Genomic DNA, 72,089 nt, shown 5'->3' with positions numbered 1-72,089 from the left:
ACAACGACTTGAAACGTCGGTTTTGGTGGCATGGTATGAAGCGAGACATCTCCGACTTTGTTTCGAGATGTTTAATATGTCAACAGGTGAAAGCGGAACATCAAGTGCCTTCAGGATTACTTCAGCCGATCATGATACCCGAGTGGAAATGGGACCGAGTCACAATGGACTTTGTGTCCGGACTGCCATTGGCCGCAAGTAAGAAGGATGCGATTTGGGTTGTTGTTGATAGGCTGACTAAGTCGGCTCACTTTATCCCCGTACGTATGGATTTTTCATTGGATAAACTAGCCGAATTGTATGTTACTCAGATTGTGAGATTACATGGAGTACCTATTTCTATCGTGTCGGATAGAGATCCGAGATTCACCTCGCGATTTTGGAAGAAATTGCAAGAAGCTTTGGGTACCAAGCTGCATTTTAGCACCGCTTTTCATCCCCAAACCGATGGTCAATCCGAGCGGATAATTCAGATACTTGAGGATATGCTGAGATGCTGCATCCTTGAGTTTAGTGGTTCATGGGAACGGTATGTACCTTTGATTGAATTCGCTTACAACAATAGTTTTCAATCAAGTATTAAGATGGCACCTTACGAGGCTTTGTACGGTCGTAAATGCCGTACACCATTGTTTTGGACCGAGCTCGGTGAAAGTAAAATTTTCAGAGTTGATTTGATTAAAGATGCCGAACAGAAAGTAAAAGTAATCCGTGAAAGTCTGAAGGCAGCCACAGATCGTCAGAAATCGTATGCGGATCTGAAATGGAAGGACATTGAATATCAGGTGGGAGATAAAGTGTTCCTTAAAGTTTCGCCTTGGAAAAAGGTACTTAGGTTTGGCCGTAAGGGCAAGTTGAGCCCGAGATTCATTGGGCCGTACGAAATCTCCGAACGAGTGGGGCCAGTTACGTATAGATTGATTTTGCCCCCTGAGCTTGAAAAGATTCACGATGTCTTTCATGTTTCGATGCTTCGACGCTATCGATCTGATCCGTCGCATATAATTAGCCCATCAGAGGTTGAAATTCAAGCCGATATGAGTTATGAAGAAGAACCGATACGTATCCTAGCTCGTGAGGTGAAGGAGTTGCGAAACAAAAGGGTTCCGTTAGTGAAGGTGTTATGGCTCAAACATGGGATTGAGGAAGCTACTTGGGAAACTGAGAGCTCGATGAAAGAACGATACCCAAACCTATTTACCGGTAAGATTTTCGGGGACGAAAATTTCTTAAGTGGGGGAGAGTTGTGACAGCCCTAATTCGACCCTAGTCGGAATGTGGTTTCGGGACCACAAAACCGAGACATAAAATTTAGTTAAAATTTTAGTTGCATATCATATATGTGTGATAGTACCTGTACAAAAATTTGATGTTTTAATTTTATATTATGAATGTGAATTTGGCTTGAAAGGATCTAGTTGAAAGACTTGGAAAATTATGATAGGTAAATAAGTAATGACCAAATAGTATTAAAGTGGGAAAGTGTTGTCCTTGCATGTCAAATTAGCCAAACTAAAGCATAGTGGCCGGCCATGCTATGGGTGGAAACATGTCTCCAACATGTTATGCTAGTGATGTATGTTAAGAAAAATAAAATAATGAGCATGGTGATTAAATAATGAAAGGAAGGGTGATGGAAAAAAAAAAACATGGTCTCACCCCCTTGTTGCCGTGAATTGAAGAAAGAAAAAAAAAAGAGTTCATTCTTGAACATCCTTGGCCGAATAGAGGAAAGAAAGGAAGGGGAAAAAGGCTTGAGAAAATCGGCTATGGTGGTTTGCTAGACTAAGGTATGTTTGATATTATTCTTTGAGATTCATGTATATTTTAAGTTGTAAGTGAAAATCTACCTAGCCATGGTTCAAATTTTGTTAATTGATGGAGATGATATTCGGCCATGAATGTTACATTCTTGGTTGGTATTTTGATGTCTTTGGTGATGAGGTATGAAGATGGTGGATTTTGAGTGTTTAATAAAAAGGATGCATGAATTATTGTTAAATAATGGTCGAATGTAGCATGATTAAAGATGTGAGTAAATTGAAGTTAAGGAGGTTGTCAATGAAAAATATGAGTTGGATGAGGCTTAAAGAATAAAAATCTAGGTGACTAGAGGTCAAGGACATTCGGCCATGGATGGTTGTGTTTCTTTGATGTCGTTTTTGATGCTTTAGGGTATTGAGGGTTGATTATAGATGAGGTGAGTTTCTTGATTTAAAATTTGATGGATGTTAAGCTAGTTAGGCAACCAAAGGTTCGATATTTTTATTATGTGGTTATATGTGCATTTCGGCCATGGTTTTTGTTTGAATTTGAGATTTGTAATGTGATTTTCCTAAATTGTCTATGAATTTTTGGTTGTTGATTTCATGGTAATGGTATATCGAATCCATGAAAATTTAGTAAGGTTGCATTCGGCAACTTGCTTGAAATTAAAAATTGATGTCTAAGCTTAGGTGATTTCGATGATGATATATATATATACATAAGTATATTTAGTTGATTCGGCTTTGGTAGTTGCATGAGGTTATTAGCCGAATATACTAACATACATATACATGTGAAATCGGATTTAAATATTTAGCAAGGTGGTTAAACTAGTTAAATTATTGATTTAGCTCAAGGAGCTAAAGGAGGTGAATCGAGCAAAGGCAAAGAAAAGGTTATCGAGTAGCCGAGTTGGAATCGTCTTACCCAACACGAGGTAAGTCATTAAGCATGTAGTTGGCATTATTTCAAATGGTCATAATGTGTATGTATTGATGCTGAATGGAATGAATAAATATACATATATATATATGCATGTACGTATGTGATGATGAAATTGTTGAATGAAAGAAAAGAGGTAAGATGTACTGAGTTGTTGATCTCGGCACTAAACGTGCGGGATAACCATTTATGACCATGAGATTGGCGCTAAGTGCGCGGGATTAAATTGTACAGCACTAAGTGTGCGATTCGACTATGTTGCACTAAGTGTGCGAAATGAATATGATGCACTAAGTGTGCGAATTGATCATGCGGCACTAAGTGTGCGAGTTTGACTATGTAGCACTAAGTGTGCGATTTGATTACATAGCACTAAGTGTGCGAGTTGATTATATAGCACTGAGTGTGCGGGCTCAATATACATTCGTGAATCATTATGGACACTATGTGTGCGACACTATTGAGTCGATCGCGGACAGCGGATCGGGTAAGTGTCTTGAGTACATGGCTAATATGTGCTATGCTTATACTTGGTGTTGAGCTCGGTAAGCTGAACCTATGTGACAACTATACTTGAAGTCACGTACATAAAAATTTATCGTAGGATGGGTGAAAGGCCGTTTTGTTGTTTGATTGTAACGAAAATAAATTGATTTATGAAAATGCTTCAATGTCCTATTGATGAGTATATGGATTGTGAATGCATGAATTGATATGAAATTGAATCGATAGGTTGGAGGAACTATGGCATGGTTCGGTATGGATGGAGTAAATTGTCTCATTCCATTTTGTTTCCTCTTGTGATAATGTTATTGATGTATAGTAGTGCATTGCTTATGACTTACTGAGTTATAAACTCACCCGGTGTTTCCTTGTCACCCATTATAGGTTGCTTGGACTCACCTATTTTTGCGGGGTCGGGCCGTCATCGAAGTCATCACACCGGATAGCAAGTTTTGGTACTTTCTTCTTAGTGTGCTTAGAAGATCATTTTGGCATGTATAAGCTAGTACGTTGTGTTTGAATTATGGCATGTAAACTTTAAGCCATGCGAAAATGGCACGAATGTTCGATTGAGTTGGATCAAGGGTAGGCATGAAATGGACCTAGTTACTTTCGTAACAGATGCTGGCAGCAGCAGTGTCATGAGATTGAAAAATCACTAAAAATAGTAGGAGTGGAATTAATTGATGAATAAATTATGTAATCGAAGCTCGATGAGTCTGCTTTCATGAGGAAGTAACGAAAAGATCATATGGGCAGTATATTAAGAGATAATCAGATTTTTGTGGGACAGGGCCAGAACGGTTTCTGGATTCCCTGCTCCTACTTTGGAAATTCATTATAAATTAACCAGAGATAATTAGGGGTCGTACCATATATGTACAGATTCCTCTCTGAGTCTAGTTTTCATAGAAACAAACGGCATCAGTATTGAAGCCCCGTGCAGGGAGATATCCAAGTCGTAATGGGCAAAGGTCAGTGTAGTCGACCCCTGCAACTTGGGAGACTTTGACTAATAAACTGTACTAATTGGCCTGACCAAAAATTCTAGAAAAAAATAAATAGATGGGAACATGAGTCTAGTTTCTGGGAAAAATTACGAAACTGATTTTCGAGTTACGAAACTCAAGATATGATTTTTAAAACGACTAGTACACAGATTGGGCAGTGTCTGGAAAATAAGTTTTGTAAGGGGTTAAAGTCAGTTAACACCTCGTGTTCGACTCCGGTGTCGGTTTTGGGTTCGGGGTGTTACACTGCTTAAAACTTACTAAGCATTGTAATGCTCACTCCGTTTACTCTGTTTCCTCTGTTTTATAGATCTCATTGCGAAGCTACAGGCTCGGGGATCGTCAGCAACTAGTCACACTATCACTATCCACCGCTTGTTACTGTTATGTTTAGAATTATTTTATGGCATGTATAGAATAGACTAGTGGCGGAAGAATATTTTTGGTTAATGTATATAAGCCATGCGAAAATGGCATCTTTTGAATGTTTACTTAGTGAAGTTTAAATTTTACCTCTGGCTGTGCTTAGTACTTATTTAAATGAACGATCTTATTTCAAGAAAAAGTTCAAAATTTTACTGTTCTGACATGAGTTACAAGTCCGGTAATGCCCCTTGCCTATTCTGGCAACGGTTACTGGATAGGGGTGTTACATTTTATTGGTATCAGAGCTACGGTTTAGTCGATTCTAGGACTAATGTAGCATGCGTGAGTCTATTTATACATGCCATAAAGTGATAAAATGATAGTGTGATGATTTTTTACTATTAAAATATGTTTGCTGTATTGTAATGAATATTGATCCCGATCGAGCTGTAGCAAGCTTCTGACTATGAGAATTTGCGATATAACTTTACTTAGATATGCCTAAATTATTAAATTGATCAGGTACGTATCATGTACTCATATTTGAATTTCGATTTGGATTGAATTATAAGGGTATAAGTGATGCAATTTTGAAAGAGTGTTATGACTATAAATGTGATTTTTGTATGTGGCTATGGAACTGGAAGTTGAATGGTCGATCAGCATGTTGTGTTTGTATTCAAGTAATGTAAATGATATACTAATGTGTATTGCTATATGTGTATATGTACATGAGAATTGAGAGTGATATATCCGGGCTAAGTCCCGAAGAGCATTCGTGCTAGTGATGTATCCGGGCTAAGTCCCGAAGAGCATTCGTGCTAGTGATATATTCGGGCTAAGTCTCGAAGAGCATTCGTGCTAGTGATCTATCCGGGCTAAGTCCCGAAGAGCATTCATGCTAGTGATGTATCCGGGCTAAGTCTAGAAGAGCATTCGTGCTAGTGATGTATCTGGGCTAAGTCCCGAAGAGCATTCGTGCCAGTGACGTATCCGGACTAAGTCCCGAAGAGCATTCGTGCTGGTGTTATATCCGGGCTAGGTCCCGAAGAGCAATCATGCTGGTGACGTGTATTCGGGCCTTCGTGCCTAGTAGGCTTCGTGCCGGTAATTTGAGCAAAGTTTAAGTGTTCATTACTATACGAATTCAAATTTAAATGAGATGATATGTTTAAAAGTGTACATACATGATGTTTATAGACTTGGTTAAGTCATTTCAATGTGTAATAACGAATGAATAAGAGCACTATGTGTGTGAATGATTAGAGGCACTGTGTGTGTGTGAATTCCTTTAACCGAGCACTATGAGTGCGAGATCGGTCAGTGGGCACTAAGTGTGTGAAGTGGAATTCATGTAAGACCTCATCTGGGACGAAGGCATTGATTTGAGATAGTGTGTAAGACCATGTCTGGGACATGGCATCGGCTCGATATGTAAGAATATGTAAGACCATATCTAGGATATGGCATTGTAAGAGCTATATGTGCTTAATGAGTATCCGTAAGGATTTCGAATGATTCAACGGGTATATTTAAGATGATAAATAAAGTAAGATCAGAATAAGTGATATAGGTATGTACGGAAGGTATGTGAAAATCAAATGAAAGTAAAAATTTGTGAGTTCATATTATATTATGTTATGTATACTAAATAAGTGAATACGTAAAAAGATGGTGGATATGTTGTTAAGAAATGAATTCATGTTATAAATGTGTTACGGATTTAGTTTATGGAATGCTTGGTATATGAAGTCATATGTGCTATTGCTAAATGACCCCTATTTTTTTTTTTGTTAATCATATTCAAGAAATTATTTCGATTAAGTTCGACATTTGAAAGTTTGTAAGAATCTTTGATGAATGCTGATAATTTTGGATCTATGGGTTATGTGCTAAAATAAATCCCATGCCGGTATACTGTATGAGGCTTTATGCCAAATCGATTGTATACGGGTATCGTTAACGGTGATTGAATGTGCTAAATGAATTCAATGTTCAGGTATGTGGAAGTTGATTTTCTGTTGGAAATAGGTTAAGTTGAATAGTGAGATATGATGGAGTTATAAAGGATATTTATTGGGATGTTTGAGTATATGTGTACTTTTGGTCAGGTTACAGCTTATACATGAATGAAAATGTGGGTTACAAATATGTGGGTTGATGATGTGAATTATACATGTTAATATGTGCTTAATATGTGTTTGAAATGCATTTGTGAATTAAGTTAAGTGATTATTGCTTATGAAATCAAGAAAATGAGATATATGTGCATACTTGTAGAAATGTTTATGTATTTGTTTTAAGATAAGAAAATGATTTTATAGATCGATGCGAAATCAATAATGAATTACAATTGCTATCGATGAGCTAATGTTTATATGAATATAATTCAATAAGAGGACGTTATCCTAAACTATGCATCGGTGGAAATTTTCGGGGACGAAAATCCCTAAAGGGGGGGAGAGTTGTGACACCCTAATTTGACCCTAGTCGGAAAGTGGTTTCGGGACCACAAAACCGAGTTACAAAAATAATTAATTGTTATATTCTATGCTTATTATTTGTGAATAAGTATGTGTGAAAATTTCATGCTTTAATTTTGTCATTTGGATGTGAAATTTAGCTAAAAAGGGCATATTTGAGAAACTTTAAAAATATGATAGGCAAATGTCCAAGTGATTAAAATGTTAAACTATTAAAGTTGTGGGTTTGCATGTCAAAGAACCCAAAATTTGACTAGTGGCCGACCATGCTATGGGTTAAAATGTATTATAAACATTTTATGTTAGTGTTTTATGTTTGAATTAATAAAATAAAGAACATGGGTAATAAAATAATAGTGGTTAGTAGGGGAGAAACAAAAAATGAGCTAGGTTGCTCCTCCATTGCCGTGAATTGAAGGAAGAAGAAGAGGGGAAGTTCGGCCAAGGTGGTTCTTGAGATTAAGGTATGTTCAATGTTGCTTTTGGAGGTTTACACATCCTTTAGAGGGTTAGCCTACTTCTATTTATCTCATGGATGAAATTGGAGTTGTTGGAGAGTTAGGATTCGGCTAAGAGGCTTCAAAATTTTAGTTGATGCCTTGATACTACTAGCATGTTAGCTATATGGATGTGTTAAGTTACTTGAAATGTTAGATAAATTTGAACTCCCTACCAAATTCTTTAGGCAACCCATGTTAGAAATTTTGGTTTTGAGATGTCTAGATCTTTCGGCCATTGTAGCTATGGAGGAATAAAGTTTTTGTTTCTTGTTAAATTGGTTGAATCTTGTTGTATGAGTGCTTGAACAAACTATGATTAAATGGATGCATAGATTCAAAGTGGGAAGAAATGGGCTATTATATTTGATGCTAATGCCGAATATGAAGATGATGAACTTGAATAAATAATATTCAGCTAGCATGATAAGTTATGAAATATTAAGTAGATGATATAATTGATTGATGAAGTGGCTAATAGGGATTTCTAATGAAATTTTGCCAAGGCCGAATGTATCATGAAGTAAATAAAAAAATGCTAAATGTGCATTATGTGCTTATATGTGTATTCGGCCAGGGAAGTTTGACATGAAACTTTGATAGGTTTGAGAGATGAATGACCGAATGAGCTAGAGGTTATGTATGGATGAATTTTATGCACATGTGTGTGTGTGGCATTAGTAGCTAATGGCATTCGGCATTGTTTAATTAAAATTAGAAATGAATGCTTGAAAGTTAAATAGGTCACTCTAATGACCAAATATGCTAAAAGCTAATATATGGACAAATGATATGAATGAATTGGTTTTTGAAATGTATATGGTTGCCGTATGTATGTGTTTGATTGAGAAGTAAATTTGTTTGATTTAGCTCAAGAGCCTAGAGGATCAAAGTTGGATAAGGGAAAGGAAAAAAGTGATCGAAGAGCCGTCGTAATCATTCGGCAACTTCCGAGGTAAGTTTTAAGTGATTAAACGTTGAGTAAATTCAATCATAATAGGACATGATGAGTTGATTTAATAAGATATGATGTGGCCATGTTATGTTCTAAGCTCAAATGGTAAGTTCTTAAGTGTTTGAGCTTGGGAATTTAAGTGTAATTTGAATTAGTCTGCTTAGGACAGTAGCAGTAACGTGACTTTAGAAAATCACCATAAATTTATGGACTTGAATTAGAGTCTGGATGACACATTAAATTAAAGCTTAATGAGTCTAGTTTCTTATCAAAGAAACCATGTAAGCAAAGGAATTTCCGATAATGAGATATTTAAAGTTGTGTGAGACAGTGCAGAATGACATTGTAATCCTCTGTTCTGTTTTTAGAAAATCATTATAAATTGTAAAAAAAATTTTAAAATACAAAATTTATATTCTAAATGCCTTAGTGAGTCTAGTTTCAAATGAAATAAACTAGAACCTATTTTGAATTTGGTACAATGAGAAATTTGATTCGTAGTGAAGAGTGGTCAGCATAGTCAAACAGTGAAATAGTGGAAACTGGAAGAAAAATCTGGCATTTATTGGCCAAACCAAAAATTCTGAAAATTTTTTGGGTAAAATATGTATGAGTCTATTTTCAGGGAAAATTAACGGCACTTCATTTGGCGTTTCGTAGCTCCATTTACGAATAATTTAATGACTGTTGCTCAGGAAAAACAGCTAGTGCTGAATTTGTGATTATGTTGTAAACCTTAATAAAACTATTTGAGTTGCTTATAAGCTATCGATTAAATATTGGTAATCAAAGTACCAAATCCGTATTAAAGTGAAGCTATAAGCCGTAAATGACTAGTATACCTAGTCAATTTTGTTATGATGAAATTGGTGTACAAGGTGTGTATATGTGATAAGGCCTAATGGCCGATGTGATGAATGTGAAAGTGTGTATATGTGATAAGGCCTAATGGCCGATGTGATGAATGTGAAAGTGTGTATATGTGATATGGCCTAATGGCCGATGTGATGAATGTGAAAGTGTATATATGTGATAAGGCCGAATGGCCAATGTGATGAATGTGAAAGTGTATATATGTGATAAGGCCGAATGGCCAATGTGATGAATGTGAAAGTGTGTATATGTGATAAGGCCTAACGGCCGATGTGATGAATGTGAAAGTGTATATATGAGATAAGACCTAATGGCCGATGTGATGGATGTGAAGGTGTATATATGTGATAAGGCCGAATGGCCAATGTGATGGATGTGAAAGTGTATAAATGTGATAAGTCCCGAAGCGCATTTGTGTCAGTACTATATTCTGGTTAAAACCCCGCAGGCTTTATGCGAGAATATTATCCTGATTAATGTCCGTAGGCTTCGTGCTCGTACTATATCCGAGCTTTAAAGACCCGACGGCTAAATGCTAGGATTCAAGTAAGACTTTGGTATTGAGTATCTGCAATAAGTTACAATCAAATAAGTATTATGTATTTAAGATGTTCAGGTACGTATTACTTACTCGTCGGTGGAGTGATTTCGAGGTGAATTGTCAGTATCAAAGAGGTAGGTAAATGTGATTAATATTATAACTCCAAATATGAGAATGATCTAATTGGTAATGGTATGCTTGTATAATGAAGTATGTGATGAAATATTCTTATGTATTAGTGCATATTCTGCCCAAAAGCCTTATGATTTGAGTATGGGTTGGGTTCAGCTAGATGTGCCAGTTCAAGGTAAGGATTATGTTTTGTAAGCTTACATATATGTGATAAGGAATATGTTTGGTTCTTTATGTGCCAACGGTAATTTAGTACTTGTCATGTTGAAATACTTTAAAATATGGATGTGATTATGAACAAGTGGAAAGGATTATTGAAAGTTGAAAATTGATGAAGAAGGTGCTTTGGAAATATTTGACCATCTAGGTCATTATCATTCGAAAATATCTATGTCACATGAGCTCACTTTTATGTGAAAGTTTATCTGCCTATTGTATATGATGAGATGTGCATATTCGGTAAAGGGATGGTATGCCCGAAGGAAGAGTGAAATAAAATATACGAACAACTATGTTATAATTTGATTGTTATTTGTTGACACTGCTGAAAACTTACTAAGCATTGTAATGCTCACTCCGTTTACTCTGTTTCCTCTGTTTTATAAATCTCATTGCGAAGCTACAGGCTCGGGGATCGTCAGCAACTAGTCACACTATCACTATCCACCTCTTGTTACTGTTATGTTTAGAATTATTTTATGGCATGTATAGAATAGACTAGTGGCGGAAGAATATTTTTGGTTAATGTATATAAGCCATGCGAAAATGGCATCTTTTGAATGTTTACTTGTGAAGTTTAAATTTTACCTCTGGCTGTGCTTAGTACTTATTTAAATGAACGATCTTATTTCAAGAAAAAGTTCAAAATTTTACTGTTCTGACATGAGTTACAAGTCCGGTAATGCCCCTTGCCTATTCTGGAGACGGTTACAGGATAGGGGTGTTACAGGAAATGATTTAGGCAACTATTGTTTAGACCGTTTGAGGCTTTCAAGCCCACCATGGTAAATTTTATCCTTTGAAATCCAACTTTGAGACTATAGGGCCTGATTTTATTTTGACCCTTACAATAATTAGCCATTACTTTTCGCTTAATGATCTTAAAATTGTCCCAAACACTAGACTCAGTAATATTCTAGATGTTTCTCAAAAATAAGTTTGGGGGAGTTGAAAAGAAGTATCAATTGCTCGAGAATTGCAGTACACAAAGTGAGTGCTTGTGTTATTCAGCTTAAATCAAAAAAAGAGAGCGCATGTATTTGAAAGAGATGAACAAAAGAGCATATGAAAGTCAAGTTGGTGTATTGAAGGTAAAAACTCCGAAGGTTCGATTGAGGCTGAATCTAGGGTTTCTTAAACCAAAATTTATCCATCTCTCACCTACCCCTAGCTGAGCCACGTTACAACCTTGATAAAGACCTATTGATTCAAAGTCCTCATGCTATCTACATTAGTGGAGAGAAATTGCTACGATCAACATATGAAGACAGAAGTTGAGCTTAATGATTGCAGCTTAGTCTTGAATAATGGAATAAAAATCAAATTGGTAAAGGTTGACATGTCTTTGTTACTAAAAGCATTTAGTCTAAATTTTGCTATTATAAATAAGTTGTTGAATTTAATTTGAACAATATGTATACTTAAGTAGCATAATTATCAGATTTCTTGTTTTTGAGCATTAGTATTTTCTATCCATAATTTTGAGAAAAATTTTGTTCTAAAGGAATTTTTCAAAGGAGTTTCCGAGAAATTCTTTTCAATGCATTACTCGGGACGAGCAATGAATTAAGTTTGGGGGTGTGGAAACACAAAAAATTATATACTTTTTCATACCTAATTTTTCTTAAATTCATGCAAATTCGGTTAAATTCTTGTTGAAAAATAATTAAATATTATAAAATAATTAAATCATGTTAAAAATATGAACATGGTGAATTTATTTAATTTTATACTTAAATTTGATTAATTTTGACTATTTTTGACAGATTCGCGCAAAGGGTGAAGATTGGCTCGGCTGACACTGCTGAATGAACAAAACCGAGAAGCAATTTGAAGTATCGAGGCACTTTAATTTCCAGCCTAAGACGGTCCAGAGATGTGTATTAATTCATAATTTGATTAATTTTAATTTATTCCCCATTTAGTTTGGGTTAAATAAATAATTTTTAATTAATTATGGAGAAAAGGGTCCTGTTGAGCCGCACTAGGCGAGCCAGATTGAGTGAACCAAACCAGGCACTAAATGGGCAGCCCAGAACCGTTCATATGCTGAACCAAATCAGCATTTTATCTGATTAAATATGCTTTCAAAAAGGCCCTCAAAAGACTTCTAAATTGCGTTCAAACCCCACCTTAATTTATGGCTTTGTAGATTTGCCCCAAGCTTAAAATAGCAAAGTTGAAACTCTCAATTTTGCCATGTGTGTGGCCGGCCAAGGAAGGGCTCTTTGGCTGTTGGAATTTTCTATTTTTAGCAGCCACAATCAGCTATAAAAGCCACCCCTTGCTGATCATTCAAGGCATCCCTCACTTCACATCATTCTCTCATTTCCTCTCTCACTTTTCTCTCATTTTTTCCATTCCACTCCCTTTTGTTCAAGTGCCAATTTCTTCTCTTTGGAAAGAGGCTTCCATCAGCAATTAGGTGTTCATAAGCCACCTTGATAGCCAAGGCCAATGAAGAACGAAGAACGGAGCAACTAGTCAAGCCACGGAGAAACACTGGATTTTCCTCTTGTTCCCTAACTCTTTAATTTTTTTTGTTGTTTTGAAGAACATGCTTATGAATATTTACACTATTGAAATGGTTATTTTAATCAATTCAGCTTAAATTATGTTTGTGTTGGGTTGATTATATTCTGCCTGCTTGAATTGTTAAAATGATGTTTATGCTGTTATAAGCCTCGGTAAGATGCTTGATTAAGTAAAATCATGCCTAAGTTATTCTTGCGTTATGACTGTGAGGTAACTAATGAATTAATTATTTAAAAAAATTGCAATTGTAATTAGTTGACACAACACTTAATCAGTGCATGTTTATTCTTCTAAGATAGCTGAAGGTTAAATTAGCAATGTATCTTGCGATATTATTGCCTTGCATAACTTGCAAGATTATTGTGATTAAATTGTTTCAAGGTAGGGATATCTTGTTACTTCACAAAGTCTTTTATATGCTTATTAGATTTAATTAATTATTTGAATTGATATAGGGATATGCAAGAGATTGGTTCAATTTAATGAGTATGTATGTGCAATAGCATGTTTACTTGCTAGAATATGTTTAATCGGTTGAATTGACATAGGGATATGTCAAGAGATGAATGGATTTTTGGTATGTAAATTTGTTCATAAGTTAGCAAATTACCGAGTTGCTGTAAATTTATTCGTAACAGTGTAAACATGAGTTTAGTAATTCTGAGTTTAAGAAAAATAATTAATCCAACACAAGTATGTTACATTGATTAAATCTTATTTGAAATCGTGCACTAGAACTCTTTTGTTTTATTTTAATCATTTACTTAAGTTTTTAAATAGTTTTTGACGACATTTTAAAACCAAATTATTTTTACCTCACCAAAGTGTTTTACAATTAATTTCATAAATAATTCTTTTACCTCTTTTTGTGTTCTTATAGAGGTTCAGTTAGTTTAAAACTCAAGTCGTATATTAAAATGCTAATCATATTAAAAATGGTTATTACTTTTTAAAACATTGTTTGTTGCGAAAGCCTTTAAATTTGTCGCGTAAACTTGGCGTTTTGGGAAAAACATTTAAATTTTTGAAAACACATGTCTTTTCCTACTGCTAGCAGTTATAAGCCCCAAAAACACCCAAATTTAAGTTAAAATCCCTAGAGGGCTTATTACATAAACAAATACCCAAATTTAATTACTTATAAATTAAAAATCAAATAAGAAAGAAAATACAATTGTGTGGCCACCATCGAGTCCCTCGCAGCGCCAATCCGCCTAAGGCTAGGGATTACCTGTACAATTAAGCAGATGGGTGAGTTTACGAAAACTCAGTATGTAATCCCATATAAGAAAACAGTTAGAAAACAAGCATAGTCTGGGCCTAAGCCCTTTTTATTAACAGTGAAAATATCAATTGGGCTTTAGCCCATCTCAATACAGAAACAGTCATGTGTTCGGTCCTTGGCCCATTGGAATAATAGTAAACCAGTGTAGTAACAGTAACAGTGCAGTAATAGTAAACTGTGCAATAAACAGTGTAGCAACAGTAAATAGTATGCAAGTCCTACCCATCCAGCCTCTACACACCATCTCCGTCTAACCCTCCACTCCATGTGGGGATATAATCAACCCACTCATCCCTACACACCAGAATTAGCACCGATTGTGGCACTAAACAGTATTTGCAGTAGAGCTGTCAGTATAATAGGCCTAGAGCCATCAGTGATTTGCAGTAGAGCTGCCAGTACAGTACACTTTCTCCAATCAAATGAAAACCCACCCCCATGCAATGCATCATGCCACATGTCATGTCATAGCATAATATTAAACATGCAGCCAACACAGTTATAATAGCATGCAAAAATATAAACATATATCACATAGGGAAAAACAGTCATTTTATCAGTTAGGGGCAAAACAATCATTTTACCTCATAAGTACAAAATAGTCATTTTACCAATTTAAGGGTCTAGGTATACTTACCGATACCTAGACCCAACAGTAGGTCCATAGTCATCTCGGGTGACCCGTGAAACCTTAAGAGTCCAATAGTGAAAATGGGCCCAAAGCCCATAACACGGCCCATGTGGGCCCTCACGCCCATGTGGGCCCTCACGCCTATGTGGCCCACAAAGCCTAAAAATGGCCTTAATTGTGTAAACTACACAACCTAACCTAATAGTCTCCACATGTCTGTGTGATTTACCCGAGTAGGGCCTACGAGCGACCCCCTATCAGAAATCAGCGGCACAAAAAGATGGTAAGTGAAAGACTAAAAAGTCAAAGAGGGAGAAAGAGAGAGGAAAAGCAAAATTGAGTAACTGCATTACCACCAAAGCCAATAGCAAGTAAAGAAGAATTGACACAGAGAGGGAGAGAAGTAATTGGTCAATAAGAAACTGATTGGGAAGGGAAGGAGGAAGAAGAGAGAAGCAACCGGCCAATGGAATGAAGAACAAAAACTTGAAAGAAAAAGAAAGAGAGGGAGAGGAGACAGTCGATCAATAAGGCACCGTTGTGGAGAGCAAAATCGAAATAGACCTGAAATGACAAATACCCAAGCTGACAACAACAATATCTGACCTCAATCTAAAATGAAAAGAAGCAAACTTTGGCACCAAAGGAAGGAAAAAGAGCAAAAATGTTCTAGTTAGAACCAATAATGAGAAGAGAAAAATCCTACCACTCCTAGCCAAAATCTGTGTGGTCAGGGTCCCCATTTCAACACAACTCTCCCATATTTCAAATCCCACTTTTGCTTCCCCTAATATCTAAATTCCCTCCTCAAATCTCTCCTCAAATCCCTCAACTGATCACTCATCCCTCAACTACTCAGTTCTAATTCCACTCAAACACCTTAGTGTTCCAATCAAACCACAACTCCTCCACAAAATTTTTAGCAAAATAAAACACTCCCTTGCGTCAAGAAGGACTTGAACCTCAAACCTCTTGGAACACTCCACACGTCTCTATGCCCTAGATTAGTAGGCCTTTTTTTATGGCATGCTTCACCCATTTTTATTCAAAAGCCTACTGTCTAGAGATAGTGCTTATTCCTTTAAAAACAAAAATTTTTGCACTTGCTCAGGTTTGAAACCAAGACTTCTCAGACACTTCCCAGCACACTTAACCACTAAAATAGATACACAATTGTGTCACTTTCTTGCACAACTAAATATTTATGAGCAACTTCCTAACTGTACCCCTACTTAAAACCTAATACTTCTAGGCGCAAAATTCTGGGTGTTACAAACATATTCTCCACCATATTGCTGTAATTTTTCCTCATTAAAATCAGCCCCAAATCTGAAATATTGAATTCCAATATCGATCCCGAACATTACCAAGAAAGTGCCATTGTCATTTCTCTCGACTAACTTGGGTAAGGTCTCTTCTCTCTTCAATTTATTAATAATCTTGTCCATTAAAAAACTAAATTTCCAAATCTAGAATTTTGGGGATTTTAAATTATTTTAAAGGTATTTTTCCATAATTTAATGAGATCTCAAACCATTTTAAAATTCAGCCCTAATTTTGGCCACCGTGAGTGGTGGTGCATACATCTATGGGCAAGAAAAGGGGTTGTTTTGTTTCATGGTTCTTGCCTATATTTTTCTAGAATTAATTTGAGTTCTTGAACCCTCCTAATCAAATTTTAAACCTATTTCAATTGGGAAAAACGTTCTTGATCGATTAGCCATTTGGATCCCACAAATCATGAAATGTAACTGCAATTAAGAGTAACTAGTTTGTTATTTCGACACAGTTGTTAGGTAAATCGCTGAGCTTTTCATAAGCTCACCCCCCAATAGTGTTTAACTTTTCAAGTAAACCTCAAAATTAGGACAGGACTTCGCATTCGGAGAATCAGCTTCGACCTCAAACTATTTTTAATAAGTATTAATCAGTTTCTATTGATTTTGGTTTGTAATTTTTAATGACTTCTGGTCTGTGGCTTGCTAACTTTTTTTTTCTGGGATTTTTGCATTCATGAATTACTCAAGCATAATAACCGGATAATGCATTATATCGGGCTTAAGTAAATTTTGACATTGTTCCCTATTTTTCACTACATTGTAAATGAACTATTTTTGAAAAACAAATCGATAAGGCAACTACTTTTCCAAAATGACTTAAAAAATGGTTTTTCCTCTACAATAGTTTAACATCCAGTTTTTTTTTAAAGAAGAGCAACAAGCAAACAATTTTTCTAAACCAACTCTATCAACAATAAAATGAATCTTAAGCATACACGACCTAATGAATGAATGCTTTTGAGATAACTTAAAGTACAACTACAGTTTTCTCTAAAATATGTTTATTTTAAGTCTTCAAAAGTAACGTAAGTTAGCTTAGCCATTTCGGTGGCTAATGTAGCCTTCTCAATCCAGCCATAACGTCTAGGCCGAGTTTGGGAGGTTACAATGTTGGGAAATTTTTAATGCAAATACAATAGTTGCAAATTCTTAACCATGTATCGAGTAATTCTTTTCATGTGGTTTTTAACTGTCTGGAAAAATAGGTTATTACTTTGCCTTCCTACATCAAAACATAGTCTAAACCATTCAATGATAAATCACTGTAAATCAAAAATTCCTTACTCGATTCAGGCTAAACCAAAATTGGTGCTTCGATCAACAGAACTTGCATCTGGTCAAAACTATATTGACATTTATCAGGCCATTCAAATCTTACATCCTTCTGTAATAACTATATCATTAACGTGGCTATCATAGAAAACCTTTTAATGAAAATTGAAAAGAAATTATATAATAAAGATATTTCAATTATTAACACCAAATGTAACAGCCCGTTTTTGAGTCAAATCGGAACAGTGGTTTTGGAACCACAAATCTGAGGTAAAAATATTTATTTTATTATTTTATTAAATTATACAGCATTATAGAACTATAGTGTGAAAGTTTCGTAAAGAAATTTTATTGTTTGAATGCTTAATTCGATAAAAAGGACTAAATCGCGTAAAGTGCAAAACTTGTGTTCTATTAGCTAAAAGTGTCAAATAGCTATAGAACATTAAAGTAAAGGTCCATAATTGGTAATTATACCATTTCTATGTTAGTGGATGTTAATGGTTTGGCATAAATGAAATTTTGAATTAATTTTAAGGTTAAAATGGTAAATGGTTAATAAATGATAAAATAATTAAAACAAAAACCTATTTTTTTCATTTTCATCTTCATTTAGCTGAATCTAAAGAAGAAGAAGAATAAAATTTTTCTGATCTAGGGTTTGATCACTAGAAGTTAAATTGGTAAGTGATTTTGACTCAGTTTTTGATGATTTCTACGTTTTTGCGATCATTGTTTCGTATTCTAGCTAGCCCGTACCTTAGATTCTGACATTTATAAAGATTTCTCATGTTGCCATTATTGAATGCTTGAGTAATTTGATAGTTAATGATGGATTTTGAATAATTGTTGATAGTTAAACTAGTTTTGTAAAGTGATTTTTGACAAAAATGTTAGAAACGGATTAATTTATGAAAATGTAAAATTATGTGGTTAAAAGTGTGAATAAATTGAAAATATGGGCTGCTAGTAATATGCATTAAATTTGGATAAGCTTGGGTTGTACTAAATTGCATGAATTTGCAATTTTATGTGATAAGGACTAAATTGTAAAAATTTGAAGGTTTAGGGGCAAATATGTAAAATAGCTCTAATATGTGTTTTGGACTAAATTACATAAATAGTTAATTAAATAAGCTGAGTTTGATATTATATAGATCAAGATAAGCCAAGATCGGGTTTAGATCGGGAAAAGGGAAAAGTTGACGATTAACTGATATTTGTTATCCGAACTATACGAGGTAAGTTCCTATAATTAGAATCAAACTTTTAAATACTTGAAATAATTGTAATGAATGTGTATAATTGAGTAGTTGATATACTTGGAATGTGAATGCCTTATCGATATATTTTAATTATTACTGAAGTCCCGATTGAATCGTAAGAATTCGTAGGATATGAGTCACATGTCCTTAGGGCTATCGTTTTGGTCAAGATCCTGCATGTGTTGCAGACTCACCATAGCTTGTATGAGCTTACCGATATATCAACTCATAAGAGCTTACTATTTTCAGCTCATAGGAGCTTACTGATTCAGCTCGTAGGAGCTTACTAATTCAGCTCGTCAGAGCTTACCGTTTTAGCTCAATAGAGCTTACTGTCCGTCAGGTCAGGAGGAGCTTACTGTTTATAGCTTGGAAGAGAAGAAATGATAATGAATTGATGTATTATTGATTTATATGTAATGTACATCACCCGAGTATCCCTCGAGATTCTAATCGATTCAACGGGTATAAATTTTGTGATATGGTAAAGTACTATTTATACAAATGAATTACTACTATACGATTGAAAGTAAAATGTTACAAATGATGTACATGATGTATTATTGAATTTGATATGATACAATGTATTGAGTATCTATATTGAGTTAATGGATGATTTCATGTATTTAGGTAACTAATTTGTGATGAATGTTTGTGTTTAAGGCTTTGTAGGCCTTATAAAGGGACAAGATGATTGAGTTAAATAGTATTTGAATATGAATGCATAAATGTATGAATTATGTAGGTTAAATGATGTGTATTGATTGGTAATAGCTCGTAAGCCTACTCTGGCGACGGATACATGTTAGGGGTGTTACATTTATTGGTATCAGAGCTACAGTTTAGTCGATTCTAGGACTAGCGTAGCGTATGTGAGTCTAACTATACATGCCATATCTAAAACTATGATAGTGTGATGACTCTTGGCATTTTCAAATGCGTTTTTATATTGTAATGTCCCTGAATTTTGGGCCTAGAAATATTAGGTCTTGAGCATGGGAATAGTTAGGAGGCTGCACATAAATGTTTAATTGTGCAAGAAAGTGTCACACAAGTGTGTATCTGCTTAAATGGCTAAGTGTCCTGGGAAGAGTCTGAGAAGTCTTGGGTTCAAGCCTTGGCTTACGAAAAAGTTTTGTTTTTATGTGAATAAACACTGTCTCTAGGTAGTAGGCTTTTATATAAATGTGGGTATAACATGACAGAATGGGCCTGCTGGTCTAGGGGATAAGTGGCATGTTATTAATGTCTGAGGTCTGAAGTTCTAGTCCTAGTTTGTGCAATGGGGGTTTTATTTTGCTGCCTTTTCCTTGTAGGTAGTAGAGTTTGACCGAAATACTGCAAAGTTGAAGTGGAACTTGAATTGGATGGTTGAGAGATTGGAGGAGAGATTTGAGGATTAGATTAAGGGTTTGGTGGACGATTTGAGTGGTTTGGGGAGGAAAATTCGGGATATTGAAGGGAGTGGATGAGTGTGTGCTGAATGAGAACTCCTGCTTCTTAGGTTCGGCTTTGGCTAGTTTGTTCATTCCCTTTTTTCTATTTTTACAAAATTTTTCATTTGTTTCCTTTCACTTCTTTGTTTGAGGCCGATTAGCACTTGGACCATTCAGGGATCTCTTTCTGTATTTCACGATTTTGTTATCCCTTGCGACCATTTTCCTCTTATTAGTTGATCCCTTCTTCTCCTCTACTCTGCTACCTATCTATTCTCCTTTTTGTTCTCTGGCCGAATACCCTTCTCCCCTCCCTCAATCTATTTGTGTGTTGGCTGAATACTTCCTCAATTCTTCTCTTCTCTTCTCTTCTCTTCTCACTCTCAAATCTTTTGTCTTATCATCCTTTCATCTTGTTACTCTAGCTGACTACTTCATCACTCTCTCTCCTTTTTTTTTTGTTTTCAATTTTGACAACTGATATTCGACCAATCGGTGGGTCACACGGTTCTTCTCTATTTTCTCTCCCATTTCCTTCCGTAACAATCTTCCTTCTAATAATTTCCTTGGCTGCTGATAATTGCTAGGGGTGTGGTGGTGCTAGCCTTTGCCTCTGTAGTAGTGTGTGACTATTTGGGGGCAGACCGATTGCTTCCTCTTCCATATGCTTGGGTTGCATTTTGGTAAGTGATTAATCATTTGGTTCAAACTGATCATGTGAATAGTTGTTAATCGGAGTCGGTTGGAATGCAGGTTATCACTAAAGAGCAAGGGATCAGTCTCTTGCAATGGGTTAGGTGTGCAAACCCCAATCGATTGATCAAGGCAACTAATGGTTAATCTTTTGAAATAAGTGTTGTTAGAGGGGTGGTTTAATACTGTTGTTAAGCGACTGATGATGTATTGTGTTTGAATCTAGGTTAGAGCACTTGGGGGCTTTTTGCCCACTTTCGCAAACAAGGTGTGTAATCATAATCCCAACTTCGGTAATTGGCAAAAGCTGAAATAAGTGAACGATGACGCTACACGAGCGTATGCTCGTTCGTGTGGTAGTCCGTGTGACTAAACATGGGCGTTTGATCGTGGAGGCCATCATGAGTGATTTCATGGGCTTAGGCCATTTTGGGCCTTATTGGGCCGAACTGGGCTGTGTGGGCCCCCGAGCATATGGGCCCCACACGGGTAACTCACACGGATGTGTGGTGAATATTGGGCCAGGCTGTGTAATCCACACGGCCAAGGCCATATCTGGGCTCCGTGTACCACATGGGCATACGGGCCCATATGGGCCCACAATATGGGTCATGGGCCCATTTTCACTGTTTGACTGTTAAGGTTACACGAGTCACCCGAGACGATTATGGACCTACTGTTTAGTCGGTAAGTGTACCTAGACCCCCTTTGTGGTAAGATGACTATATTGGCTTATGTGATAAAATGACTATTATGCCCTTATGAGATGTACGACCGTAATTGAGCATGCCATTCTTAAACATACTGAATACATGTATGATTCTATGACATGATTGTCTGATGTACTGTGCTGTCAGCTCTGCTATAAATATTGTTTAGTGCCGCAACCGGTACTACTTGGAGTGTAGGGATGGGTGGGTTGATTATATCCCCACATGGAGTGTAGGGTTGGACGGAGATGGAGTGTAGAGGCTAGATGGGTATGACTTCTATACTATTACTGCACTAATTACTGTTACTATACTAATTACTGTTACTGCACTTATTATTGTTACTGTATCGATTACTGTTACAAAACTGTTTATTGTTACTGTAATGGGCCAAGGCCCAAACACATGACTGTTTCTATATTGAGATGGGCTAAAGCCCAAATTGATATTGACACTGCTATTAAAAAAGGGCTTAGGCCCAAACTGTGCTTGTTTTCTGACAGTTTGCTTATATGGGATTACATACAGAGTTTTTGTAAACTTACCCATCTATTTTAACTGTATAGGTAATCCCCAGGCTTAATCGGATCGGTGCTACGAGGGTCTCAAAGGCAGCCACACAACTGCATTTACTATCATATTTGCTTTTTTTTATAAGTTATCTTATTTTGGGTATTTTGACTGTAATAAGGCCTCTTTAAATTTTTAATATTTAATTTGGGGTTTTAATTGTTTTGAATTATAACTGCTAGCAGTAGGACGCGAGTTTTCAAAAAGATAAATGTTTCTCAAAACACCACATTACGCAACATGTTTTAAAAGCTTCCACAATAAATAATGTTTTAGAACAAATGACGATTTAATATGATTAACTCTTTGTTAAATGACTTTCATTTTAAAAACGAATGAGACATCTTAAAATCATCATCAAAGTCACAAGGAGGTTGATTATAGAACAGGGTTTTCAATGATATCGTATTTTTTCGATGAACACTTCAATGTGACATCACCAGATTAGGCCATAACGTCCAGCCAAGTTTAGAGTGTTACATTTAGTGATATCAGAGCGAGGTTACAAAACTCAGCTGTGGATTTGGGTTATTTTTTAAAAAAAACTTGGAATTTCTAAAAGAACTATTTCAAAAGATTTGAAGTATTTTGGAAATGTTTTACTGAATATGTGGTGCACTGAATCTCTGCGTCTAAAAACTATATTTTGGTTTTCACTGAAACTGCCATAGGTAGGATTACTAAGACTACTGTAGGTAGTATACCGTACTGCAAACTCTTTTGTAGTGTATACTGAAACTGTAGTAAAACCTGTAGACACTGTTAGACACTGTGTTGTGCAAAAATAAAACTTTATATACTGTTTTTATAAAATATTTGTTAATAAACACTAGAACTGTAAACTGATGCATAAAACTATTAACAAGATAAAATACAATTTGATAAAAAGCACCAAAGGTACTCGAGGAAGGGGTACAAGAGGCCGCGGTAGAGGCCATAAAGGTGGTTGAGCTAGATCTTCGTCATCTTGGCACATGCCTAATGTTGAAGCTAAGGAGGCATCGGCTTCACCTGTGACTGAGACTGGGTCTCATGATCATGCGACTGTGTAACACCCTTTACCCGTGTCCAACACCAAGATAGGATACAAGGCATTACCTGACTTAAACGCAAACAATCGAGCAATCTGAGCTATAAAATTCTGTTCAAATTTAAAACTTTTCAATTTTTATCTTAAAGTCCCTTGTTTGGGTCTACGAGGCCTTAAACGTGCTATAAAAGTAATTAGGACTAAACCAGGAACTTTGGAAAGTTTGGGAAAATTTATGAAATTTTTCCATGAAGCGGAGCCACAAGCCTGTGTGGACACAGAAACACGCCCGTGTGTCTTCAACATGCCCATGTCCTTAGGCCGTGTAACTCTCTAACTATGACATCATCATGCAAAATGAGCCACACGGCCAAGCCACATGCCCGTGTGCTAGGCTATGCCCTCCACACGGCTGGGACACATCGTGTCTCTACTCGTGTAACTAACACTTAGGCTATTTTCCAAGCCTTTGTGTTACCCTTAATTTCCACAATTCATTACATATATTAAAGACACATATCATGGCATCATTTTAATGATTTAACCTCCTTCATTAAGATATATTCTGAACATTAACATGTCATTATTCACGTATTTCACATACTCGTGCAATATTAAGTCTAGATGCAAACATCCATGACCATTATTAATCTTACTATTACACCACATTTACTAATAGTCTAGAATTATTCACTTATCATTTGTGTCATTAGACCTTGAGCATTCAAGTTCAATCAACATCACCATCTCTTTTTTTTTCTATATCATGCATTTTCTCATAGAAATGACCGGTTCGATTGGTCATGAACCATTCATCATACACACATGTTATACACTAACATGCATTTTCAATAAGCATATCCACATCACAAACATTAGGACTTAACAAGGATAAATAGGCTTACAAGCCATAATCATTATAAGCCACATCTCATGGCTATATACAACGAATCATTATAAGCCGATACATTTGGCTACTCATAACAACATCTATCATAAAACTAAGTCCCAATACATGCCACTCACTTAGAATTGCTAGGATATATATATTAATATTCCAAAGATGATGTCTCGATAGTTAGATGCTGCCTCCGACGATCTCCAACCCAAAGCCAAACTGAAAATAGTAAGGAAATGGAAAGGAGGGAATAAGCTTTATGCTTAGTAAGCTCGCATGAAAATAATAAGCAATGTGATAACGTGTTATTTTTAAATTCTTTCTAATTATTCAAAGTTTAGTGAAGTTGTTTTCCTGAGTCATGGTCACTAAATTATTCCTATCCAGAGCTACAGAACTCTGAATTGAGAACCGTTAATTTTTCCTGAAACTATACTCATATATCTTCTTACCATAAAATTTTCAGAATTTTTGGTCTAGCTAATAAGTACAATTTACTCCTTAAATTTATCCCTATTTTGCTGTCTGGCAGTTCCGACCTCTATTCACTATGAATTAATTATCTCATAATATGGGACTTGGATGACACTTAAATCTATTTCCCTTGAACATAGACTCGTTAAGGATTTTAAGCATATAAATTATAACCCATAATAGTTGTTTTACAATTTTTAAGGATTTTCTAAATTTAAGATAGGAGAGTCCGAGATCACTCTGGCCCTATTTCACAAAAATTCGAATATCTCATCATATGAGATTCCTTTGCTTATCCCATTTCCTTTACCTAAAACTAGAATTGATAAGATTTAATTTCATATTTTACGCAGCCTCTAACACAATTTCCATTATTTTTGGTGGATTTTCAAAGTTAGACCGCTGCTATTGTACTAATCTGTCTTAGTGCAACATAATGATAACCATCACAAATTTGTCATAGAAATTATTCTCATAAATATCACTCATTCATTTGCACTCTTACACAAGTCCATTTCATTTCACATGGAAAACACATGCTCACGGGTTTCGAGTACGTACCTGTGCTATCTCTTAGCACAACCACTCATCCAAACATGACAATCATATACATCATACTAGTGTCATCTAAGCATAGATGAGTTTACCATTTCAAGTATTTCCATTCCATTTCTCATATTAATTCCCGTTGAATTCCTCGAAATCTCAATGGATATCACATTTATCGTCAAGTCATGCAAGTGATCATTTCAAGTACGCACTCCTGCGAACCTCACTCATTACGGCGGGATTACCAGTCCAGGCTAAATCCCTTACAATGACATACACTCTCATAAGCTTGGATCTGAATCACCAGTCCAGGCTAAATTTTGTCCTTAATCGGATTACCCGTTCGGGCTAAATCCTTAATGAACCCATATTCTTTGGGAGGCTTGATCACTTAAGGAACACCCGTCTAGGCTAGATTCTTTCTGTATTAAGATCAACGGATTACCCGTTCGGGCTAAATCCTTTTCTGCAACACATCCAGGATCTCATGTCATGTAAACAATGATTTATCCATCAGATATCCCTTTTTATTCAACCAGGAATTTTCTCTTTTCATCAAGTATATCAATATGCATAGGTGATCATGCAATGTAGATTCAATTCAATACATTTTCATGTTTATTTGGGCATTAGTCCATACAATAAAAATAACATATCACCTAGTTTTCATATAAACATATTCATTTCATTTAAAATGTCAATTTCCATCAAATGTCCATTAATGTCAAATTCAATACAATCATAGAAAAATGTATTTCATGTATAACAATAATAACATGAATAATATACTTATTAAATCACGTGAACATACCTCGAATACAGAAACGGCAAAATTACCATTTTAGTCCAAAACTTGTATTTTCCCGATTTAAGCCCGAATCTTGATTTCCTTGATCTATCATTTCAAATATAGCCTATTTAGGACTCACATTATTCAAATTGACCCAAAATCATATTTTGACAAAATTATATTTTTGCCCCTAAACTTGGTAAAACTACACTTTTACCCCTAGGCTCGTAAAGTGATTTTTATTCAATTTTCCCATTCTATAGGCCTAGTCGAACCATTTTCATAACTTTATAAAATTACAATTCTCATCATAACACCCTTTTATACCATTTTTACAAATTTTACAAAATAGTCCTTTCGGACGTTTTCGTCAAAAATCACTTAGGAAAAGTTGTTTATTTAACACCCAACACTCATTCTCTACCATTAGACATCAAAATACAAGCATGTCACTCATGGGTAAATTTTTAAACATAAACCCTATCTCAAAATAATGGTAGAAATGAGTAGATCATGTTACCGAGACTTAAAAAATGTAAAGAACATTAAAAACGGGACTCGGGATCACTTACAAATGAGCTTGGAAGCTTGAACCAAACCTCAGACATGGTGTCCATGCTAGTTTTGGCTGGATGGAGGAGATTATAGCCAATTTTGGCTTATTTTCCCTTTTTAATTCTTTTAATTATTAGATTACCAAAATACCCCTAACTTAAAAATATTTTATTACACCCATTTCATGTCTATTTTTGTCCAACAATTAACCAATGGTCTAATTACCATTTAAGGACCTCCAATTTAAAAACTCATAACAATTGGAAACTTTTAAGATGTGGAACTCAACTTTTACACTTTTTACAATTTAGTCCTTTTGACTAAATTGAGTGCCCAAACGTCAAAATTGTTGAATGAAATTTTCACGAAATCAACCCGTTAAATCATATACCATAAAAATATAATAAAAATAAATTTTCTTACGTCATATTTATGGTCTCGAAACCATTTTTCGACTAGGCCCTAATTTGGAATGTTACAGGCTGGGGATGATGGATTGTCCCAGTCTATCTATAAACTGTACTGAAGTCACTCAAGTTAAATGTGGTAGTGTTTTGGATCTACAATACGCAGTGAGAGCGTAGTGGTATAGTCTGTGTTAAGCGATTAATCAAATAGTTGGAAATTTTAGGGATGAAATTTCTTTAAGGAGGGGTGAATTGTAACTCACCAAAATTTGGGCCTAGAAGTATTAGGTCTTAAGCATGGGAACAGTTAGGAGGCTATACATAAATGTTTAATTGTGCAAGAAAGTGACACACAAGTGTGTATTTGCTTCAATGGTTAAGTGTCCTGAGAAGAGTCTTAGAAGTCTTGGGTTCAAGCCTTGGCTTGCGCAAAAGTTTTGTTTTTATGTGAATAAACACTGTCTCTAGGTAGTAGGCTTTTAAATAAATATGGGTATAACATGACAGAATGGGCCTGCTGGTTTAGGGGATAAGTGGCATGTTATTAATGTCTGAGGTCTGAAGTTCGAGTCCTAGTTTGCGCAATGGGGATTTTATTTTGCTGCATTTTCCTTGTAGGTAGTAGAATTTGACCGAAATACTGCAAAGTTGAAGTGGAACTTGAATTGGATGGTTGAGAGATTGGAAGAGAGATTTGAGGATTAGATTAAGGGTTTGGTGGTCGATTTGAGTGGTTTGGGGAGGAAAATTTGGGATATTGAAGGGAGTGGATGAGTGTGTGATGAATGAGAACTCCTGCTTCTTAGGTTCGGCTTTGGCTAGTTTGTTCATTCCCTTTTTTCTATTTTTGCAAAATTTTTCATTTGTTTCCTTTCACTTCTTTGTTTGAGGCCGATTAACGCTTGGACCAATAGGGGATCTTTTTCTGCATTTCACGATTTTGTTCTCTTATGCGACCATTTTCCTCCTGTTAGCCAATCCCCTTTTATCATCTACTCCTCTACCTATCGTGCTCTCCCTTTTATTCTCTGGCTGAATACCATGCTCTCCTCCCTCAATCTATTTGTTTGTTGGCAGAATACTTCCTCTCTTCTACTGTTCTCTTCTCTCTCTCAAATCTTTTCTCTTATCATCCTTTCATCTTGTCACTTTAGCTGACTACTTCATCACCCTCTCACCCTTTTTTGTTTTCAGTTTTGACAATTGATATTCGACCAATCAGTGGGTCACACGGTTCTTCTCTATTTTCTCTCCCTCTCCTTACTGTAATAATCTTCTTTCTTATAATTTCCTTGGCTGCCGATAATTGCTAGGGGTGTGGTGGTGCTAGCCTTTGCCTTTGTGGTAACGTGTGACTGTTTGGGGGTAGACTGATTGCTTTCTCTTCCCTATGCTTGGGTTGGATTTCGATAAGTGATTATTCATTTGGTTCAATTTGATCGTGTGAATAGTTGTTAATCGGAGTCGATTGGAATGTAGGTTATCACTAAGGAGCCAGGGATCAATCTCTTGCAACGGGTTAGGTGTGCAAAAACCAATCGATTGATCAAGGCAAGTGATGGTTAATCTTTTGGAATAAGTGTTGTTAGAGGGGTGGTTTAAAACTATTGTTAAGTGACTGATGGTATATCGTATTTGAAAATCTAGGTTGGAGAGCTTAGGGGCTTTTTGTGCACTTTCGCAACAAGGTGTGTAATCATAATTCCAACTTCGATAATAGGCAAAAGTCGGAATAAGTGAATGATGATGCTACACAAGCGTACCCTCGTTCGTGTGGTTGTTCGTGTAACTAAACATGGGCGTTTGGTCGTGGAGGCCATCACTAGTGATTTCATAGGCTTAGGCTGTTTTGGGCCTTATTGGGCCGAACTGGGCTGTGTGGGCCCCAAGGCATATTGGCCCCACACAGGTAAATCACACGGATGTGTGGTAAATATTAGGCCAGGCTGTGTAATCCACACGACCAAGGCCATATCTGGGCTTCGTGGGCCATATGGGCCCGCAATATGGGCCGTGGTCCCATTTTCACTGTTTGACTGTTAAGGTTACACGGGTTGTCCGAGATGACTGTGGACCTACTGTTTGGTCAATAAGTGTACCTAGACCCCTGTTGTGGTAAGATGACTATATTACACTGTGTGATAAAATTACTATTATGCCCTTATGATATGTACGACCATAATTGAGCATGCCATTCTTAAACATACTGAATACATGTATGATTCTATGACATGATTGTCTGATGCATTGCATGGGGATGGGTTTATTATGATTGGAGGAACTGTATTGTGCTGGCATCTCTACTGCAAATACTGTTTAGTGTCGCAACCGGTACTACTTGGGGTGTAAGGATAGGTGGGTTGATTATATCCCCACATGGAGTGTAGGGTTGGATGGAGATGGAGTGTAGAGGCTAGATGGGTAGGACTTCTATACTGTTACTGCACTTATTACTATTAATGCACCGATTACTGTTACTGCACTGATTACTGTTACTACACCAATTACTATTACTGCACTATTTATTTTTACTGTAATAGGCCAAGGCCCAAACACATGACTGTTTCTGTATTGAGATGGGCTAAATCCCAAACTAATATTGACACTGCTACTAAAAAAGGGCTTAGGTCCAGACTGTGCTTGTTTTCTGACTGTTTGCTTATATGGGATTACACACCAAGTTTTTGTAAACTCACCCATTTGTTTTAACTGTACAGGTAATCCTTAGGGTTAGGCGGATCGGTGCTGCAAGGGACTCAAAGGCGGCCACACAACCGTATTTACTATCATAATTGCTTTATTTTTCTTTTGTAAGTGATCTTATTTGGGGTTTTAATTATTTTTTCTTATAACTGCTAGCAGTAGGACGCGAGTTGTCAAAAAGATAATTGTTTCTCAAAACACCACATTGCACAACATGTTTTAAAAGCTTTCACAATAAATAATGCTTTAGAACAAATGACGATTTAATATGATTAACTCTTTGCTAAACGACTTTCATTTTTAAAACGAATGAGACATCCTAAAATCATCGTCAAAGTCACTAGGGGGCTGATTATAGAACAGATTTTTCAATGATATCGTATTTTTTTCGTTAAACACTTCAATGTGACATCACCAGATTCATCCATAACGTCTAGGTCGAGTTTGGGTTGCTACATATATAGTAATAGATCCCGAACGAGTTATAGCAAATGACGTTGAGAGTAACGCGCCAGCTCCTACTCAAGGGACAACGCCTTCTGAATTTAGACCTGTGATGAGTATTCACGGGGGTGAGGCTAAAAAAGCCTCCTTTCAAATAATGAACAAGTGGTTCACATAGTACATTCGTACGAACCCAGCTATTCAGCAACCTCCACCCCACCCTATTCCCCAACCGATCCCTGTAGTTCCTCAAGGTATGGATCCTCTACGATTGAATAAACCACCTGTTGATAAGATACGAAAACACAGAGCTGAGGAATTTAGAGCCACTGTTAACGATGACCCTGAAAGAGCTGAGTTTTGGCTTGAGAACACGATTCAGGTATTTGATAAATTATCTTGTACACTTGAAGAATGTTTAAAATGTGTTATATCACTGTTGAAAGACACTGCGTATCAGTGGTGGAATTTCCAAGAGGAAGAGTTACTTAGGAGTTCTTTCAAGTTGAATTCAGAAAGAAATATATTAGCCAAAGGTTCATTGATCAGAAAAGAAAAGGATTTCTTGAATTGAAGTAGGGCCGTATGTCAGTAACAGAATATGAAAGAGAGTTTGTATGACTCACTAAATATGCTCGTGAATGTGTTTCTTTTGAAGCTATAATGTGTAAAAGGTTCGAGGATGGATTGAATGAAGAAATTAGACTATTAGTTGGAATTCTTGAGCTGAAAGAGTTTTTTGTTCTATTTGACAGAGCTTGTAAAGTCAAAAAACTTTGCAAAGAGAAAATAAAAGTCGATTCTGAGGCTAGAGACTTTAGAAAGAGATTTACGGGCAAATGACATCAGTCAACATCAAAGAAATCTAGAGAATATCAGCCTCGTTCTACTGCTTTCGTGGGGATTTCGATTAGAGATAGAGATGCGAGACATTTTAGCTCTAAACCTCAGATGACATCAGTTGCCAGTGTGGGTACTGTTGGAGATTCTAGGCTTGCATGTAAACACTGCAATAAGCGACATTACAGTGAATGTAGATTAGTGAGTAGAGCTTGTTTAAAATATGGATCTCTTGATCATTATCTTAGGACTGTCCAGAAAAGTTTATAGCTGAAAGAGATCCACTAGTGAAAGTAAGTAATACGGCTACTAGAGGGAGACCACCCCGAAACATTGGAAATACGAGTGGTAACTGAGGTGCTACAAGATATTCTACTGTGAGATCTGAGGCATGAGCTCCTGTCCGAGCTGATGCTATTCATGTACGGGAGAAGGCATCATAGCCAGATGTTATTACCAGTACTTTTTCTCTTTTTGATACTGATATAGTTGTGTTGATAGATCCTGGATCAAGCCATTATATATTTGTATGAATTTAGTATTTAAAAAGAGTTTACATGTTAAGTCTACAGAGTTTGTAATTAAAGTATCGAAACCCTTAGGCAAGCCTGTTTTAGTTGATAAAATTTGTAAGAATTGTCCTTTGATGACTCGAGGTTACTATTTTTAGGTTGACTTGATGCCTCTACCGTTTGATGAATTTGATGTGATTCTGGGTTTGAATTAGCTCACTATGCGTGATGCAGTTGCGAATTGTAGACGAAAGACTATCGAATTAAAATGTCAAAACGGTGAAATTATTCGGATTAAGTCTGATGATTTGAGTGAATTCCCTACTATGATACTGTCTATGTTAGCTCAAAAATGTATGAAAAAGGGCTATGATGCATATCTTGCATACTGTAACAGCCCAATTTTGGGGTAGTCAGAATAGTGGTTTCGAGACCATAAATCTGACATAGAAAAATTTATTTTTATTTCCTTTTTATGGTCTACAGTTTCATAAAATGATTTCGTGAAAATTTTGTTCTAAAATTTTGACGCTTGGGCACTCAATTTAGTAAAAAGGACTAAATTGTAAAAATTGCAAAAGTTGAGTTCTACATGCTAGAGGTGTCCAATTGCTATAAGATTTTAAATTAGAGGTCCTTATATGATAATTTGACAATTTTATATTTATGTGGACAAGAATAGGCATGGATAGGTGATTTTTGAAGGCATTAAGGGCATTTTGGTCATTTAGTAAATAAAAGAATAAAAAGGGAAAATAAAGCCAAAATTGTGTCCATCTTTCTTCTACCTTGGTTGAATTTCATAAGGGCTCCATAGCTAGGGTTTCCTCAACTTTCAAGCTTGATAGTAAGTGCATCCTAGCCCCATTTTTAATATTCCTTACATTTTTTAAGTCCTCGTAACCTGATTTACCTATTTTCTACCATTATTTTGAAGTAGGTTTCATGTTTAAAAATTAACCCATGTGTGACATGAATGTATTTTGATGTTTGATGGAAGATATTGTATGTTTAAGGTGTGATAAACAACTTTTACTAAGTGTTTTTTCATGAAAATGCCAAAAAGGACCTATTTGTAAAAAGTTATAAAATGGGTAGTAAAAGTATGATTTGATGAAATATGTGGGCTGATATGAACATGTTTATGGTTCGACTAGCCTTGGATAATAAAGAAATTGAATCCATTTCATTTTATGAGGCTAGGGACTAGTTTGTAAATATGTCAAAGTTTAGGGGCAAAAATGTAATTTTTCCATAGTATGGTTTTTGGACTGAATTGAGTAATGTGTGTAAGACCCAAATTTTTCCCGGCGCCCAATAAAATCACAGCCCAAATACCAAAACTCAACTAAAACCCAAAATACCCTAAGCCCAAATACAACCCAAAATAAAAAATAAAAAATGAAGAAAAAGAAAAAAACCTAACCTCTTCACCCTATGTGCCGCCCTAAGCGCCGCCTTAGTCCTCTTTTGTCTACCACTTGTAAAAAGAAAAGATAGTAAATAATAAAAAAAATGTTGTAACAAGGCTATAAAAGCCATCATAAAACCAAATGGAAAGGAGGAGGGATAAAAAAAACATTGTATTTTCACATAGAGATCAAAAATTCAAAGCAAAAAAAAGGTTGATTTTAATTTCTTGTATTCCCTTTGTTCATTTTTCATTTTTGTTATTTTATTTTATTTTCTTTATTATATATATATACATAATTTAATTGAATTACTTATTTGAATTCCCTTGCAAACATGTTTATATTTTTCCCTTTAAATCTATTTATGTATACCATTTATTCCCCAATTTTAAATTATACTTTGTTTATTTCAAACACTTGCCTATATTACTATTTTTTTATATACAATGTTTATGTTAAGTTTTATGCTTTATGTATCTTGTTAATTGTTGGTAAGTAAATCTTGTTTCAAATTATTTTGTATAATTATTGATTTATATTATATAGTATGTCATTCTTATATTCTTTTGTATATTCTTACATGGTTGCATTTATATAATTCATCTATGTTACAACTTGTTAATATGTACATTATTCGTTTTAAAATTTTATATAGGTACACATTACTATTGCTATGCACATAATATATATTATATACATATATACATTTTTTGAATCTTGGTTTTTAAATTATTTTGCATAACACTAACTTTAAATTTCCTCTTATAATACTTATTTTGAAGCTCATTTATATGTTAAACTTTTTATACTTTATGTATTATTTATTTTTATTTTTTATTTATTTTACGATCTATTGTAAATTTTTTGCATGTATTATATGTTTATGTATATATATATATATAATTTAGCTACTTTTAAATTGTTCATTCCAAGTTTATTTGTTTTAACATTTTTTATTACCTTTTAAAATATTTTTCTTAAAATAGATTTTTATTTAACCATTAGTTAGAAATGTTAGATAGTGTATGTGGTAAGATTATTATCATTGGGCATGTTTCAATTTTCGTGTTTGTACTTTTCAAAAAATTGTATAATATATTATTGATATATGTTTTCCATATTTGTTACTTTGTTTTGCATCCCCATGTATTATATTATGATTGAGATTGCCAACCTATTTGCTTGAAATCAACCTATTTGCCTGAAATTATTCATTTCATTTTCTTTGCTTCAAATGAATCGAATAAATACGTTGCAAGTTTGTTTCCATAATCACTCCCTTTTAATAAAAAATAAAATAATAAAATTTCAAAGCAAGGTAATATTTCGTGTTTGGTAATTCGAGAAATTGTACCCTAACGTGTTGGGTTTTGATTTTCTGTTTGACCAAATAAATATTCCCTCGAGATTTCGTCCATGTTTTTTTCAAATTAAAAATAAGGCAATATTTCGAATTTAGGAAATTCAAGAAATAGTACCCTAACTTACTAGGTTTCAATTTTTCTTGTTTAACCTAAATAACTAAATATCGTTTTGAAATTTCAAAAGCATGAGTTTTGGAAATTATAAAATGATCTTGTATCGAGGATTTGAAATGTTGTGTCCTATCGTGCTGGGTTGCGCTTTTTCATTTGTTCAAAACAATCGAAGATCCCTTTGGAATTTCACTCACATTTTCTAAAATCTCTTTAAAATGAAAGAAATGTTCGATGTTTGGCAATTCGGGGAATAGTGCCCTATCGTGTTGGGTTGCAATCTCCCATTTGTTCAAAATAATCGAATGTCTCTTCGGAATTTCACTCATATCTTCCAAGGTGAGGCAATGGTCAATATTTGGAAATTCGAGGAATCGTGCCCTACTGAGCTGGGTATCAATTTTTCGTTGGACCAAATAGTTGGGCATCCTTTTGTTATTTTCGAATTATAAATTTTCGAACGTCGAAACAAGAAGATTTTTGGCAAAGGACTCGGGTTATTCAAATGTTATTAACAAGAACCACATTTCAAAAACATTTTTAATTTTAGACAAAAGGATAGTATTTAATCGATTTGGTACCAATTTTGGGCGTAATGAGGGTGCTAATCCTTCCTCATACGTAACCGACTCCCGAGCCTATTTTCTCATATTTTCGTAGACCAAAATCATTGTTTTAGTAAACCAAAATGTTTTATTAAAACAACCCAAATTTCTAGGTGATCCGATCACACCTAAACAAGAAAAGATTGGTGGCGACTCCATTTTCACTTTCCAAAAATTCGATCCATCATTTTTAAATCGAAAAAAAACAAAAAAAATGGTTTCGACAGCTTGGCGACTCCGCTAGGGACAATAAGAGAGTCAAGCCGCAAAATAGATTATTTTCTATCCTTTTGTTGAAAATTTAAAATTTGGTTTTTAATAGACGATCCTTTTACTTCATTTGTTTCGGTTCAAGTCCCATAGAATAATATTGCATGGCATTGCATGACCACTGTGGTCACACCTTCTAAGTTGGGAGTAAGAAACTATGCTTTCGTGAGGTTTTCACCTCCGCATGGGCTAGTGGATTACTTCTGGGGTATATCCGTATGATTTCGTGAGATTTTCATCTCCGCATGGTCATAGGCAAATGTATCCCCCCGAGCCGAACTCGATCTATATGAGCCTATAATGGGTGAGAATTGAAGAATCTACTGGTTTGGGTACCTTATCTCTAGAACTAAACCGCATATAGTGACCCTTAGGAACCATCCTTGGGTAAAGCCGTACCGAGCCTTAGTACTTACCCGTATATGCGTCATAATAGCTATTATTGACACTAACCGGTGTTTTGTTTTGTTTTGTCTTTTTTGCATAACATTGCATACTAAAGGAGGCGTTAATCCGTATTCTATTACTAAGTTAGAAAATTTGACATGGAGAATGAATTTCTTAGTAAAGTCGAGGATAATGCAACCGTTCGTGCATGGTCAGAGAGGCTGCAATCGGAGAGAGGGGATAGCTTGGCAGAAGGGTATGTATCGGAGCTGCAAGATTTCACTCGCGTCAATGTAGTACAGAACGAGCTGCAAGAGTTGAGAGACATTTGGGCTAGTTGGAATGAAGGAATCAAGCAATTGTTTTACCAAAATTATGGTGACCTATCCTACCTGCTAGACATTAGAGTGGATAAGAATTTGTTCCGAGCCTTGGTACAATTTTGGAATTCTGCGTACAAGTGTTTCACTTTTGGAGAAACGGGTTTGGTACCTACCATGGAGGAATACACTATTTTGCTCAGGTGTCCCAAAATTCAAGTCCGGAAGACTTATGCTCGGGTTTTTAGTAGTCAGACTTTTGTGAAGAAACTGATGAGCATTTCTGGGATGAGCGAACCTTGGGTCACTACTCGGATTCAGCAAAAAGGAGATAGCAAATGTATCCCTTGGGAGAATTTGCGAGATTTGATCTTGACACATCCAGATGAAAGAAAGAGGGTTGATATATTTGCCTTAAGCATCTACGGATTAGTGATCTTTCCTAAGGCTTTGAGACATGTGGACGAGACAGTCATTGACTTGTTTGATCGCCTTGAAAAGGGAATCATATCGGTACCGGCAATATTGGCAGAAACGTTTAGATCTTTGAGCTCATGTCAGAAGACAGGCAAGGGGCGATTCATTGGATGTGCACAATTATTGATGGCATTTCCACAGGCACTTTTGGAAGGTAGACAAAGTTTCCTATCGAGTCTCCTCCGAGGGTTATTTCCCGTTAAAAGAAGAAGCAGCTATACAAAGGAGATCGAATATCTTAGAGGAGAAGTGGATGGACATTCTTCAGAACCTCAAGGAGGGGGATATCGAGTGGAGAGCTTATTGGATGGTTCCTGACGAGATCATGTACCGATGTGTTAACTTCGATTGGGTGCCATTGTTAGGAATTTGGGGAGCTACCGAGTATACTCCACTGTTAGCCTTAAGGCAATATAAGTCGAGGCAGTTTGTACCCACGACCTATGGGCTTGCTCAGAGTGAATTCTCATTTAAAGGTTCTCATTATAAGAAGAGAGTTCGGGAGTTATCGGATGCTTGGAAGCAAACTTGTTGGATGAAGAGGTTAGCCGTCGGTTCCATGGTAACGCCCGAGTATAGTGAGTGGTTTAAGAAGAGGATTAATGATAATATTCCTAGGCCCAGCTTGGAGAATGCTCGACCTATTAGGGAAAAATTACATGTCGCCCCATCAGAATTGGAAATTATAAGGCAAGATTTCGAGAAGAAGAACTCAGATCTCGGGAAGAAGATCAAACAGTTAGAAGAAGAGAAGATGCATCTAACGTTAGACGCTGATGCTTAGAGGTCAGAGGCTGAGAAATGGAGAAAAGGAAAAACTAAGGCCGAATAAGACCTAAACAGCTTGAAGACAGACTACAAGAAGCTGCACCTATCTATGAGGACTTCGGTTTAGGTAAGACTTCCGAACAATGGCGCCATGAAATTCGAGAAGAAAAAGCCAACATCGATCGATGGGAAAGAAAATTTTGAGAAGTTCAATCACGAAACGAAGATTTGGAGAAAAGTCTGTTGGTAAGCAGAAATGAGCGATGGGAATTAAGTGCTAGAGTGGCAGAACTCGAGAAGTCTCTACATCAGTATCGAAACCGCAACACCGCAATAGAGTTGAGGGCAAGCTTGAGCAAGATAGAAGAAATGAAAGGAAGGATAGAAGAGTTAGAAGCGTCACTATAGAACTGCGAGATGCGGATCCAGTTTTTTGAGGCAAACGAGGATCGTTGGAAAGAGCAGCTTCACCATGCACAAGATTAAGTCAGAAACAGAGATTACCTTATGGGGGAAGCCATAACCCAGATTCGGGAAGTAGCAGACTACTTGCAAACTTTAGCGGTTCAGACAGACACACTGAGCGTGAAGTATGAGTTGGAGTCAGACCGCGGACAAGAGCTGGCCTCATTGCTTAGAAAAATTAGGACTTTGAGTGTTAGAGCGAGATGTTATCTGTAACTCGACCTTATGTAAAAGATTTTATTTTCAAAGTGAAATTTTCTAAGGGCAATTGAATCAAAATTGATGCCTCATTTGCATTCATACATTTGTATTACATCATATCATCATGCATTAAAGGCCATAAAAGTTTTCTAATTAATTAAAAATTATTTCAGTAACCTGGAAACCAATGAAAACCAACCAACCACGCACCCCTACGGTACAAGAAAAAAATCAATGGATAAGAAACTCGAGAAATTGGAGCAAATGCAAAAGGACATGCAAGAACAAATGCAGTCCCAGATGGAAGAGCAGCTAGCCAAAATTCAACGAGAGATGAAGGAGCAAATGATGGAGTCTCAGAGAGAGATGATGTCCTAGTTATCCAAATTACTGTTGAGAGGAATAGATAAGGGAAATGGCTCCATAGACCAAGTTGAAGAAATCAATGAAGATCTCCAATACCCCCTGGCTTTACTCCAATGCATATACCGATGAAGCCCAGGATTAACCTACAAAAACCATTGGTCACAATCATACCCCAGCAAGTTTAGGCCGGAGCTTCAATTCCGATGAACTTCCAAACCAGCTTAGGCTCTAACTTTGTCAACAACCCGAACTATCCACCTATTCCCGACTTGGATGAAGTGGCTGAAGAGGAAAAGGCAAGGATGGATTCGTAAAAACAATTAGAAGAACGATGTAGATGGCTTGAAGAGAAATTCAAAGCCATGGAGAGTGCGGATCATCATCAAGGGATTGATGCCAAGGATCTAAGCCTGGTCCCAGATTTAGTCCTCCCCCATAAATTCAAAATGCCTGAATTCAAGAAATACAATGGAACAAACTGCCCTGAAGCCCACATCACCACGTTTTGCAGGCGAATGACGGGATATGTTAACAATGACCAGCTACTAATCCACTGCTTTCAAGATAGTCTGGTTGGAGCGGCGTCTAAGCGGTACAACCAACTGAGTCGAGCCAAGATTAACTCATGGAAGGACTTGGCTCAGGCCTTTATGAAGCAATACAATCATGTGACGGACATGACCCCCGACAGGATCACTCTCCAGAATATGGAAAAAAAGTCAAATGAAAGTTTCAGACAGTATACACAAAGGTGGAGAGAGGTGGCCATACAAGTTCAGCCACCACTTCTAGAAAAAGAGACAACAATGCTCTTTATTAACACCTTGAAAGCCCCTTTTATTACTCATATGTTGGGAAGTGCCACCAAGAGCTTCCCTGACATAGTGATGATGGGAGAAATGATCGAAAATGTTGTAAGGAGCGGCAAGATAGAATTGGGAGAGAGTGCTAGGAAGTTAGTCCCGAGGAAAAGGGATAATGAAGTGAACAACACGAGCACATTCAACAAGGGGCAGTCCAAATCATTTACCATAAAGCAACCTAAAATGGTGACCACCAATCAACAAAGCCCTGAATCCAATGCAAGGAAGAACACAGAAAGGCCACAATTAACCCCTATACCTATGACGTATAGGGAGTTGTACCAGAACCTGTTCAACGCTCATGTGGTATCCCCTTTCTACCTGAGCCACTGCAGCCCCCGTATCCCAAATGGTATGACACAAATGCCTAATGTGAATACCACGTGAGAATTACCAGGCATTCAATCGAAAATTGCACTGCATTCAAGAAAGTTGTCGAAAGACTCATTAAGGTGGGAATCGTGAGATTTGATGACTCAGCCATGCCCAATGTAGCAGGAAACCCACTCCCCAATCACACCAACCAAGGAGTGAATGGGATAAGTGAAGGCAAAAACAAGAAGATTAAGTCTGAGGTTGTGAAAGTCAGGACTCCGTTGAGACAAGTGTGGAGAGAGATGGTCATGAGAGGTTTGATCGCGTTGGATTTGGGAAGAGAATCCAAAGAAGAGAGGAACTACTGCGATTTCCACAATGAGGTGGGGCATGAAATCCAAGAGTGTCTGGAGTTCAAGGCCCTAGTGCAGAACATGATGAACAATAAGGAAATGGAATTCTATGAAGAGACTAAAAACCCCGTAGAGGGAGACATATGTGCGTCAGAGGGAGAGTCGATGGTACAAAATCAAACAGTTAAATACCCCGTGGTTATCATATCGAGACCCAAAAATAATGAAGCTAGAGTTTAACTACCACCAAGGGTCATAATCCAGAGACCTGTAGTCTTCCCTTACAAAGATAGCAAAAGGGTCCCATGGAATTATGATTGTAATGTGACAATTCCGGGGAAGGAAAGCGTGGTTGACACTTTAAAAGAGGACTAAGATAGGGGCTCCTATACACGTAGCGGGAGACATTACGATACAGCGAGTGAGAAGGCACAGCCCGTAAAAGGAAAAGCCCTAGTGGTCGAAGGGGTGAAGGAAAAAGCGACCAAATCTGAACTTTCTGTCAATGAGCTAGTTAATGAAGAAGAGGCTAAGGAGTTTTTAAAATTCCTAAAGCATAGTGAATACAGCGTGGTGGAATAGCTACGTAAACAACCAGCTCGTATCTCAGTGCTGGCCTTACTTCTAAGCTCGGAAGTTCATCGCAGCGCGCTAATGAAGGTCTTGAATGAAACGTATGTTGCCAATGATATCTCTGTTAACAAACTAGACCGATTGGTTAGTAACATAAGTGCCGACAACTATATCTTCTTTAATGACGATGAGATACCACCCGGTGGCATGGGGTCGAGTAAAGCATTGCACATTACCATGCGCTGTAAAGGGCATACGCTGCCAGTCGTACTGATTGACAATGGATCGGCTTTGAATGTCTTGCCATTGACCACACTAAACCGATTACCTGTAGACAGCTCTCACATGAAGGAGTGCCAGAACATAGTGAAGGCATTTGACGGCACGGAGAGAAAAGTGATAGGCAGAATCGAGGTACCTCTTCAGATTGGGCCAAACATATATGAGGTGGATTTCCTAGTAATGGATATCAAGCCCTCATATAATTGCTTATTGGGGAGGCCCTGGATACATTCAGCTGGGGCAGTGCCTTCTTCGTTGCATCAAAAGTTGAAGCTGGTATCAGAGGGGAGGTTGATAACGATCAATGCTGAAAAGGATATCACTGCAACTGTGAGCAATAATGCGCCCTATTTGGGGACAGATGACGAAGCAATCGAATGTCAATTTCGATCTTTAGAATTTTTTAATGCAACCTTCATCGCTGAGGGAAGCAAAATTCTGGTGCCAAAATTGTCCAAAACCACGAGGATGAGCCTTCAGTTAACAATTGGAAAAGAAGCCCTACCCGGAAGAGGACTTGGGAGACATCTGCAAGGAACGGTTGAAACGCCAATACCGAAAGACAAGAGAGACCGCTTCGGTTTAGGATTTAAGCTGGATGCGAAACAAAGGAGAAGGGAGCTGGGAAAGAAGCAAGAAAGAAGAAGAGCTCGATTAACGGGGGAGGAAATCAAGTGGGAACCAATGACATTCCCCCATATATCGAAAACATTTGTGTCCGGGGGAGTCATTCATCCCGAGAGAGACACACCAATGACGGGAGCTATAGAAGAAAGGCTGGAAAGCTTGGACATCAACGTCATATGCGAAGAGGAGACCGGAGGAGAGAATTTGTCGGGCATTTGCCTCTGCACGCCTGAAAGTGTTCTGGACAACTGGACTGCGGAAGAGATTCCTGTAGCTTTTAGAACGGATTCAGAGTAATGTCCAAAACACACTTATTGCTCTAGGCCTAGGATTAATAAGAATCTTTTGTGAAATAGGCCGATGTATAAAAACGACATTTCAATAAAATGCACGGTTATTATCATTTTTGAGCAAATGTTATCTCGTCTTTTCAATTCCATTCATAACCATACAAATGATTACTTTCGAATGATTACTTTCGAATTCTTTTATCCTTGAAACATTCTTCTAAATATTCTTTCATTCATTATTCATAATCATATCACGCAAATAAATGTTTCGAATTCTTTTGATTCTTTGTATCTGCCTTCGTCCTCATAACAGGTCCCCAGATATTAATAATACGAGTGACACTGCTAGCGACTCAGAATTTCCTTTCGAGCAAGATGTGTGTATGGATGATTCTCAGGATTTTGAAGATGACCAAGGCTGTAACCTATCTCCTGATTTGTTGGGGATGGTAGAACAAGATGAGAAACAAATCCTACCTCACAAAGAATCAGTCGAAATTGTGAGCTTAGGAGAAGGACAAGAGGTGAAGATCGGAACATGTATTACTGCAGAAATGAAGCGAGACCATATTGAATTACTTCAAGAATTCAAAGATGTCTTCGCATGGTCATACCAACATATGCCCGGGTTGGACACTGACATCGTGGTGCACCGACTCCCTATAAAAGAAGAGTGTAAGGCTGTTCAGCAAAAACTCTGAAGAATGAGGCTCGACATCTTGCTAAAAATAAAGGAAAAAGTTCGAAAGCAGTTTGACGCTGGATTCCTGAAGGTGGTAAAATACTCAGATTGGTTAGCCAACATCGTCCCTGTCCCTAAGAAAGATGGAAAAGTGCGAATGCGTGTAGACTACAGAGATTTGAATAAAGCCAGCCCAAAATACAATTTCCCACTACCTCATATTGACACCCTAGTGGACAACACGGCGGGACACTTACTGTAATATCCCGAATTAGGGCCTAATCAGAATAGTGGTTTCGTGACCATAAATCCGAGATAGAAATAATTATTTTATAATTATTTTGAGGTTTATGATATGATTGCATGATTGTGTGAAAATTTCGTGATGAAATTCTATGCCTAAAGTGCTTAAATTGAAAGTAGGGACTAAATCGAATAAGTTGCAAAACTTGTATTCTAGAAGTTTTTAGTATGAAATTGCTTTGAAATATTTATTAGGAGGTCTTAAATAGCAATTTTACCAATTTTAAGTTCATGGACAAATTTAGGACATGGAAGGAATTTTTGGAAAGTTTAGTAGTAAGGGTATTTTGGTCATTTAGTTATTAAAATGAATTAAAAACAAAATTAAAAGCCAATTTTTGTCCATCTTCTTCATTAGGCCGAAATTTCAAGGGTTCTCCATAGCTAGGGTTTGTTTCAAGCTTCCAAGCTCTATAATCAAGAAAGACGTGGAATCGACCTCAATCGAGGAAAAGAAAAGATTGTGGACTAAATTGCAAAATCCATGTATTTTGGTACCAAGGTAAGTTCATGTGTAAATAATGTAGCATAAATGTTATTTTTAAGTTATTAATGTTAATTATATGATATGCTGATTTTTAATCGTGAAATATTATGCTTTGTGGTTAATGTTGAGTAATATGCAAATTATGTTTACTACTTGATAAATATGAATTGCTACCGAGTATCGGTTCCGATATTCCATGGAAGACGGCAAATGTGAGATCGAGGGAAAAAGCCCATTTGAACCTTAGGAATAGATTAGGATACAAGTGACATGTCACTAGGATGGTTGAGCATCCGAACTCGTTGAGTTGAGTCCGAGTTCATTTATGGATGCGAATGTCCGAACTCGTTGAGTTGAGTCCGAGTTCGTGAAATGTAACTAGGCATCCGAGCTCATTGAGTTGAGTCCGAGTTCACTTATGGATGCGAACGCCCGAGCTCGTTGAGTTGAGTCCGAGTTCGCTTATGGGCGGGTTACATGATTGCCTGATTGCATATATGGCACTTATGTGCAAGTTATCCATGTATCCGAATTATATTCCGATGTGTTCAACGGGTAAAGTTCTACTCAAATAGAGGAATATTTGAGATGTAAAGAGACGTATTGGTAAGTGATGTGAAATGGATATTTTGAACAGGTATGTATTTAACCCTCGGGTTGAGTATTGATACAACCACGATAAGGTAATAAGATGATGAAAAATGATTAAAAATGTGATATGTGTTTTAGTGATACATGCTAATGTTGATTGGTATGACTGTTTGTTATGTTACTTATTATTTGCATATGAACTTACTAAACATTTATGCTTACTCCCTCCTTCTTACTCATTGTAGTTTTGGACAAGCCAGCTCAGGAGTCGGGATAGGTCGAAGGCTCAGTCACACTATCCAGAAGACTTTTGGTAAATGGCTTGTAAATTTAAGTATGGCATGTATAGCAATATACCTATTTTGTGTAAATGATCTTATGGTATGGTTGTGAAATGGTTGAGAAAATGCTTGATAATGATAAATTATGAAAATGGTTAGTTTAGATTATGTTTGATGTTAAGGAAAACTATTAAGATACTTAGTGCATAAAAACTCATAAAAAGGATGAAATTTACCATAAACAGAATACCACAGCAACACTAATGCAAGTTTGAAAATTTACTAAAAATCATAGAAATTGAATTTGGTGATGTAATACATATCAAATTGAAGCTGATTATGTCTAGTTTCACGTGAAACAAATAAAACAAGTAAAGGAATTATATGTTAGAAGATATTTGAATTTTAGTAAATCAGAGTCATAGCAGTTTCTAAATCCCCTGTTTCTACTTTAGAAATTCACCATAAATTTTAAAGATATAATTAGGTAGTGTATTTTATATCCTCAGAATCCTTATTTAGTATAGTTTTAGTAGAGACAATTCTCATAGTCATATGAATTTTGTACAGAAAGATATGTGGTTCGTAGTAAACAGAGGTCAGACCAGTCGAATCCTGAAACAGGGGTAACTTTAACTAATTAACTGTACTAATTGGTCCAACCAAAAATTCTAGAAAAAAATTAGTAGATAGGTATATTAGTCTAGATTCAGGGAAAATTTACGGATCTTAATTTCGAGTTTCGTAACTCGATATATGATTTTTCTTGTGACTGTGACGCAAGTAGCTTAAATGTTGTGAATGTAGAAACAAATAATCCAAAGTTCTAAAAATGTTAAACTAAGCTTAGTAACACCTCATACTCGACTCCGGCGACAGTCTCGGGCGTGGGGGCGTTACATTTAGTGGTATCAGAGCAGGTTTAGTCGATTCTCGGACAACGTGTTGTATGTACGGATTTTGCTATACATGCCATATGGATAAATTGTGATAGTGTGACGACTTCTGACCTTTTTAATTGATTTTTTTATAGTAAATGGATCCCGATCCAGCTGTGGCAGATGAAGTAGAGAGTAATGCGCCAGCTCCGGCTGAAGGAGCAGTGCCGACTGAAAATCCACCTCCTACTGTTGGTCAGGTAGGAGGAGAAATGGGTCGGGAAGCCTTTCTCCAAATGATGAGTGCATGGTACACTGAGTTCGTTCGTACGAACCCAAATGTACAACCTCCCCCACCTCCCCCAATTCCTCAACCTGTACCTCCGATGCCTCAGGGTGTAGACCTGATGAAATTTCATAGAACTCCAGTTGATAGAATTCGCAAGCAAGGGGCCGAAGAATTTAAAGCAAATATTGATGATGATGCCGAGAGAGCAGAGTTCTGGCTTGAAAATTCAATCTGGGTATTTGGCGAATTATCTTGTACACCTGAAGAATGTTTGAAATGCGATATATCTTTGTTGAGGGATTCAACTTATAATTGGTGGAAGACTTTGATTTCGGTGGTACCGAAAGAGAAAATAACCTGGGAATTCTTTCAAGAAGAGTTTCGGAAGAAATATATTAGTGAAAGATTTATTGATCAGAAGCATAAAGAATTTCTTGAGCTGAAGCAAGGTAATATGACGGTTACAAAATATGAAAGAGATTTTGTTCGATTAAGTAAGTATGCCAGAGAGTATGTTCCTACAGAGGCCAAGATGTGCCTACGATTTGAAGACGGGCTCAACGAAGACATCAAGGTATTTTTTGGAATTCTTGAATTAAAAGAAATGGTAGTATTGGTTGATCGAGCTTGTAAGGCCGAAGAATTACTTAAAGAAAAGAAAAAGGTAGAGGCTGAGACTAGAAATTGGAAGAAAAGACCGATGAGCGGTTCATTTTCACAGCAACCTGGAAAGTTAAGGAATATGAATCCTCGTTCCCAAGCTTCAGCTGGGCAATCATATGGGAATTATAGGAAGCAAAATGTGGGTCCTAAATCCCAGACTACTTCGGCAGCCAGTGTAGGGAACTCGAGATTTGTTAAACCTGAGTGCCAGCGGTGTGGTAGAAATCATTTTGGTCCGTGTAGAGCAAATGAATGTTTTCGATGTGGTTCTCCGGATCATTTTATTAGAGACTGCCCAAAGAGAGCTGAAAAAGAAAAATTTCAGAATACAAAAACAAGTGGGGCGGATTCGAGAGGAAGATATCCAAGAAAAGCTGGGAGCGAAGCAAGCAATAAGAATGAAGCCAGGGATGCACCTGTTAGACTTGAAGGAAGGGCTCCGGCTAGAACTTATGCTATTAAAGCACGTGAAGATGCTTCCTCACCTGATGTGATTACCGGTACATTTTCCCTCTATAATGTTAATGTTATTGCTTTGATTGATCCCGGTTCTACTCATTCATATGTATGCATAAAACTGGTGTCTAGTATGAATATACCTGTTGAGAACACAGAATTTATGATTAGAGTGTCGAACCCGTTAGGCAAATGCGTGATAGTTGATAAAGTAAGCAAGAAATGCCCTTTAATGATTCGGGGTCATTACTTTCCGGCCGACTTGATGTTGTTACCGTTTGATGAATTTGATGTTATTTTGGGTATGGATTGGTTGATATTGCATGATGCTAAAATAAATTGCAAAGAAAAGGTTATAGAATTAAAGTGTGAAAATGGTGAAACTTTGCGGGTTGAATCAGATAAATCAGAGGCATTGCCTAGTGTGATTTCTTCAATGTCGGCTCAAAGATATCTGAGAAAGGGTTATGAAGCTTATTTGGCGTATGTAATTAATACAAAAGAAGTTGAAAAGAAAGTTGAATCAGTGTCGGTTGTGTGTGAATTTGCAGACGTATTTCCAGAAGAATTGCCGGGTTTGCCTCCAGTCAGGGAAGCAGAATTTGGTATTGATTTGATACCGAGAACAGCTCCGATTTCGATTGCTCCGTATAGAATGGCACCAGCAGAGTTGAAGGAATTAAAGTCGCAGTTGCAAGAGTTGACTAATAAAGGTTTTGTGAGACCGAGTTTTTCACCTTGGGGTGCTCCCGTGTTATTTATGAAAAAGAAGGATGGTTCTATGAGGTTGTGTGTTGATTATCGGCAGTTAAACAAGGTGACAATCAAAAACAAGTATCCGTTGCCAAGAATTGATGATTTGTTTGATCAGCTAAAAGGAGCGACATGGTTTTCAAAGATTGACTTGAGATCTGGGTATTACCAACTGCGGGTAAAAGAGTCGGATGTGCCTAAAACTGCTTTTAGAACAAGGTACGGTCATTATGAATTTTTAGTTATGCCATTCGGGTTGACAAATCGCATATTTCGGCCATACTTGGATAAATTTGTTGTGTTGTTTATAGATGATATTTTAATTTATTCAAAAGATGAGACAGAGCATGCTGAGCATTTGAGGATAGTTATACAAACTTTGAGAAATAAGCAGCTGTATGCTAAGTTTAGTAAAAGTAAATTTTGGCTCCGGGAAGTTGGATTTTTGGGTCATATTGTTTCAGGTGATGGTATACGGGTTGATCCTAGTAAAATTTCAGCCATTGTTGATTGGAAACCACCGAAAAATGTAACTGAAGTTAGAAGTTTCTTGGGGCTAGCTGGGTATTATCGGCGGTCTGTAAATGGATTTTCTATAATTGCTGCTCCTATGACTAGACTACTCCGAAAGGATGTTAAATTTGAATGGACGGAAGAATGTCAACAGAGTTTTGAAGAATTGAAAAAGTTATTAACTGAAGCACCAGTGTTGGTACAACCCGAATTAGGTAAAGAATTTGTGGTGTATAGTGATGCTTCTCTAAATGGTTTGGGTTGTGTGCTCATGCAAGAAGGAAAAGTGGTGGCATATGCTTCGAGGCAGTTAAAACCTCATGAGAGGAATTATCCTACTCACGATTTGGAATTGGCTACGGTAGTGTTTGCTTTGAAAATTTGGCGACATTATTTGTATGGTGAAAAATGTCGGGTATATACCGACCACAAAAGTCTTAAGTACTTGATGTCACAAAAAGACTTGAATTTGAGACAACGAAGGTGGTTGGAGTTGTTGAAAGATTACGAGCTTGTTATTGATTATCATCCGGGAAAAGCGAATGTGGTTGCTGATGCTTTGAGCAGAAAGTTGCTGTTTGCTTTGAGAGTTATGAACACTCAGTTGAACGTGTCAGATGATAGCTCGATTCTAGCAGAGTTAAGAGCAAAACCAATGTTTTTACAAGAGATTTCTGAAACTCAGAAAGATGATCAAGATTTGCAAGCCAAGAGAAAACAGTGTGAAGTAGATACAGAGTCAGATTTCAAAATTGGTTCTGATGGGTGCTTAATGTTTAAAGATCGGATTTGTGTACCGAAGAATGAGGAATTGATTGAAAAGATCCTACAGGAAGCACATAGTGATTATTTCTCGATTCATCCGGGTAGTACGAAAATGTATAATGACTTGAAGAAAATGTATTGGTGGAATGGAATGAAAAGAGATATATCAGAGTTTGTGTCCAAATGCTTAAATTGTCAACAGGTGAAAGCTGAACACCAAGTGTCTTCGGGATTACTTCAGCCTATTATGGTTCCTGAATGGAAATGGGATCGGATTACTATGGATTTTGTTTCAGTACTACTTTTCATCCACAAACTGATGGACAATCAGAGAGAGTAATTCAGATTCTTGAAGACATGCTCAGATGTTGTGTATTGGAATTTCAAGGAAGTTGGGAAAGATATTTGCCGTTGGTAGAATTTGCTTACAACAATAGTTATCAGACGAGCTTGAAAATGGCACCTTATGAAGCATTATATGGTCGTAAGTGTCGAACGCCATTGTATTGGACTGAACTCAAGGAAAATCAGATTTATGGAGTTGATCTAATAAAAGAAACTGAAGAAAAAGTGAAGATAATTCGAGATTGTTTGAAAGCTGCTTCAGATAGACAGAAATCTTATGCAGACCTAAAGCGAAAGGACATTGAATTTCAAGTTGGTGATAAAGTATTATAAAAGGTGACTCCATGGAAGAAAGTCCTTAGATTTGGATGGAAGGGCAAATTAAGTCCGCGTTTTGTTGGGCCGTATGAAGTAATTGAAAAAGTTGGACCGGTAGCATATCAGCTAGCATTACCACCTGAATTAGAGAAGATTCATGATGTGTTCCACGTATCTATGTTACGTCGGTATCGTTCGGATCCTTCACATGTAGTTTCACCGACAGAAATTGAACTACAATCAGATATGACATACGAAGAAGAACCGATTAAGATTTTAGCTCGAGAGGTCAAACAACTAAGGAATAAAAATGTTGCACTTGTGAAGGTGTTGTGGCAAAGGCATGGAGTAGAAGAAGCTACATGGGAATCCGAAGAAACTATGAGAAATCAATACCCACATCTGTTTACAGGTAGATTTTCGAGGACGAAAATCCTTAAAGGGGGGAGAGTTGTAATATCCCGAATCAGGGCCTAATCAGAATAGTGGTTTCGTGACCATAAATCCGAGATAGAAATAATTATTTTATAATTATTTTGAGGTTTATGATATGATTGCATGATTGTGTGAAAATTTCGTGATGAAATTCTATGCTTAAAGTGCTTAAATTGAAAGTAGGGACTAAATCGAATAAGTTGCAAAACTTGTATTCTAGAAGTTTTTAGTATGAAATTGCTTTGAAATATTTATTAGGAGGTCTTAAATAGCAATTTTACCAATTTTAAGTTCATGGACAAATTTAGGACATGGAAGGAATTTTTGGAAAGTTTAGTAGTAAGGGTATTTTGGTCATTTAGTTATTAAAATGAATTAAAAACAAAATTAAAAGCCAATTTTTGTCCATCTTCTTCATTAGGCTGAAATTTCAAGGGTTCTCCATAGCTAGGGTTTGTTTCAAGCTTCCAAGCTCCATAATCAAGAAAGACGTGGAATCGACCTCAATCGAGGAAAAGAAAAGATTGTGGACTAAATTGCAAAATCCTTGTATTTTGGTACCAAGGTAAGTTCATGTGTAAATAATGTAGCATAAATGTTATTTTTAAGTTATTAATGTTAATTATATGATATGCTGATTTTTAATCGTGAAATATTATGCTTTGTGGTTAATGTTGAGTAATATGCAAATTATGTTTACTACTTGATAAATATGAATTGCTACCGAGTATCGGTTCCGATATTCCATGGAAGACGGCAAATGTGAGATCGAGGGAAAAAGCCCGTTTGAACCTTAGGAATAGATTAGGATACAAGTGACATGTCACTAGGATGGTTGAGCATCCGAACTCGTTGAGTTGAGTCCGAGTTCATTTATGGATGCGAATGACCGAACTCGTTGAGTTGAGTCCGAGTTCGTGAAATGTAACTAGGCATCCGAGCTCGTTGAGTTGAGTCCGAGTTCACTTATGGATGCGAACGCCCGAGCTCGTTGAGTTGAGTCCGAGTTCGCTTATGGGCGGGTTACATGATTGCTTGATTGCATATATGGCACTTATGTGCAAGTTATCCATGTATCCGAATTATATTCCGATGTGTTCAACGGGTAAAGTTCTACTCAAATGGAGGAATATTTAAGATGTAAAGAGACGTATTGGTAAGTGATGTGAAATGGATATTTTGGACAGGTATGTATTTAACCCTCGGGTTGAGTATTGATACAACCACGATAAGGTAATAAGATGATGAAAAATGATTAAAAATGTGATATGTGTTTTAGTGATACATGCTAATGTTGATTGGTATGACTGTTTGTTATGTTACTTATTATTTGCATATGAACTTACTAAGCATTTATGCTTACTCCCTCCTTCTTACTCATTGTAGTTTTGGACAAGCCAACTCAGGAGTCGGGATAGGTCGAAGGCTCAGTCACACTATCCAGAAGACTTTTGGTAAATGGCTTGTAAATTTAAGTATGGCATGTATAGCAATATACCTATTTTGTGTAAATGATCTTATGGTATGGTTGTGAAATGGTTGAGAAAATGCTTGATAATGATAAATTATGAAAATGGTTAGTTTAGATTATGTTTGATGTTAAGGAAAACTATTAAGATACTTAGTGCATAAAAACTCATAAAAAGGATGAAATTTACCATAAACAGAATACCGCAGCAACACTAACGCGAGTTTGAAAATTTACTAAAACCCATAGAAATTGAATTTGGTGATGTACTACATATAAAATTGAAGCTTATCATGTATAGTTTCACTTGAAACAAATAAAACAAGTAAAGGAATTATATGTTAGAAGATATTTGAATTTTAGTGAAATAGAGTCATAGCAGTTTCTGAATCCCCTGTTTCTACTTTAGAAATTCACCATAAATTTTAAAGATATAATTAGGTGGTGTATTTTATATACTAAGAATCCTTATTGAGTCTAGTTTTATTAGAAACAATTCTCATAGTCATATGAATTTTTTACAGAGAGAAATGTTGTTCATAGTAAATAGAGGTCAGACCAGTCGATTCCTGAAACAGTGGTAACTTTAACTAATTAACTGTACTAATTGGTCCAACCAAAAATTATATAAAAAAATTAGTAGATAGGTATATGAGTCTAGATTCAGGGAAAATTTACGGATCTTAATTTTGAGTTTTTTAACTCGAGATATGATTTTTCTTGTGACTATGACGCAAGTAGCTTAAAAGGTGTGAATGTAGAAACAAATAATCCAAAGTTCTAAAAATGTTAAACTAAGCTTAGTAACACCTCATACTCGACTCCCGCGACAGTCTCGGGCGTGGGGGCGTTACACTTACTATTTTCATTCATGGATGGTTTTTCAGGATATAACCAGATCAAGATGCATCCTGAAGATATGGAGAAAACCACATTTGTAACCAGGTGGGGCACGTTTTGTTACAAGGTGATGCCGTTTGGACTGAAGAATGCGGGGGCAACTTGGCAAAGAGCCATGGTAACTCTTTCTCATGACATGATGCATAAAGAAATCAAGGTCTATGTGGATGACATGATAGCTAAGTCTCAAACAGAGAAGGAGCACATACAAGTCCTGGGAAAATTGTTCTTGAGGTTGAGGAAGTTTCAGCTAAAACTCAACTCCGCCAAATATACCTTTGGAGCCAAGTCTGGAAAGTTGCTCGGATTCGTGGTTAGTGAGAAAGGGATCGAGATTGATCCAGACAAAGTTAAAGCCATACAAGAGCTATCCCTACCGCGCACTCAGAAAGAAGTTTGAGGCTTTTTAGGAAGATTAAATTACATTGCTCGGTTCATTTCACAACTGACCGAGAAATGTGACCCTGTCTTTCGCCTCCTCAAGAAACATAACCCAGGTGAATGGGATGAAGAATGCTAAAGGGCTTTCGACAAGGTCAAACAGTATTTATCCAACACCCCGGTGCTAATGCCATCTAACCTCGATAAGCCGTTGATACTGTATTTGGAAGTATTCGAAAAATCCATGGGATGCGTATTAGGTCAGCATGACGAGTCAGGGAGGAAAGAAAAAGCTATTTACTATCTCAGTAAAAAGTTCACAGAATGTGAGGCAAGGTACCCGCCGATAGAGAAGTTGTGTTGTGCCCTAATTTAGACAACCCGAAGACTGAGGCAGTATATTTTTTATATCACACCTCTTGGCTTATCTCAAAATTGGACCCTTTGAAGTATATGATGGAGTCAACAGCTTTGAATGGAAGGATGGCCCGATGGCAGATTCTACTTTTTGAATTCGACATAGTTTATGTGAATCAGAAAGCAGTAAAAAGAATTGCAATAGCAGATTTTCTGGCCAGTAGAGCCTTTGTAACACCCCATACCCGAGACCGTTGCCGGAGTCGAACACGAGGTGCTAACAGACTTAATTCATTTATTTTCACAGTCCATTTTAAAAATTTCCAGACAAGCTGGCTAACTGCGTCACTGTCACCTTAAAAATCATATCTTGAGTTCCGAAACTCGAAGACCAGTTTCGTAAATTTTACCTAAAACTAGACTCATATATCCATCTACAAATTTGTTTCTAGAATTTTTGGTCAAGCCAATTAGTACAGTTTATTAGTTAAAGTCTCCCCTGTTTCAGGGTTTGACTACTCTGACCTTCATGTATTACGACTTAGATATCTCCTCGTACAGGGCTTCAATACTTATGCCTTTTGTTTCTAAAGAAACTAGACTCAAAAAGGAATCTTTACATATAGGGCATGACTTCTAATTATCTCTGGCTAATTTATAGTGAATTTCCAAAGTCGGAATAGGGGATCCAGAAATCGCTCTGGCCCTGTTTCACGAAAACTTAAGCATCTCATAAAATACGGCTCATATGATCGTTTCGTTACTTTCATATGAAATAGATTCATCAATGTTCGATTACATAATTTATTCACTATTTAATTCCATTTCTACTATTTTTAGTGATTTTTTCAAATCCACACCACTACTGCTGTCAGCATCTGTTTTTAAGGTAAACTTTACCTATTTCATGGTTTTCCATGAATCAACTAGAATTTGTCATACAAAGCACCAAAATGATCATGATTAACCATTCCAATGGCTAATCGTTACCAAACATTTCCATACCTCTCAATGAACAACATACAAAACGATTATAATGCTAAGCTCAAAGTATATATAAGCCATTTTCGCATGGCTATCCAAATTTATACAAAACCAAGGGTAGATGACCAACAACAAAAAGGGTAGTCCTATACATGCCATTTTCAGAGTTCAACCAAAAGTGTACCAAAAGGGTTTTGATAGTGTGGACGACTTCGACTTCGACAATCCCGAGTCCGATAGCTGACGAACCAAAATTTATAAAACAGAGATTCAAAGAACGGAGTAAGCATTTAATGCTTAGTAAGTTTTGAGCAATGAAATTAGGCACAACTGAAGTATAGCATTCATATAACTAAACGGATAATTTCATATACACATATTCTCAAAAATCAGTCCTACTTCACATTTCCAACCCTTATATTCACACATAAGGGATCAACCTAACCAAAGGCCGGAAGCTCATTAATTGACTGAGCGAATAATATTTAAAAGGAATCAACTACTCCAATGCATATACAAAACGTACCTCATCGTTGGGATTTTACGAGCGTATTAATTGAAATTATTACAGCAAGATCGCTTATTCCCAAACCAAGTACCTTCAGAATTTAGCTGGATATAGCTACTTGCTCAAATGCCTTCGGCACTTAGCCCAGTTATAGTAACTCGCACAAATGCCTTCGGGACTTAGCCCGGTTATAGTAACTCGCACAAATGCCTTCGGGCTTAGCCCGGAATTAGTCACTAGCACAAATGCTAGCTTATTAAAGTCTTAGCCCTTATCCAACTTTGGTCCTCTAAGCTCTTGAGCTAATTCAAACAAATTTAACTTATTAAAGTCTCATTATGCTAGCTTATGGCCGAATATGACAAGGAGTTTGATAGGTCATATGGCCACCTTTAGCTCAAATACAAAATGGTCATACGCATTTTTAATCACATTGAGCAATTTTAATACAATTAATCTAACATTTCCTCGTGTGCACCTTTATGACCGAATACACACATCATTAACCTAATATCAATTAACTAAGCACTTTAACAAATTCTCCTTGAGCCGATTATCTAAGTCAAGATAGATTCATCATTATGCTCGCCTATAACCGAATACATGCAACACCAATCTATCTCATGTGGCCGAATATGCATGTCTATGTTGAGGCCAATTATATGCTTAATACTTCCTACAAATATGGTTACTTGTATTGACTACATACCATTTTGTTTCAAGTTCAAAACTCGGCTAATACACATATATACACTAGTAATCAAATACTAACATTTGCACTTCACCTTACTACCATTTTTCATCCAAATAACATGAACAACAACCATATTTCTCTTCTACTTCCTACCATGGCCGAATGTATCAAGACACCATACCATTTCAATTTTGGTCATGGGTTAAACAAAGAACTTAATGTCTAACTCAAAAATGCTAAAAAGAAAATCCAAGAGTCATCAATCCACCATCACATGTATCATTACAAAGCTTCACATTTAGCATGCAAATGACATCAACACAAATCCACTTTAGCCGAAACTTAACTCATCTTCATGCCTCATCACCACAACATCAAACACCAACCAAGAAGACAACACCCATGGCCGAATATCATCTCCATCACATAGCAAAGATTTAAACCATGGGCTAGGTAGAACTCAAGCTAACAACTAAAAACATGCATGAATCTCATGGAACAACATCAAACATACCTCCTCCTAAACACCAACCAACCGAACATGAAGCAAGAAAATCCTCTTCTTCTTCCTTCCTCAAGTCACGGCAATGGAGGAGTAGCCTAGCTCATTTTTTTTTTCTCTTTCTCTTTCTCCTCCTACTAACCACTATTATTTTATTACCCATGCTCCTTATTTTATCATTCCTCCCATAAAACACTAACATAACATGTTTATGACATGTTTTACCCATCACATTTTGTCCACCCTCATTGTCATGGCCGGCCACTACCAATTAAGTGGGGAAATTGACATGCAAGTCCACCCTTTTGATTACATGCACTAATATATCCTTATAGATTAACCTATCACATTTCAAAAGTGTCACACATAAGTCCTATTAACTAAATTCACATGCAATTAACTAAATCGAAGCTTAAAACTTTCACACATTCATATTCACATATTTTAGAAAATAATTATCATATTCAAATAATTTGGTGACTCGGTTTAGAGGTCCCGAAACTGCTTTCCGACTAGGGTCACTTTAGGGCTGTCACAGCCTTGGAAGACTACGAACCTTTGAACTTTGACTTCCCGAATGAAGACCTAATGTGTGTTGCTACCACTGAAGAAGATGACCCGGAAGAGCTTCCTTGGAAACTAAACTTTGATGGGGCATCAAATGCTGTGGGTAATGGAATCAGGGCAGTCTTGGTATCCCCAAGAGTAAATCAATATCCATTCACTAGTAAATTGGATTTTGATTGTACGAATAACATGGCGGAATATGAAGCGTGCATCATGGGTATCCGTGGAGCCATAGAACACAAGATTAAAGTGCTACAGGTGTATGGGGATTCTGCACTAGTGATTTATCAACTCAAGGGAGAATGGGAGACTAGATACCCCAAGTTGATCGACTATCGGAAACTGGTCCTTAAATTGGTCAAAGAGTTTGATGACATTACCTTCTGTTACCTGCCACGAGATGAAAATTAGATGGCCAATGCTTTGGCCACCATAGCTTCCATGATCAAGGTGAACAAACAAGAAGATGTCAAACCCATCCAGATGAGCATTTATGAAACTCCGGCCCACTGTTACAGTATTGAGGAGGATGAGGAAAAAGATGATCACCCTTGGTATCACAATATATTACAATACGTGATGAATCGTGAGTACCCGGACCAGGTAGGCGAGAATGACAAAAGGACGCTGAGAAGATTGGCCATCGACTACGTCTTAGATGGAGAGATCCTATACAAAAGAAGAAAGGATCAAGTGCTATTAAGATGCGTAGATGTTGTAGAGGCTAAGAGAGTCTTGGAAGAAGTCCATGAAGGCATCTGCAGGACACACACTAATGGCTTTACAATGGCCAGGCAAATTATGAGATTCAGGTATTATTGGTCCACTATGGAAGGAGACTGTATCAATTACGCCAAGAGGTGTCATAAATGCCAAATCTACGGAGACGAAATTCATGTGCCTCCTTCCCCGCTACATGTCATGGTCTCCCCATGGCCTTTCTCTATGTGGGGTATGGACATGATTGGACCGATATCACCTAAGGCTTCCAATGGGCATCGGTTTATCTTTGTGGTTATTGACTACTTCATCAAATGGGTAGAAGCCACTTCATATGCCAACGTGACAAAGTCAGCAGTGAGCAAATTTCTAAAAAAGGAGATCATATGTCGATACGGAATGCCGGAGAGGGTTATATCTAACTATGCCTTAAACTTGAACAATAGTATAATAGTGGAAGTCTGCAGTCAATTCAAGATCAAACACCACAATTCGTCACCGTATCACCCGAAAATGAATGGGGCAGTGGAAGCGGCCAATAAAAACATTAAAAAGATCATGGGGAAGATGACTGAGACCTACAAAGATTGGCATGAGAAGTTACCATTTGCCCTCTTTGCTTATTGAGCATCAGTCAGAACCTCAACTAAGGCAACGCCTTTCTCTTTAGTTTACGGAATGGAAGCAGTTTTGCCAATCGAAGTTGAAATCCCATCCCTTCGAGTGCTGTTAGAGTTAAAGTTGGACGAAGCAGAATGGATCTAGTCTCGATACGATCAATTGAACTTGATTGAGGAAAAGAGGCTAAGAGCTATTCGTCATGGTCAGATGTACCAAAAACGAATGATACGGTCTTATGACAAAAAGGTTCACCCTAGAGAATTCCACGAGGGAGACCTGGTTTTGAAAAAGATTCTTCCCATACAAAAAGATTTTTGAGGAAAATGGATGCCTAATTGGGAGGGGCCTTACGTGGTGAAGAAAGCTTTCTCTAGAGGAGCATTAATTCTAGCCGAGATTGATGGTAAAAACCTACCCCATCCCGTATATTCGGACGCCGTCAAGAAGTATTTTACCTAAAAAAGGAAAGGCCAAGGTGAAAACCCGCAAAGGGCGCTTTGAGACCAAAAAAAAGATGGAAAGGCCAAGGTGAAAACCCGCAAAAGGGCACTTTGAGACCAAAGGGGTTTTTGAGTTGAAAACCCAAAATCGGGCAGCTAAATTTTTAAATTTGGGGCATGTGGTAGTCTTGTCCTCAAAGAGGAAGAACAGTACATCTTGGGGCATCAAAAAAATACAGGGGATCTCTTGAACACACATTTAGCTCGAAAGAGTCTTCGAAAAATTAGAATAGTGAAGCTCGTGCTGCGATATCTAGGGTACCTTTTCTTGCACCTTATCAGATATGTTATCCTATATATTCATATCAAATTTTACTTAATAAAATTCCATTTGTCCATTATGATAATCTCTTTCGAGCATTTTTGTTGAAATCATGATTTTTGGACTTATCATATTCACACAAAAGAAGTTACGCATATTACTCTGGAAAGTCTCTAAATAGTACAAGAACCTGAAATAGGGTCACTAGTCAGAACTAACCAGACTCAAAAGTGGAAAACACTAGGAAAAGAGTAGTCCAAATTAAGACTATTTCTTCAAATTTTCTGTTAGAGATAACAGCTAAGCAAGAAGACGAGATAGTACATTAATGAGGGAACCCGCATGAACTATGAGCAATGATACTTTAAGTGTTTAAAAAGGAATCACTCTCATAACAATTCTACATTCATAACCATTCATTTAGTTAGGAACATTTGATTCATTTCATAACATTCTAATTATTTGACATAAAGCATCACATTTAGTTAGGAGCATTTGATTTATTTCAATCATAGCATCCTAATTATTTGGCATAAGCATGGATGCATGAAACTGATTTTACAGATCATGTTCCTCAGAGGACAGTGCAGTACAATCGGTGAATTCACAAGTCTTAACCCCCTAAGCAGTGGGGCAACTAGCTGAAGATATCCAAGATGATTTGGCATTTCTGTATCAGGCGGGTAGCAAATCGAAGACATAGCTGATTTGGCTTTCACGTGTTTACGTTGAAGCAAATCCAAGATGATTTAGCATCTCTGTAGCGGCAGAGAGCAGATCGAAGATAATAGATTTGGCGTTTTTGTAGTGGTGGAGAGCAGATCAAAGATAACAGATTTGGCGTCTCTGTAGCAATGGAGAGCAGATCGAAGATGATTTGGCATCTCTGTAGCGGCGGAGAGCAGATCGAAGATAACAAATTTGGCGTCTCTGTAGTGGCGGAGAGCAAATCGAAGATAACAGATTTGGCATCTCCGTAGCGGTAGAGAGCAGATCGAAGATAACAGATTTGGCGTCTCCGTAGTGGCAGAGAGCAGATCGAAGATAATAGATTTGGCGTCTCTGTAGCAGTAGAGAGCAGATCGAAGATGATTTGGCATCTCTGTAGTGGCGGAGAGTAGATCGAAGATAACAGATTTGGCGTCTCTGTAGCAGCGGAGAGCAGATAGAAGATAACAGATTTGGCGTCTCCGTAGCGGCAGAGAGCAGATCGAAGATAACAGATTTGGCGTCTCCGTAGCGGTAGAGAGCAGATCGAAGATAACAGATTTGGCGTCTCTGTAGTGGCAGAGAGCAAATTGAAGATAATAAATTTGGCGTCTCTGTAGCGGCAGAGAGTAGATCGAAGATAACAGATTTGGCGTCTCTGTAGTGGCAGAGAGCAGATCGAAGATGATTTGGCATCTCTGTAGCGGCAGAGAGCAGATCGAAGATAACAGATTTGGCGTATCTGTAGCGACAGAGAACAGATTGAAGATAACAGATTTGGCGTTCCTGTAGCGGCGGAGAGCAGATCGAAGATAACAGATTTTGTGTCTCTATAGCGGCAGAGAGCAGATCGAAGATAACAGATTTGGCGTCTCCGTAGCGGCGGAGAGCAGATCAAAGATAACAGATTTGGCGTCTCCGTAGCGGCAGAGAGCAGATCGAAGATAACAGATTTGGCGTCTCTGTAGCAGCGGAGAGCAGATTGAAGATAACAGATTTGGCGTCTCCGTAGCGGTGGAGAGTAGATCGAAGATATCAGATTTGGCGTCTCCGTAGTGGCAGAGAGTAGATCGAAGATAATAGATTTGGCGTCTCTGTAGCGGTGGAGAGCAGATCGAAGATGATTTGGCATCTTTGTAGTGGCGGAGAGTAGATCGAAGATAACAGATTTGGCGTCTCTATCATAGCGGAGAGCAGATAGAAGATACCAGATTTGGCGTCTCCGTAGCGGCAGAGAGCAGATCGAAGATAACAGATTTGGCCTCCCCGTAGCGGCGGAGAGCAGATCGAAGATAACAGATTTGGCGTCTCTTAGTGGCAGAGAGCAGATCGAAGATAACAAATTTGGCATCTCTGTAGCGGCAGAGAGCAGATCGAAGATAACAGATTTGGCATCTCTGTAGCGGCGGAGAGCAGATTGAAGATGATTTGGCATCTCTGTAGCGGCAGAGAGCAGATCGAAGATAACAGATTTGGCATATCTGTAGCGACGGAGAGCAGATCGAAGATAACAGATTTGGCGTCTCTGTAGCGGCGTCTCTGTAGCTGCGGAGAGCAGATCGAAGATAACAGATTTGGCGTCTCTGTAGCGGCGGAGAGCAGATCGAAGATAACAGATTTGGCGTCTCCGTAGCGGCGGAGAGCAGATCAAAGATAACAGATTTGGCGTCTCCGTAGCGGCAGAGAGCAGATCGAAGATAACAGATTTGGCGTCTCTGTAGCAGCGGAGAGCAGATCGAAGATAACAGATTTGGCGTCTCCGTAGCGGTGGAGAGTAGATCGAAGATATCAGATTTGGCGTCTCCGTAGTGGCGGAGAGCAGATCGAAGATAATAGATTTGGCGTCTCTGTAGCGGCGGAGAATAGATCAAAGATGATTTGGCATCTCTGTAGTGGCGGAGAGTAGATCGAAGATAACAGATTTGGCGTCTCTGTAATAGCGGAGAACAGATAGAAGATACCAGATTTGGCGTCTCTGTAGCGGCAGAGAGCAGATCGAAGATAACAGATTTGGCTCTCTGTAGCGGCGGAGAGCAGATCGAAGATAACAGATTTGGCGTCTCTTAGTGGCGGAGAGCAGATCGAAGATAACAAATTTGGCGTCTCTGTAGCGGCGGAGAGCAAATCGAAGATAACAGATTTGGCATCTCTGTAGCGGCGGAGAGCAGATCGAAGATGATTTGGCATTTCTGTAGCGGCAGAGAGCAGATCGAAGATAACAGATTTGGCGTATCTGTAGCGACGGAGAGTAAATCGAAGATAACAGATTTGGCGTCTCTGTAGCGGCGGAGAGCAGATCGAAGATAACAGATTTGGCGTCTCTGTAGCGGCAGAGAGCAGATCGAAGATAACAGATTTGGCGTCTCTGTAGCGGCGGAGAGCAGATCGAAGATAACAGATTTGGCGTCTCTGTAGCGGCGGAGAGCAGATCGAAGATAACAGATTTGGCGTCTCCGTAGCGGCGGGAGCAGATCGAAGATAACAGATTTGGCGTCTCCATAGCGGTGGAGAGTAGATCGAAGATCAGATTTGGCGTCTCCGTAGTGGCGGTGAGTAGATCAAAGATAATAGATTTGGCGTCTCTGTAGCGGTGGAGAGCAGATCGAAGATGATTTGGCATCTCTATAGTGGTGGAGAGTAGATCGAAGATAACAGATTTGGCGTCTCTTAGTGGCGGAGAGCAGATCGAAGATAACAAATTTGGCGTCTCTGTAGCGGCGGAGAGCAGATCGAAGATAACAGATTTGGCATCTCTGTAGCGGCGGAGAGCAGATCGAAGATGATTTGGCATTTCTGTAGCGGCAGAGAGCAGATCGAAGATAACAGATTTGGCGTATCTGTAGCGACGGAGAGTAAATCGAAGATAACAGATTTGGCGTCTCTGTAGCGGCGGAGAGCAGATCGAAGATAACAGATTTGGCGTCTCTGTAGCGGCAGAGAGCAGATCGAAGATAACAGATTTGGCGTCTCTGTAGCGGCGGAGAGCAGATCGAAGATAACAGATTTGGCGTCTCTGTAGCGGCGGAGAGCAGATCGAAGATAACAGATTTGGCGTCTCCGTAGCGGCGGGAGCAGATCGAAGATAACAGATTTGGCGTCTCCATAGCGGTGGAGAGTAGATCGAAGATCAGATTTGGCGTCTCCGTAGTGGCGGTGAGTAGATCAAAGATAATAGATTTGGCGTCTCTGTAGCGGTGGAGAGCAGATCGAAGATGATTTGGCATCTCTATAGTGGTGGAGAGTAGATCGAAGATAACAGATTTGGCGTCTCTGTAGCGGCGGAGAGCAAATCGAAGATGATTTGGCGTCTCCGTAGCGGCAGAGAGCAGATCGAAGATAACAAATTTGGCCTCTCCGTAGCGGCGGAGAGCAGATCGAAGATAACAGATTTGGCGTCTCTGTAGTGGCGGAGAGCAGATCGAAGATAACAGATTTGGCGTCTCTATAGCGGCGGAGAGCAGATCGAAGATAACAGATTTGGCATCTCTGTAGTGGCGGAGAGCAGATCGTAGATGATTTGGCATCTCTGTAGCGGCAGAGAGCAGATCGAAGATAGCAGATTTGGCGTATCTATAGCGATAGAGAGTAGATCGAAGATAACTGATTTGGCGTCTCTGTAATGGCGGAGAGGAGATCGAAGATAACAGATTTGGCGTCTCTGTAGCGACAGAGAGCAGATCGAAGATAACAGATTTGGCGTCTCTGTAGCGGCGGAGAGCAGATCGAAGATAACAGGTTTGGCGTCTCCGTAGCGGCGGAGAGTAGATCGAAGATAACAGATTTGGTGTCTCTATAGCGGCGGAGAGCAGATCAAAGATAACAGATTTGGCGTCTCTGTAGCGGCGGAGAGCAGATCGAAGATAACGAATTTGGCGTCTCTGTATTAGACGGGGAGCAGATCAAAGATAGCAGATATCGCCTTCCTGAGTTGCAATGAAGCAGATTGAAGCCGTCAAGAGGCCATTTAAAGAAGATCAAGGATCAAGAACTCAAGACTCGATGTGCCTGGGCAAATTTGGTCTTTTTATAGTCTTTACTCTATTCCTGTTAACACAGCAATGAGCAAATAGGGGCATCTGTAAGACCCAAATTTTGCCCAGGGCCCAATAAAATCACAGCCTAAATACCAAAACTCAACTAAAACCCAAAATACCCCAAGCCCAAATACAACCCAAAATAAAAAATTAAAAATTAAAAAAATGAAGAAAAAGAAAAAAACCTAACCTTTTCACCCTATGTGCCGCCCTAAGCGCCGCCCTAGTCCTCTTTTGGCTACCACTTGTAAAAAGAAAAGATAATAAATAATAAAAAAATGTTGTAACAAGGCTATAAAAGCCATCATAAAACCAAATGTAAAGGAGAATGAGGGATAAAAAAAATATTGTATTTTCACATAGAGATCAAAAATTCAAAGCAAAAAAAAGATTGATTTTAATTTCTTGTATTCCCTTTGTTCATTTTTCATTTTTGTTATTTTATTTTATTTTCTTTATTATATATATACATAATTTAATTGAATTACTTATTTGAATTCCTTTGCAAACATGTTTATATTTTTCCCTTTAAATCTATTTATGTATACCATTTATTCCCCAATTTTAAATTATACTTTGTTTATTTCAAACACTTGCCTATATTACTATTTTTTTTATATACAATGTTTATATTAAGTTTTATGCTTTATGTATCTTGTTAATTGTTGGTAAGTAAATCTTGTTTCAAATTATTTTGTATAATTATTGATTTATATTATATAGTATGTCATTCTTATATTCTTTTGTATATTCTTACATGGTTGCATTTATATAATTCATCTATGTTACAACTTGTTAATATGTACATTATTCGCTTTAAAATTTTATATAGGTACACATTACTATTGCTATGCACATAATATATATTATATACATATATACATTTTTTGAATCTTGGTTTTTAAATTATTTTGCATAACACTAACTTTAAATTTCCTCTTATAATACTTATTTTGAAGCTCATTTATATGTTAAACTTTTTATACTTTATGTATTATTTATTTTTATTTTTTATTTATTTTACGATCTATTGTAAATTTTTTGCATCTATTATCTGTTTATGTATATATATAATTTAGCTACTTTTAAATTGTTCATTCCAAGTTTATTTGTTTTAACCTTTTTTATTACCTTTTAAAATATTTTTCTTAAAATAGATTTTTATTTAACCATTAGTTAGAAACGTTAAATAGTGTATGAGGTAAGATTATTATCATTGGGCATGTTTCAATTTTCGTGTTTGTAATTTTCAAAAAATTGTATAATATATATTGATATATGTTTTCCATATTTGTTACTTTGTTTTGCATCCCCATGTATTATACTATGATTGAGATTGCCAACCTATTTGCTTGAAATCAACCTATTTGCCTGAAATTATTCATTTCATTTTCTTTGCTTCAAATGAATCGAATAAATACGTTGCAAGTTTGTTTCCATAATCACTCCCTTTTAATAAAAAATAAAAAAATAAAATTTCAAAGCGAGGTAATATTTCGTGTTTGGTAATTCGAGAAATTGTGCCCTAACGTGTTGGGTTTCGATTTTCTGTTTGACCAAATAAATATTCCCTCGAGATTTCGTCCATGTTTTTTTCAAATTAAAAATAAGGCAATATTTCGAATTTAGGAAATTCAAGAAAATAGTACCTTAACTTACTAGGTTTCAATTTTTCTTGTTTAACCTAAATAACTAAATATCCTTTTGAAATTTCAAAAGCATGAGTTTTGGAAATTATAAAATGATCTTGTATCGAGGATTTGAAATGTTGCGTCCTATCGTGCTGGGTTGCGCTTTTTCATTTGTTCAAAACAATCGAAGATCCCTTTGGAATTTCACTCATGTTTTCTAAAAACTCTTTAAAATGAAAGAAATGTTCGATGTTTGGCAATTCGGGGAATAGTGCCCTATCGTGTTGGGTTGCAATCTCCTGTTTGTTCAAAATAATCGAATGTCTCTTCGGAATTTCACTCATATCTTCCAAGGTGAGGCAATGGTCAATATTTGGAAATTCGAGGAATCGTGCCCTACTGAGCTGGGTATCGATTTTTCGTTGGACCAAATAGTTGGGTATCCTTTTGTTATTTTCGAATTATAAATTTTCGAACGTCGAAACAAGAAGATTTTTGGCAAAGGACTTGGGTTATTCAAATGTTATTAACAAGAACCACATTTCAAACACATTTTTAATTTTAGACAAAAGGACAGTATTTAATCGATTTGGTACCAATTTTGGGCGTAATGAGGGTGCTAATCCTTCCTCATACGTAACCGACTCCCGAGCCTATTTTCTCATATTTTCGTAGACCAAAATCATTGTTTTAGTAAACCAAAATGTTTTATTAAAACAACCCAAATTTCTAGGTGATCCGATCACACCTAAACAAGAAAAGATTGGTGGCGACTCCATTTTCGCTTTCCAAAAAGTCGATCCATCATTTTTAAATCGAAAAAAATGAAAAAAAATGGTTTTGACAATGTGAATAATAAATAAGCTATGTTTGCTATTATAGATCAAGAAAAACGAAGGTTGGACCTTGATCGAGGAAAGAATAAGGTGTTTGACAATTAAATCCATTTCTCCTATTTTTGTACCGAGGTAAGTTCGTATGTAAATAATGCATTATTATTTATGCTTTAATTGTGTTATTATTGTATAACTTTTGAATTGCTCTTTGAATAAATTTGACAATGTTTCGACAAGTGAGAAATATCCCGGTTGAACCTTAAGAATAGATAGGATACGAATGTCATGACATTAGGGTTATTTGAGTTTACGTGTAAGACCATATCTGGGATATGGCATCGATATGAGATTTCGTGTAAGACCATAGTTGGGCTATTGGCATTGATTTGAGATCCCATGTAAGACCATTTCTGGGATATGGCATTGGTATGGTACTGTATGCGAGATTTCCCGAGTATCCTTTAGTATTCCAAGTGGTTCAATGGGTAACTTAACGGCCATGTTAAAGTTATGAAAGATTATGGTATGTTGTGGAAGACAATGGTATGTTGCAAGTTGGTACAGGTATGTACATAAACTCATGCTTCATGAGCTCGATATGTAATGAACCCACAGTAAGTTTCGATTGAGTAAGTTACGATGTTAAGGTTTTATTATCATCTATGCCAAGTTTGATTGTGAGATTTACAATGATACCTATGTTAATTTACTTAATGTTAAAAATATGTTAAAATGTGTTTATGATACCTATTATTTGCATAAGAACTTCCTAAACTTTAAAGTTTACCCCCTTTCTTTTTCCCTTGTCTTATAGTGTCACCAAGCCAGCTCGAGGATCGAAGACGGTCGAAGATCCATTCGCACTATCAAATTATCATTTTGGGTACTTATGATTTCATTATTTTGAGTATGGCATGTATAGGGACTTGGTCATTTTGCTATGTGTCATATTTGATTTGGCCAAATGTGTTGGCTTATAATGATTGATAATTCATTTTGTAAATGACCATTAAAATTGGCTAATATTGGTTAAGTATATATATGCATATGATGATGTTTTCATGGATGTGAGAATTTGCATAGATTGAGTTGATAAGTAGGTGATAGTTGTATGTGGTAGATGGTTACATGTAAATGATACATTGATATCTTGGTTGTGGCTAAATTGGTTGTATGTATATGCTTGAATTGGTGTTGGTTGTTATTGTGTAGGTTAATGCAAGTAAGGGTGACAAAATGGCTTGGTAAATAGCCTTATTTTTGTCCACACGGGTAGACACACGGGCGTGTATATAAGCCATGTGTGACACATGGCTTGCTCTATGGGTGTGTGATCTAGCCGTGTGTCCCCTGCATCTTGAATTTTTAGCTTCGAGTTCGCCACACGGGTAGAGACACGGCCATGTGTTTTAGCCGTGTGAAAGACACGACCCAGGGACATGGGTGTGTGCCCAGGGTATGTGAAGTCTACACCTACTTTATGAAAAATTATGAAAATTGAATCGCCCACATGGCCTAAGCACACGGGCGTATGACTTGGACTTGTGACTTCAATTTGTTGATGACATTATAAACAGAGAGTTACATGGGTTAGGGAAAAGGGAGTGTGTGTCCACATAGCCTACGCACACGGGCATGCCCCAAAACCACACGTGCGTGTGACCCCTAATTTGATGAAAAGAATTTCAAAGTGATGGAAACCTTTTCTAAAGTTCTTGGTTTAGTCCAGAACCACTCCTAATGTATGTTTTGGGCGTTGTAGGCTCGTTTAAGGGATGATATAAATGTTTTTGAGAAGTTTTAAATTTGAGTGGAAGTCCATGTCTCAGTTTTGAATGTTTGTTTGAGTTTAAGTCTGGTAATGCCTCGTACCGTATTCCGGCATCAAATATGGGTAAGGGTTGTTACAGATACGTACTGGATACTAAGGTGTCTGAATCAAAAATTGAATCTATACATGTTGTTTGTGAATTTTCGAATGTATTTCCAGAAGAATTATTGGGTTTGCCACCAATCAGAGAGGTTGAATTTGGTATTGAATTAGTATCGGGAACAACACCAATATCGATAGCTCCATATAGAATGGATCCAACAGAATTAAAAGAATTGAAAGCTTAGTTGCAAGAATTGACAGGCAGAGGTTTTGTACAACCGAGTTGTTCTCCCTGGGGTGCACCGGTATTGGTTGTGAAAAAGAAATATGGCATGATGAGAATGTGCATCGATTACAGACAGCTGAATAAAGTGATTATAAAGAACAAATACCCTTTACTGTGGATTGATGATTTATTTGATTAGTTGAAAAGGGATACAGCATTTTCAAAGATTGATTTGAGATCGGGATATTATTAGTTGCAAGTTAAGGAATTGGATGTGCCGAAAATTGCTTTTAGAACAAGGTATGGACATTATGAATTCCTTATTATGCCTTTCGGATTAACTAACGCTCCTGCAATTTTCATGGATTTGATGAACCGAATATTCAGATCGTATTTAGATAGATTTGTTGTTGTATTCATTGACGATATTCTGATTTATTCGCGAGATGATAAACCTTCGAGAGTTGTGTTACAAACTTTACGTGATAAACAATTATTTGTAAAGTTCAACAAATGTGAGTTTTGGCCTCGAGAGGTTGTATTTCTGGGGCATATTGTTTCAACTAAAGGTATTAAAGTTGACCCGAGTAAGATTTCTACTATTGTTGACTGAAAACCTTCGAGAAATGTGTCTGAAGTCCGTATTTTTCTGGGTTTAGCAGGCTATTATCAAAGATTTGTGAAAGGATTCTTGATAATTGCGACACCGATGACACGACTGCTTCAAAAAGATGTGAAATTTGAATGGTCAAAAAAATGTCAGCAGAGTTTGAGCAATTGAAAGTACTGTTAACTAAAGCAGTAGTTTTGGTTCAACTGGAATCAGGGAAAGAATTTGTGATTTATAGCAACGTGTCATTAAATGGCCTGGGATGTGTTCTAATGCATGAAGGAAAAATTATAGCTTATGCTTCCCAACAATTGAAACCGCATGAAAAGAATTATCCGACGCATGACTTAGAGTTGGTTGCAATTGTGTTCGCATTGAAAATTTAGCGACACTACTTATACAGTGAGAAATGCCACATTTATACGGATCACAAAAGCTTAAAATATTTGATGTCACAGAACGATTTGAATCTGCTACAACGAAGATGGCTCGAGTTATTGAAAGGTTATGACTTTCTGATTGATTATCACCCGGAAAAAGCTAATGTTGTTGCTAATGCTTTGAGCCAAAAATCTTTGTTTCCATTATGATCAATGAATACCCAATTGATGATCTATGATGATGGGTCTATTTTAGCTGAATTAAACGCTAAACCGGTATTTCTTCAACAAATCTGTGAAGCTTAGAAAGATGACCGTGAATTACAAGTTAAACGAATTCAATGTGAGACTATCCATAATTCAGAGTTTCAAATTAGAGCCGATAATTGTTTAAGGTTCCAAAATAGAAATTGCATTCTGAGAAATTCAGAACTCATTTAGAAGTTTTTGAATGAAGCACACCATAGCTGCTTATCTGTTCATCCGAGAAGTACCAAAATGTTCAATGATTTGAAACAGTTTTACTTGTGGCAAGGAATGAAACGAGATATTTCAGAGTTTGTTTCTAAATGTTTGATTTGTTAGCAAGTTAAAGCTGAACATCAAGTACCATCTAGTTTTCTGCAACCTGTGATGATTCCAGAGTGGAAATGGGATAGAGTTACAATGAATTTTCTATCAGGATTGCCCCTAACTTCGAAAAAGAAATGCTATTTGGGTTGTCATTGATCGACTAACGAAATCTGCTCATTTCATACCAGTACGTACAGATTACTCACTTGATAGATTAGCTGAGTTGTAAAATTCTGAGATTTTCGATTGCATGGAGTACCACTATCTATTATTTCTGGTAGAGATCCGAGATTTACGTTGCGATTTTGGAAGAAATTGCAAGAAGCTCTAGGTACGAAATTGAATTTTTGTACTATTTTTCATCCTCAGACTAACGATCAAACTAAGAAAGTTATTCAGATTCTCGAAGACATGTTGAGATGTTGTATTTTAGAGTTTGAGGGCAGTTGGGAAAAATACTTACCGTTGATTGAATTCCCGTATAATAATAATTTTCAAACGAGTATAAAGATGGCACCGTAGGAAGCTTTTTATTGTTGCAAATGTCGAACTCCACTATACTGGACTAAACTAAGTGAGAAAAAGATTCACGGGGTTGAATTGAATAGAGAAACTGAAGAAAAAGTGAAAATGATTTGCGATAGTTTAAAATCAGCTTTAGATTGACAGAAATCATATACGGATTTGAAACGTAGAGAAATTGAATTTCAAGTTGGGGACTGAGTGTTTCTAAAAGTGTCACCGTGGAAAAAGGTTCTTTGATTCGGCCATAAAGGAAAGTTTAGTCTGTGATTTATCAAACCGTATGAGATCATTGAGAGAATAGGGCCTGTAGCATATCGACTAGCTTTACCGTTAGAACTTGAAAAGATTCATAATGTCTTTCACGTTTCCATGCTACGTCAATACAGATTCGATCCGTTACATGTGATTTCTCCGATAGATGTTGAGATACAGATTGATTTGACGTATAACGAAGAACCGATCAAGATTTTAGCTTGTGAAATCAAAGAATTGAGAAATAAACACATAGCCCTAGTAAAGGTTCTTTGGCATAAAAACGGGATCGATGAAGCTACATGGGAACTCGAGGAAGCTATGCGAAAATAGTACCCTAACCTATTTACGGGTAAGATTTTCAAGGACGAAAATCCCTAAGAGGGGAGAGTTGTAACAGCCCATTTTTGAGTCAAATCAGAACAGTAGTTTTGGAATCACAAATCCAAAGCCAAAATATTTATTTTATTATTTTATTAAATTTTATAGCATGATAGAATTATAGTGTGAATGTTTTGTAAAGAAATTTTACTGTTTGAATGCCTAATTTGATAAAAAGGACTAAATCACGTAAAGGACAAAACTTGTGTTCTACTAGCTAAAAGTGTCAAATAGCTATAGAACATTAAATTAAAGGTCCTTAAGTGGTAAATATACCATTTCTATTGGATGTTAATGGTTTGGCATAAATGAAATTTTGAATTAATTTTAAGGTTAAAATGGTAAATGGTTAATAAATGATAAAACAATTAAAACAAAAAACCCTGTTTTTTTTCATTGTCATCTTCACTTAGCCGAATCTAAAGAAGAAAAAGAAAAAAATTTTGCTCATCTAGGGTTCGGTCTCTAAAAGTTAAATTGGTAAGTGATTTTGACTCAGTTTTTTTATGATTTCTACATTTTTGAGATCGTTGCTTCGTATTCTAGCTAGCCCGTACCTTAGATTTTGAAATTTCTAAAGATTTCTCATGTTTTCATTATTGAATGCTTGAGTAATTTGATAGTTAATGATGGATTTTGAATAACTTTTGATAGTTAAACTAGTTCTGTAAAGTAATTTTTTACGAAAATGTCAGAAAGGGATTAATTTGTGAAAATGTAAAATTATGTGGTTGAAAGTATGAATAAATTGAAAATATGGGCTGCTAGTAATATGTATTAAATTCAAATAAGCTTGGGTTGTACTAAATTGCATGAATTTTCAATTTTATGTGATAAGGACTAAATTGTAAAAATGTGAAAGTGTAGGGGAAAATGTGTAAAATAGCCCTAATATGTGTTTTGTACTAAATTGCATAAATAGTTAATTAAATAAGCTGAATTTGATATTATATAGATCAAGATAAGCTAAGATTGGGTTTAGATCTGGGAAAAGGAAAAGTTGACGATTAGCCTGTATTTGTTATCCGAGCTATACGAGGTAAGTTCATATAATTAGAATCAAACTTTTAAATACTTGAAATAATTGTAATGAATGTGTATAGTTGAGTAGTTGATATACTTGGAATGTGAATGCCTTATTGATATAGTTTAATTGTTACTGAAGCCCAGTTTGAACCGTAAGAATTTGTAGCATATGAGTGGCATGTCACTAGGGTTATCGTTTTGGTCGAGATCCTACATTTGTTGCGGGCTCACCACAGCTCGTATGAGCTTACCGATATATCAGCTCGTAGGAGCTTACTGTTCTCAGCTCAAAGGAGCTTACTGATTGAACTCGTCAAAGCTTACCATTTTAGCTCAATAGAGCTTACTGTCCATTAGCTCAGGAGGAGCTTATTGTTCATAGCTCGAAAGAGCAGAAATGATAATGAATTGACATATTACTGATTTATATGTAATGTACATCACCCGAGTATCCCTCGAGATTCTAATAGGTTCAACGGGCATAAAATCTATGATATGGTAAAGTACTATTTATACAAACGAATTACTATTATATGATTGAAATGATGTACATGATGTATATGAAGTTGATATGATACAATGTATTGAGTATGTATATTGAGTTAATGGATGATTTCATGTATTTACGTAACTAACTTGTGATGAATGTTTGTGTTTAAGGCTTCGTAGGCCTTATAAAGGGACAAGATGACTGAGTTAAATAGTATTTGAATATGAATGCATAAATGTATGAGTTATGTAGGTTAAATGATGTGTATTGATTGGTAATACCTTGACACCCTACTCTGGCGACGGATACGGGTTAAGGGTGTTAGGCCTAGACATTATAGCCAATTTTGGCAATTTCACATGATAGGTTGTGTAACACCTCTAACCCATGTCCGTCGCCGGATTAGGGTTAAAGGCATTACCAGACGATTCAGAACATTTAACTTTCATTTCATAATCATCAAAGCATCAGAGATCAACATCAATATAGAGTCACTTATATAGGTCTTCGAGACCTAAAACGTGCTTTAAAAAGGGGTCAGGACTAAACCGAACACATACAGAATTTTTCCAAAACTTAAACATTTTTCAAATAAGTATAGGTCACACGCCTGTGTTAACAGGTCGTGTGCCTTACATGGCATTAGACACGCCAGTGTGTCTAGGCCGAGTCAAAACAGGGCATACATACTGACTTGCTCACATGGCCACAAGACAAGCTCGTGTGCTTTGATGTCCTAACTTGGGCCACACTGCTAGCCACACGCCCGTGTGCCTTAGGCGTGCTCAAGCCTAACTTACAATTGTAGGGTACCTCAGGGGACACACGGCCGTGCAACATAGCCATATGTCGCACACGGCTGAGACACATGCCCGTGTCTCTACCCGTGTGGACAAAAATAGTCCATTTGAATAGCCAACTTGCCACCCCAATTGGGTCAAACCTACAAGCACCAAACCAAGCATATTTACACAGCATTTTACGACCAATTCACAACCAAAACATAAGCCATTCATGAGTTATCAATACCAACCAAATTTCCAT

At 37.0% G+C, this 72,089-nt stretch overlaps 1 protein-coding gene across 1 annotated transcript; it reads left to right on the top strand.

Moving 5' to 3' along the window:
* Positions 1-35,535: 35,535 nt before the first annotated feature.
* LOC107887823 (uncharacterized) lies at positions 35,536-36,958 on the top strand. Its single transcript, XM_016812047.2, has 2 exons — positions 35,536-36,233; positions 36,316-36,958. The coding sequence occupies exons 1-2, from the start codon at positions 35,536-35,538 to the stop codon at positions 36,956-36,958; spliced, it is 1,341 nt and encodes a 446-aa protein (XP_016667536.1).
* The last annotated feature ends 35,131 nt before the right edge of the window (positions 36,959-72,089 follow it).

The sequence above is a fragment of the Gossypium hirsutum genome, chromosome A10 (assembly GCF_007990345.1).
Source record: "Gossypium hirsutum isolate 1008001.06 chromosome A10, Gossypium_hirsutum_v2.1, whole genome shotgun sequence".
Lineage (NCBI taxonomy): Eukaryota > Viridiplantae > Streptophyta > Magnoliopsida > Malvales > Malvaceae > Gossypium > Gossypium hirsutum.
The sequence above is the reverse complement of the archived record's forward strand: the minus strand, read 5'-3'. Positions and strand labels throughout refer to the sequence as shown.

Coding starts and splice junctions, on each gene's coding strand:
- LOC107887823 (XM_016812047.2), top strand. CDS start 35,536: ATGGAGAATGAATTTCTTAGTAAAGTCGAGGATAATGCAACCGTTCGT. Junction 36,234..36,315: donor CCGGCAATATTGGCAGAAAC/GTTTAGATCTTT, acceptor GCATTTCCACAG/GCACTTTTGGAAGGTAGACA.